Below are 60,948 nucleotides of genomic sequence, written 5' to 3' on the forward strand. Positions count from 1 at the left end.
CATAATGGGCCATTGCCAGGATTAGTCCATTCCCCCACCCCTAAGTTACCACTATAGGGCTACCAACTTGAAAGAAATGTAACTGGTCTGCACTTATAAGTCATCTGAATCAGATACAGTTAAGTAATTTCCTGGATAATGTTTAGATGCCCCTATTGATTCTTATGGTTAGAAGCAATGGTTTTCTTTTGATACTTTTGATTCCTCACAGGATCTTTGCTGAAAGGGGGTAGAAACAAAAATCTTTCTCACAGGTTTGAAACTGGAGACTTTCCAGACTGAAGGCCTGCTCTGAAGTGTTTTATGTAGCATAGTGCTTAGAAATTAATCAAGAGGCAAGGGAGATTGAGAGAGGCCTTCCTTTTGTTAGCTACATTCCATGGAAATAAAAGAGATTTCCTCAGTGACCATTGGCTTGCCAGGGTCCCAGCACCACTCTCAGACGATCTGAGCACCATTTGCACATCTTTATTTTCAGGACAAGCAAGCAGAGAGGCTATACTAGAAAGTTGAAAAGGGTAGCTAGATGAGCTGGCAGACAACACACACCCAAAGTATGACATGGGGTTGAATGTTTAGCAGTGTCAACCCAAGCAGAATTATTTCTTTGTGCATTGAAATCCATAGGCTTAGAAGGGTGTAACTTGCTTAGATCTACAGTGTAGCTGGCTTCCATCGTATAGTGTGTTTCAGGTGATGTTCTTAATGAGTGAGTACTTGTTTCACTCATATAAGCCATCATAAACAAGTATATGTGAAGTCACCCTTTCTGGGCAGGTGTTGAGAGAGTTGTGTGCCCTCTAGCATTTGACAGAAAAATTCTTCTATGCATTTATATTAAGCACATGTCCCTACAGCCGCTGCAATAATACAGGTTACAGCCACACTAAAAAAATATGGATGGCAACTCTGGATAAAGATTTAATTGTTAATATAGGGGGGCACCCATCTACTACCCACACGTAAAATATATTATCCAGACTGCAGATTCTGCACAGGTTCTGATATTTTCTGTATTACCAATGTGAACAAATAGGAGACCTGTGGCCAGGATGAAGCCCCTTGGCCAAGTGGGACATCACAACAGAATTCATTGCCTTGGCACAACTGATTCCCAAAATACACTTGTGATCGTATGCCTCAAGTAAGCAAAGAGAATAGTGCCATTTTTTTAATACTAATATTCCCCCACCCCAGCTTTCAAAGGAATGAACATTCTTCCCTTTTGCAGGATTTGATGTGAAATCTAAGAAATTCCAAAGGGTTATTGCTGCCTAGAAGTCAGAGAAGTCTGGCTGTTGAAGCTAGGGTTACCAGCCTTTAGGTGGGGCCTGGAGTTCTTCTGGAATTACAATTGTTCTCCAGTCTAGAACAATTATTTCCACTGGAGGATATGGCAGATTCAGTGGGAATACTGTGATTTACCATAGAAGGCAAAAAAAACCAAACAAACAGAAGTGCTAGACCATTTATGCACTGGGAACTTCACTGCCCCAGCTCCCGTGCAGGAACACAAATCAGGGGCGGATGAGGTGCACCGGGCCAAATGCTCCCCCGTGTGGGTGCAGGAAGAGGTGGGGCAACCTGCCATAACTAAAACTCCAGCCTGCAGCCCGGCATGAAACCTCCAGTGCGTAAATGGTTCTAGAGTGATATCACCTCACCACTGAGCTCCTCTCCCCCCCCCCCCAATTTCACCTATCCCAGGCACAACCCCCAGGTCTCCAGGAAATTCCCAAGCTGGAGTTAGCAAGCCAGTGTTCACTGGAGTTGGAGAGGGGCTGTGGTGACTACTAAGCAATCAGAGAAAGACACACCATATGTGCTAAGTGGCATATTTGTTACTACTTCTTGAATTCTAGACTGTTTTCAGCACTTCTCTTTCTGCCTTTCAATCACAATTCGTCTTCCCAGTTTGTTTCTCTGCATCCACATTTTCCCTCTGCCTCCTTATGCTTTTGCCCTGTCCTGATGCACAAATATAAATCTAAGGGATGGGGGGATTTCCAGCACCACATCAATTTCTTTTGTGTAGCTGGTAAGAGTTCATCCAAGAGCATGTGATTAATCCAACTTTGTTTATTTGTCACATGCAATTACAGTCCATGGTATTAAATGACAGTCGCCATTCCCCTCTGAAATGTGACTCTGACATTCCAAAACACCAGCAGGCTTATATGGTTCAGAGCATGTGCCAAGAGGTTGTGTTCCCCGCCACTCACACATGCTATTGTTATTATTTTCTGCTACCAAAAACAAGTGAAATTTTCAGTCCCCGGCCTTTTCAGTTAAGTACAAGCCAGCAGTGCTTTTTTCCCTTGTCCATTTTGGATCTTCTGCAGATCATCTGGTACAATCTTCTGAGCTCGGTGTCTGCATACCAATCTGAGTGCAGGGCATTAAAAGAACCTCCTATGAAGCTAGAGGAAGTTGGCCCTTATCTTACTACAACGGATGTAAGCTGCATGTAAAACCCACAAGGGCTTTAAAAGGGCTCTCTCCTGCTTTCTGACCTAGATTCACACTTGCACACAAAAGGCAGAGGGAGGTTCAAAGGTATTTTTAGTGCCATGTGAGGGTGGGGGAGTCTTTAGTTTTTTGTTTATATTAATGGGAGAGTACTCCCACAGGAAACCTTTTACTCCCAGCCCAAATTGAAGCAACCCAAGATACATTTTTCCAATCAAATCTGTTATATGTATATGCTGGATTTCAGTAAGCAGTTTCTACTGTTTGAAAAACAGTGTTACAGTTGTTTTTAAATGTATGTTAGGGGGAGTTAACAGTTCCCTGTAAGGGTATGTAGATTTATTTAAACTGTCCCAAGAAAACAAACGAGATGAGACCGCAAGATGTATTCAGGAAATCTCAAACTGTATTCCTGAAATCTCAAATAACTTCAACCAGTATTTTTTTTTAATCCAACACAATGAAAGCTTTTGTTTCAATTGGTTCAATCTGGAAACATTTGCATTTCTAAGCTTGTAATACTTTATTTTAAACACCGTATTCTGTTGCTCAAAAAATGTTGTTCAAAAAGCATTTTTCAGAAGGTTAAAATTCAGCAAAAGTATTATATAAATGTCATTTTGCAGAAATTAAAAATAAAATAAATGTGGTGTTTTACAGACAGGTTTGTTCGTTTTTACAAAAAAAATCACTAGGTTATAAGAGATGTTATGTGAGAGTGGGTAGCTATCGGCTTGCCAACTCCAGCTCAGGAAATTCCAGGATATTTAGAGGCAGTGGTTGGCGAGGACAGAGTTTGGGGAGGGGAGGAGCTGTAGGGACATGGGGCTATTGAGTCTGCCCTCTTAAAACTGCCATTTCCTTCAAGTGAACAGTCCTGTGCAGTCTAGAGATCAGTTGTAATTCTGGGAGAACTTCAGGCCCCTCCTGGAGGCTGGTTACCCAAAAATCAAAAAAATGTTGTCCATTTTTGTGCCATGACCCCTGTTTAATCAACTCGTATAATACATGTTTCAGAAATCTATACCTAAAAACCTTCTAGGAGATTCCATATGGTACTGAAGAGATGGGACGGAGCTCACAGCTAATCTGCTTCTTCAGACCAAAGACAATTGTGGTCCCTTCTCTCTCAAAGAAGAGTCCTTATTGCCCATGCAAATACCTCTTCTAATATTAATTGCATAAAGGAGGAGTTATATGCATTTTCTCACATTCCAGGAGAAACCAGCTCCCAGTGGTTTATGGAAGAATTAAAGACAAACAAACAGAAGACATTGCTGCTTAAACACCCATATGGAAAAGGGATCTCCTAACACCTCAAGACCATCCATGTAGCAGGAAACAAGTAGGAAAAGGCTGGAGGGAGAAGGAATAGGGAGAAAGGACTTTTAAAAATTTGGTCATATATCAGTTCCAGCATATCTTATCAAGGCTGTCTCTCCACAGGAAGAATGAAACTCATAGCGGGCCATGTCCATGGTGCTAGTCCTAGTGTTGGATCTTCAAAGCACCCACTTCTGGAGCTGTGATCACTTCATCCCATCTGAGGAACAGGGCAATTGTGAGTTGCAGAGTGCTAACCTCTCCAGATGTCTGTTGACAAAACAAAACAAAAAAAGAAGTAGGTATATGGGTTTATGAGGCAGGCATTCTAAGCACCAACCAGTTACAGAGAATCATTCAGAAAGTTAATCAGATTCATAAGTGTTTTGGGTGAATACTAAGGAACAGATGATAATGTGAGAAAACCAATCCTGGAGTTTAAATGCCTTGCCAAAGGCCACAATCTCAGCTCTGGTGATTTGCAAGTTAATTCCCACTACAGTCAGTGGGATGTGTTGTGTGATCTCACCTACGTTTCTTGGGATGTCATTCCTACTGATTGCATGAAGCATTGGTGCCTAAAGCTACCATTTTACTGCTTTCAGTAAACTTCCCAAATTGAACTTAAATTATCTTTAAGACTTCCTGAAGTTCAGACAAGCAAACTATTTGATATTAAAATGCAGACACTTAAAAATTTCCCAAGATCCCCGGTGTAAGAGGAAGGCCACACTGAACAGCAGTACAACAGAGTCAAAGCTCTCATTGTCAAACTCTTAAAATTCATACCCTGAAAATCCTTTTGGTCTCTAAAGTGCAACTGGACGTAACATAGCTGACCACATTTCCTAGTCACTTCTCCCACACATGATCACATGCTACTACAATCAAAAGGCATAAATAGGCTCATGATATCTGTAAGAAGCACTGTTATCCAACTATACAGATGGGCAACAGAAGCACAAGGAGACTAACTTCACATGCTCTTTCACAAACACCTGCTTGATCTTCTTTGCAGTACTGCAGGGGTGATGGGAAATGCCACCAAGCAGCAACAGACTTAACAGCAACTCTGCAGGGTTTTCAAAGCAAGAGACATTCGGGGGGGGGGGGGTTGCCATTGGCTGCACTCTGTATAGCAACCCTAACATTCCTTGGGGGTTTCCCATCCAAGAATTATCCAGGACTGAACCTGCTTATCTTCTGAGGTCTGATGAGATCAGTTTTACTTAGGCTATCCAGGTTGGGGCTGCCACACTAGCCAGCACAATAGTTGGATTTGTAAGTCCCCCAACAGAAGAAGAAGAAGAGCTGGTTCTTATATGCTGCTTTTCTCTACCCGAAGGAGTCTCAGAGCGGCTTACAGTCGCCTTCCCTTTCCCCTCCCCACAACAGACACCCTGTAAGTTAGGTGAGACTGAGAGAGCCCTGATATCACTGCTCAGTCAGTGCTGTGGGAAGCCCAAGGCTACCCAGCTGGCTGCCTGTGGGGGAGCGCAGAATCGAACCGGCTCGCCAGATTAGAAGTCCACACTCCTAACAACTACACCAATCTGGCTCTAATTGTTCCTAGGGAGTTTACTTGAGCCCAGCACAACAGAAGGGTCCTTAATAACAAAGGTCTAGTGACAACAACCTAGTGAGAGGAGGGAGAATGTGGGCCTCCATGTCTTGTGTTTCTAATCTCCCAGTGGAGCCTGGAGTTTTCCTGGAATTATAACTGATCTCCAGGTTACAAAGGGCAGTTGCCCTGGAGAAAGTGGCTGCCTTGGAGGGTGGACTCTACGGCATTATATTCCCCACACCTTGCCCTCTTCAGGTTGCATCATCTTCAAATCTCCAGTAATTTTCCAGTCTTGAGTTGGCAAGTTTACTCTATTCTCCTTGCTTCAGCTTCTCCCTTATCCATCACTCCCCTTTTTTTTTTTTTTTGTTCTGCTTGGGCATCCAGAGCCTCAGAATTGGTTTGCAGAACCTGGTTCTTCCTCCGCTCCACTAGACCTCTCTTGAGCTGCCTGGAGTGAGAAGCCAACCATCTCTTCCCTGGTCTGCTTCTAAGCCCTTTATGAAGCTGGGGCAGCAGGCTGCACTTGCTCAGTCAATTCCCCTGAAGTCTGCTGGCAATCTCATGAGACCTCAGGGGAATCTGGGGCCACTCTGCAGTCTCTTTCCCCCTCCCTTTGACCTGTCTAAACTGCCAGCAGCTGAAGCGAGGCCTTTCCATACTGGGTGGCTGCTCCTAAAGCAATTCTCCTTATTGCCATTCTCCTTTTGCTTGCACTGCAAGTTCTCAAGTGTGCATCCTGTGACTCCTTGTATGCTCAAGGCAGCCCTCAGGTGAGCCTACTCCCACACAGAATGAAATGAGAGAAAGGACAACAAGATTGTGACAGAAATCATTAGAAAGACTGGCTAATAAAATAACATAGAAAGAAATGCATGGAAGAGTTCGGTGACATACAAAAGTTTACTTTACCTGAAGTCCTTCATGATTGGATGGTGGTGTCTTCCTTTACCCTCGGAGCAGAGTCTCTTGGCTGTCGGGGCTCTGTTTCTCCCTTTGTGGCTCCTCAACTTTTCCTGGATGGTTCTGGCTATGGCCAGAGGAATAGCTGGCTGACTTGTCCCCAGCAGCACTGACAAAATGCCCTGAGGAGCTACAGAGGACGGTAGCACAGGCATGGCGGAAGCGGGGATCAAAGAAGGCATAAAGGAAAGGGTTGAGGCAGCTGTTAACATAGGCCAAGCCGGTACAATAAGGGTGAAGATTGCTAAGGAAGTCATGGACCCCACAGGACAAGGGTATCACTTCCCAATCCATCAGATCCATCAGCATATAGATGGTTTTCACCAGATGATAAGGTAGCCAACATATAGCAAAAGTGGCCACCAAGACAATGATAATTGTCAGCAAACGCTTCCTCTTCCTCAGTCCTTCACTGCGCTCCTTTCGGAAGTGGCTGGCAATGGTCTGGGCAATAAAGAAGTAACAGGTCAGCATAATGGCAAAGGGCACCACAAAGCCCATTAAGGTGGAGGATAAGCCTAGCACTGCCTCCCAGGCTGCCTCTGTTTCATTAGATGCTACACCTGAGTAATCCATGTAGCATGTCACTTTGTTCTCCCCGTTGAGTGCTCCTGCACTACGGAATATCATGGCTGGCAAGGCCAGAAGAGCTGCCATAGCCCAGAGAGTAATGGTCACTAAAAGCCCACTTGCTTTTGACCTGAGTTTGGCATTGGCAATGGGTCGCACGATGGCCAAATAGCGGTCAAAGCTGAGTCCCGTGAGGCAGAAGACACTGGCATACATGTTGACAAAAACCAGGTAGCTGCTGAGTTTACAGGCAAAAGACCCAAAGGCCCAGTGGTAGTCCAAGATGACATAGGTAGCCCAGAGTGGCAAGGTGACCACAAAGGTCAAATCAGCCACTGCCAGGTTGGCAATGAATGCATCTGCTGATCGCCGTTTCTCCTGGCCTCCCCAGAATATGGTCCATAGCACCAGACCATTGCCAGCTGTGCCTAGTATGAAAACCAGCACATAAATGCTAGGAATGAGGATCCTTGAGGAACTCCATTCAACGTAGTCACAGTAGAAGGATGAATTGTTGTCACTAGCATTGCTGGGCTCCATGCCTGCTCTGGCAGAAGGAGAATGTGCTAAGAGATTCCTCTCTGATCCTGAGCAGTCCTTCAGTGAGCTGGATCCACGTTATCAAAGTGTCTTCTTCCTCCAGAGGGGAGCCTCTGCCTCGGTGTCTCAGCTCATTTGTGACCCTCTTTCTCCTCCTTTTCCTCCACAAAGCTTTAGGCACATCTGGCCAATGCCCAGCGCAGTCTGTATATTGTCTCTTGCTCACACTTCCAGAGATAGCAGTTCCTTCCTTTTGAGCTGTCTTATATCTGTATGCTCTGGTCCCCTTTCTCGCCCCTCCCCTTGCCTTTCACTCAACATCCTGATGTGAATTGGATGAACTGCCCCCTGTGGTGCTGAGCAACTCCATTTGTCACTTGGATCCATGCACTTAAAGCCAAATACCAGCACGCACACACACACACACACACGCACGCACACACACACACAGAGTTCACCCTCCACTACAAGAAAAGGGATGTGATTTTAAGCCAACCAGAGACATCTATGGAAGGATGTATTCTATATGCTTCCTAAGGCAGGTCACCCTCATCTGGTTTTGTCTAACAATTTCATTCATGAGCCTCTTCCAGTGGCAGAACGGCTCTCTGAGCAAAAACATTAAAGCATCACGCCAAGCCAATTCAGCAGAGACAAATTATCACATGTAACACTCCAGGAATGGATTCATTTTGAGCAATGTTTGCCCATGCAAATGGACCATGGTGGTGAAGGGGAATAATATCATAAAGACCAGATGCAGTTGTCTTTCCCAATGAATTTTTTATATGTGGTTTATCCTTAATGCTAGATTTTCAGGAACTGCCCAATTTACCATCAATACTTTTAGACCAGCTGTGCATTGAAACAAAGTTGTGTGGCACGTCACAGTAAAGTCTGGGGTAAATCTTGGTTTGGTGCACAGAGTGGATTGAATGGTGAATTTCCAAGTTTCAGTTAGACAAAAGGCTTGCCAGGGACCCCAGAGCCTTGAAAGGAGGTCATGGAAATGGCAAATTTAGGAAATGACTTTAGATTCATTTCCCTATTCTGTACCTCTGAGAGCAATAATGGCATGGCTTTCACATACAAAATCAGATCTTGCAAAGACTTCCTGTAATCAAGGGCATTCATATTTTTTTTAACAAATGATTTAAAACTGAAATCTAAATGTCTCCAGTATCAACTTACACCTGATCCCCTTGGGCAGGTATCTTGTCCATTTACTCTGGAAATGTGATAATTCATTCACTAATTTTAGCAGAATTTAAATAACATCAAAATTGGTACACAGCAGGCTAGGATTTTTTAAAGGTTGCTTCTACTTAGCAATGATTCAGTGTAGCTCTGCTTACTGCTGTGAATGCAGAGGCAAAAGAATGAACTTAGCAGTTCTCCACACACACACACACACACACACTTTCTACCATCCCCCCTCCCAATGGAGGACTTAAAAAAAATCAGCAATTGCTATAGCATTATAACATTATCATTTTATATTGGTATAATCAACTAGCTCCTCTGAATTCCCAGCTTTAATTTTTAAAAGAATATGTCTTTAGTCCTTTCATTGCAGAGATGTACTTTCCCTCTGATGGTGTACTTTCCCCCTGATATTTCCCTAACAAAGGGCTGGTCTTGTTCTTTTTTAAAATGAAAGCTGGGGATTCAGAGGAACTAGTACGGTGTGTCAATAGATAGCTGTAATATATTAGTGCTATAGCTATCTAGCCATTGTCAGTTTCTTTTAAGCCCAGAAAAGCTCTTGGCAGAAGCAAGAAAACTGTGCCTATGTGGGTGGACCCTTTAAAAAAATCACTTCTTCCTGTCCATATGGTGAGCAAAGGAGCTGTGATTGTACTCTGTCCAAAAAGATCATATCAAATTAGGTTTGTGAAAGATACATCAAAGTCAGGAAAAATCCAGAAAGATGACAATTAGAGGGCAACATTATGCTGATACCCCCCACCCCAAAAACACTCCAATTTGAATGGCAAACCACATGGAAGCAATCCTCGCTCCCTTTCTCTTTTTTCATACCTACTTTGTGGCAACATTTGGCCTTAAAAGAGATTGCAGTAACAGCTTGGAGAGCCAGCATTGTGTAGTAGTTAACAGTGGTGAACTCTAATCTGGAGAACCAGGTTTGATTCCTCACTCCTCCACATGCAGCCAGCTAGGAGACTGGGCTAGTCACAGTTCTCTTAGAGCTGTTCTTGCAGAGCAGTTATTTCAGGGCTCTCTCAGCCCCACCTATCTCACAGAGTATCTGTTGTTGGGAAAGGAAGGGAAAGGTGTTTGGGGTTGCTTTAGGTAGTGAAAAGTGAGTTATAATAAAACAGTTCCTATTTTCTGTCCATGTGTGAATGAGCTAGAGCATTTTTAATGCTGTTGGCCCAAGGGTGCTTGGACTTCTGACTGACACCACATTTCCTGGTTATTTCCTGGTTATGCAGATATTTTAAAAATATCCTCAACAGCAAATGGGAAACAAAGCCAGGAAATGCTTAATTAAAGTTCAGTTTAGTAGTGGGAAGAAGGGGAGAAAACAGGCACTTTTTTGTCTGTTTCACTTGCATGCGTAGATTATAGAAGAAGAAGAAGAAGAAGAAGAAGAAGAAGAAGAAGAAGAAGAAGAAGAAGAAGAAGAAGAAGAAGAAGAGTTGGTTCTTACATGCTGCTTTTCTCTATCCGAAGGAGGCTCAAAGCAGCTTACAGTTGCCTTCCTTTTCCTCTCCCCACAACAGACACTCTGTGAGGTAGGTGAGGCTGAGAGAGCCCTGATATCACTGCTCGGTCAGAACAGCTTTATCAGTGCTGTAAAAAGGCCAAGGTCACCCAGCTGGTTGCATGTGAAGGAGAAGCGGAGAATCAGACCCTGTTCGCCATATTAGAAGTCTGCACTCCTAACCACTACACCAAGGGACAGGTAAAAGCCAGGCCCATTCCGCACCAGGATCAATGTTGCAAATTGGTTTCGGAACGAAAAAAACACCATTTTAAATAGTGGAATTCGTCTTTATGCATACCTGCCTTAGTAGTGGAATCCAGTTGCGTTTCTATCATTTCCCACAGGTTTCCGGTCTCGGCAAAAAGCGCTATTTAGGAAGCGATATTTGCCGAGCTTTGTCCCACCCCTGGCCGTCAATAAAACGAGCAGCCAATGGGTGGCTGTTAGCATGCTCCCGAAAAGCCCCTTTCCCTTTAAGGCAGGTTAAAAAAAACACACACATCTGCGTTGATTCGTTGCAATGGAGAGACCCATCTAGCTAGCAGGTGGCGTGTGAGCTGCTGTTTCCTCATTGCCACGCTCCCCCAAGTGAAGAAAAAATCCTCCCCCCCCCCCCCCCCCGTGCACGGGCGCGATTTTCGGCCGAAAATAAAGGGAAAAATAAAGGGAAAATAAACCAGCAAACGGGGCTGTGTGGTGCTTGGTGACTTAAAACAGAGGGACTGCAGCCGGGGAAGCCTCACTGGGTGAATGAAGGCTCACCAGTTCGTTGCTCTCCGCTCGCTCGGAGAAAAAAAAAATGGCGATCGCTTCGCCGGAAGATCAGAGGAGAGAGCCAGGGGGAGGGACTTTGCTGAAACCGCAACAATGGTAATGCACAGAACTTTTCTGCTAGTGTTGCAGATTGGTTGCAAGAGTGTAGCACTTTCCAGAGGGTGAATCCACTTTTGGGGATTTCCCTGGAAGCGCTACAACAAAGTGCTTTTTGCGGATCGGTTTCAGGAGTGTGGCAGATTGTCTATGACGTTGTGCGTAACTGCATTTTAGTGGCGAATACAATTTGCCACACTCCTGCTATAAAGAATCTGTGCGGAATGGCCCCCAGAATGGCCCAGAATGGGCATTAAACAAACAAGAGTACCACAAAAAACAGTGGGATGAATAACAACTTAAGAAGAATATTTTAGAAATGAAAAGGTGGAAATCCCACACCTTTATTAACCCTTGCCAAGCCAAAAAGCCTCTGGAACACACAGAACAGGTCAAACAAACAAGACTACCACAAAAAGTGTGATGAATTACAGACACTTGAGAACAATATTTTAGAAATGAAAAAGTGGAATTCTCACCCCTTTATTAACCCATTCTGGGTCAAGATGCTACTGGAACACACCGGAATGGGCATTAAACAAACAAGAGTGCAGCTTAGTCTTAACATGGAATGGTCCCTCTATCCCCAGCATATCTGATGTCTTCTCTATCAGAACTGCTGATTACTTCCTCAGCCCAGCCAGTTCCCCAAGGAAGAAGAGTTTGTGATGAGGTCCAGTAGGGTACTTGCCTACCTTCAATGACCATATTTTGTCTTTGTGAAGCATTTGAACACTGGAAATGCACGTGGAGTGCCCGTGTACTTGAAGGGTGAATGCGCATAAACCCATGTTTTTATAGGCACAGCTCTAACTACTGAGGGAGCATAGCATGTGACATTCTGCTTTTCTCCCCCATGTCTCTTGTCCTGGCACAATTTGTAGGCAATATGGGAATGGTTTAGATATTGGAAATTTACTCCAGTATTGAACTATTCTAATGACAGGATCTGCAAATGAATAGTACCAGCAGTAAGGCTCTTGGCAGTAAGGTTCTTGCCTGGATGAAGTAGTCCAATTGTTAAGGGGGAGGTGACTGAAGTTGAATCTATCCAAGACATAGGACAGACTGTGGCTGGGAAAGACTGAGATACTAGCTCCCAAGACTGAGACAGTCACTCCCAAGCCTCAGTGTTGTCCAGCTGACAGCTGTAGACTCTGTAAAGAGCCTCAGGGCATTTTGTACTATCTTTGGACAAACAAGTGTCCATGGTAGCACGGTCCATATTTTTTTTCAACTACACCAGACTCGCCAACTGGCTCCCTATTTGTCTAGGTCAGACCTTGCCATGTTGATCCATACAAAGGTCATTTCCAGATTGGGCTATTGCCATTGCTCTACATAGGATCATCCTTGAGAATGCTTCAGAAACTGCAGGTGGTCCAGAATGCAGCTGACAAGAACACTACAGACAGCTCATTATTAATCCAACTACAGGGAAAGCCCATTGCAACCAGGAATACAATTGTGCTAGAACACGCACCTGCACTATGTCCTTCCTGGGAGCTGATCCCCCTCCCCCTGCTCCCAACTGGAACTTAAGATCAAGCTCAGTGGTAAACAGTAGCAGGCTCTATTCTCAAGGGCCAGGTCTGATCCCTCCAGTCCTCCTCCATATGCAAGCAGCTGGGTTGCCAGCCTCCAGGGAGGAGCCTGGAGATCTTCAAGAATAACAACTGATCTCCAGTCATCAGTTCCCCTGGAGAAAACAGGTGGAAGGAAGAAAGGAAGGAAGGCTCTCCCTCATCCCCCAACTGAAAAGTTGCAAGGAGAAGTGCTGAAAGGTCTCGTTGGCCCATATGGGGCTAGTGAGCAGCCTTTCCTGCATCTCTTGCCCTCCAACTTGGGAGAGTGCAAGGGCCGTGCTTGGTCCCATGGGGCTTCTAGGAGGGCCGGACTCCTTCCCCCACCCCCCCTCCCTCAGGATCTCAGGCAGGCCTGCAGGCGGACTGCAGGACGAGCCTTTCCTCCCTCCCAGCCACCCCACTCTCTGGCTCAGCTTATGTTTGGGAAATGAGCCAGCAAAGGGGGTTGGCTCTTGTACCAGCAGGAAGGGGGAGGAGGTGGAGGCCAGAGGCAGGTCAGATCCACCATTAGCCCTCCATGAGAGAGTAGGCACTCCTGAGTAGGCTGCTCCTTGGCCGACTCATCACTGCCATTGCCAGGCATTGTTAGCACAGCCTCTGCACTCTGCTGCCTTGGCTCAGTTCTGCTCTTGCTGTCAGAGGGGACCCAAGTTTGCACAAGCAACTTTCTCCCCTTAAAAGAAATAGCCTCCCTCAAGCAAAGCAAAACGCTTGGGTTTCATGCACACCCTCCCTCCCTCCCTCCCTCCCTTAATATAATTGGCCATGTAATTAATCGTTTCCAGACGATGGTTCCTCATGGGGAAAGGCCCTGTGTAGGAATGTAGCATTACCAGCTTAATTAGCATAAAGCTCTAGATTATTCAGTGTAATGTGGGACCACACACTGTAATTCCCCCTCTTGGCACATTGCAGAACATCATCCAGATTTTACTTGAAGAAAGGAAATTGTAACGGAGGATGTTGCCAAATGGCTACAATGATGTTCAGAGTCAGCATAAGTGGATCCCATTTGGACATGCCAGTCACTGTCTTAATCGCGTGGGAGGGGGGGCATTTGAGGCAGAATTGATGTTCCAACAGCCAAGAGTTGCTGTCAAGCCCCCTCTCCTTTACAGAGTGGACCGAGTATCACCCAAATTTGGCAAACATGGTTATCTAAAACTTCATTTCTTGTTTTAATTTGATAGTTGCTGTATCTCTGATTCTGCAAATCTCTCTATGCGGCCTCATAGCCCTCTACTGCTGTTGTCATACCTTTTGATGCCTTGTGTGTAAATTCCAAATGAATTAATATTTGCAGGATCATGTATTGACTGAAGGACTGGGTCTGGGGCTGCCTCAGTGAGCTACTCTCCTGCATGAGCCTGCAGCTCAAGGATAAAATTGAGTTGCAGTCCTCTTAAAATGTCAGTGGCCTTGTACCTGTGGCAAAAGTCAAAACTGATGCCCGTAACCATGTATTAGTTTTGTCCCTGATTTATCTGACAACTCAAGAAATAAGACACAAAAGGTCTGGGAAAGTTACATAAAATCCAGAAGTCTAATAATATAAACATAAGCACCTATGAAAAGTCCTGCTGGATCAGAAAAATGGTCCATCTAGTCCAGCATCCGGTCTCATACAGAGGCTAACCAGTTCTTTAGGATGGTCAACAGCAAGGCATAAAGGCCAAGGGATTCCCCTGATGTTGCCTCTTGGCTCTGGAATTCAGACCATATGACTACATTTCCCAATGTCATGGGTCCCAATGTGCATCATGACCACTGACTCCTCCCCAGCACTATCTATCAACCTTTCTACATAGCATGTGATGTTTGCAACCTTCACACCAGGCAAGCAGGTCACCATGTGCTCAAAATAATTGTTACAGACCTTACTCTCTATATTCAAATCACCCACCTCTCCCCCCTCCCAAGCTCCCCATTGCTATCCTCAATATGAGAGGATATTGGCCTGTCACCCAAAGAAGAGGTCCCTTCTAAGAGATCACATCCTTCCTCCACTGCCTGGCGCAGTCTGACTTTAAGACTCTCCCTATCCACAGCAGCAGAAGAGTCACCAACACAGGAGTTAGACTGGTCTGGTAAGTCCCTGGGGTCTCTTCCCCAAATCTCTCTTTTTGCCTCAGCTTGCCAGCAACCATAGCTTTTAGAGCAGTGATCCCCAACCCCCGGTCCGGGGATCGGTGCCAGTCCGTGGATCAGTTGGTACCAGGCCGCGGCTCCCGGCTGCTGCCTCGGGGGCTGCCCTGCCGCAGGCTCACCTTTGGTGCTCTCCAGTGGCCACCTTGGCTGGGGCTCCCCCTCGGCATGGCACTGCTCAGCTGCTGCTGCCAGCGCCCCCCAGTGGGCGGCAGGAAGTCAGGGGCACAGGGGTAAAGCAAGTGGAGCATGGGCTCAGGCAGCAGCGGCAACATCCCTCGGCAAAAGACTACCCCCAGCCCCGGGCCTCAGTAAAATTGGCAAGCGTTGACCGGTCCCCGGTGATAAAAAGGTTGGGGAACACTGTTTTAGAGAATGAACCTTCTCCCTGAAAGCCACAAATTCTGCACAGCGACCACGCAGCCACAGCTTCCACCCAATGGGTAGATAATCATGCACATGACACACTCTCTGCTAATCACTGGATAGCCCCTTCTTCCCTGCTAGATTTCTGCATACACAACGGATTAGTGGTCTAAAGCAGCAGTCTCCAACCCCCGGTCCGGGGACCGGTACCGGTCCGTGGATCAGTCGGTACCAGGCTGCAGCTCCTCTTCGTCCTCCTCCCTGGCTGCTGCCTCAGGGGCTGCCCTGCCACTCTGCTGCCAGCTCACCTTTGGTGCTCTCTGGCAGCCGCCATAGCTGGGGCTCCTCCTCAACGTGGCACTACGCAGCTGCTGCTGGCAGCACCCCCCAGCGGGTGGCAGGAATTCAGGGGCATCGGCGGGAAAGTGTTACCCAAATTGCTGGACACGTGTCCTAAAACACGTATCTTTGAGCTTGTGGGGAATATTAGCTCAAATGCTGCGAGAGGGGGGTAACTTAGCGTTATCGGATCGTTACCTTTGTATACGAGGGTTATTCCACCTGTAGGAACTCAAGGCAAACACAGATTTAAATGGTAAAATGTTAATATAAGCTTTTATTGAAAGGAAAATAACAAAAAAAAAACACACTAATAGCTAACACACATACAAGCAGTCATATAGAGAAGGGGGAGGAAGAGTGGAAGGCTTGATAGTTACCTGTCCGAGGAGTGGTGGGTCAGAGGAAGGAGCACGAACCAGCGTGGGAGGTCCCGGGTTGGAAGACACTCAGAGTGGCTGTGTGAAGCCACAGTTTTTATAGGATTTTGGGAAGGGGCTATGTGACAAGGCTCAGGTAAGCATGTGCTGGAAGTTTCCAGGGTCCCCAGAGATTAGGACAATACCTGGCCAAGTGGGGGGGATGGCCGTAAATGGATTTGGATAAAGGTATTAATGGCTCTGAGGAAGAGAGCCATCAGGTCTCGCTGGCAGGATGTGGGGGAAATATCCCCTGGCAGAGGGGCCAAGTGTGAAAAATGTTGCAAGACAAAGGATTTTCCTAGGAGCCCTTAGGCAAACAGGAGGAAGCCAGTCCACTCACTTAGAAATACAATGGGGGGGGGGGGGTCGAGAGTAGGGCATGGAGGCACCTGGATTTCCAAACCAGTAGCTGAGAACAAGCCTGGGCTTGTCCTGTTTCCTAAGATGGAGTCTGCTCTGACATTGCCCTGCCAGACTTGGTCTGTCCTGTGTCTAGCTTGCTCCCAAGTCTAGACTGTCGCGCTGCGCTATTGGTTAAGGAGTACAGTGTGCCAAGGCATAAGGCAGGGATCCTGCCATGCGTAACAAAAGCAAGTGGAGCAGGGGCTCAGGCGGTGGCGACATCCCTCAGCAAAAGACTACCCCCCCCAGGCCTCAGTAAAATGGTCAAGCATTGACCGGTCCCCGGTGATAAAAAGGTTGGGGACCACTGGTCTAAAGTTATTTGGAGTTATTCAGGATCCCCAGGCTAAGAGCCAACGGCCAAAAGGCCTTTGACTCTCATGCCTCTGCCTAGGAGGAGCCTTACAGTTCAGAGGCCCACAGCCTCTGCCTCCCAGCAACAACAGCAAAAGGTGGGGCCTGCAATCAGCCCCAAGCAAACAGGCCTTGCTCAATGATCAACAGACCAGACAAAGACCCAAACAAAACACCACTCTCCAGAAGGCTACAAACACCCAATCACACTCAAATTCTGTCCTCTCACAAAGTAACCTCAGTTAATACTTCCCAGTAATTTAACAGTTCAGGAAAGGCAGAAAAACATTCATCTTCCCAGAGGCTCTCTCCTGGATTCTGTTTCCCAGGTCAGAGGGCTCAGTTCTGATTATCTGAATTGCCAAAAGATCACATAGGAAATCTATGCCAAGACTGCAAAAGATCTTCCTATCTGCTGGACAGAACCAGACCTTCTTTGCTATCAGCCACTAGCAGATGCCTGCCAAAACAATCAGTTCTATTTAATGTCTTCAGAGGCACTTCTGGCTCCCTAGCTGACCCTCTGATGGAGTTTGATCTGCTTTTTTCAAGAGCATCGAAACTGCCTTCTGGGTGGATCATAATAGCAATCCTGCTGCCATGTATGGCCTCAGTGTTTGATCTGATTCTGTTCAGTAATCTCCTCTTTGAATTTTGCAGCACTGGCTGATAAATATTAATGTCTGTTCTAGTTAACCACCCCCTGCCTAGATTATAACATAGTCTTGTGTAATGCTGATCCTATCAGTAATAACAAAAAAGTCACTAAACCAAAATATTTTCTTTTCTCCACTGATTACCACAGTCGCAACGTTGTTGCTGACCCAGATGTTACCCCTGTCATGTTATTTGCTTTTGTCATGGATTGAGGGGCATTGATACTGCTCTGCTTAAAACAGGGAGGTGGACAAGTAACTTGCTCACATTATACCAGACAACCATGACAACATGGCCAATCAAAATCAGGTCTGTGGTATATCAAGCTAGCCCTTAACACTATTACAGATACCAAACATCATTCTTTTTCTGCCATGAAAGATTGCTGGGCGACCTTGGGCAAGTCTCATATTCTCAGCATAAGCTACTTTGCATTGCTGTTAGCATAAGATAGAGAAGAGAAGAATAAGCCTTTTTTTGTCTCCCATGTAGGGAGAAAGATGGGGGGTATACATAAAGTAAACAAACCTTGAAAAAAGTAAATAGATCATAACTGGGTGGCCTGCCTTTTGCTAAAGGCTGCTCAGCATCACCTTCCAAGTGCAATTCAAGATGCTGGTGTTGATCCAAGAAGCAATAAATGATGAGGAAATGTTATACTTTAGAAAATCCCATCTCTGATATATTCTGCTGTGGTCCTGAGGGCCAATTGGGATCTTTTATGTTCTGAAATCACTTAATAAATTCAGTAATTTCCCACAGGCCTGTAGGCTTCACCCTCTGAATTCCACACGCAGAGATATGTCTGGGCATGTTTTAGGAATAAAAGACTGAAGGAAGAGCTAGGCAGGTGCTAACAATCCCATCCTGTCCTTAAAGTGTTTTAAAATGTGTCATAATTGTGTCTGACACCTGAGGTATTCAAAGAGATAGAGAGGGATGGAAACTGATTTCCATTCCTGCATTAGCAACAAGATAATTTTAATCAGGTATCTAGAAAAAGAGCGTCTTTCACCTCTAATATGTCCATTCTAGTGAACAAATCACACAACAATCTAGAAGGCTAACTAGATGCACTGGTGTTAAAATTATAGAATTCTTATGAGGCATTAACATTTTACACTCCATGTATGTTCTGTCAGAATTTCTTTTGGTTTCTGTGCTTTATCTTCATGATTACTGCAAGTCACTGAAGCCACAGTTTTATTACAAACACAATGAGAGAGCAGAAAATAAATAACAGACTTAGCATTTATAGAGGTATTTTTACTGTTCTAGGTATTTCACATACTTTACCTCAACAATCATGATATCAGTCCTGAGTACAACTTTCCAAAGGACTGAGCTCAATGGACAAACTGAGTGTTCATGAATATGAAGGATTGTCTCACATTAGGCCAAAGAATCAATATAAGGAGAGGAGACTATCTGGAGTGGAATTTTTCCGAATGTCTCTACTTAGTTATGGTGTAACGAGACTATGATGAAGAGGAACATAATTGACTAAGCCCAAGAGAAGATACCACCAGAACACCTGCATCACACTGAAGGGAGATGCTTTTCTGGGGAAGTATGACAAGAGGAAAGGAGCCAAAACGCAGGTAGTTCAAGGAAACAGGAAATTGCTGTATGATAGGCATGTTCTCATTCAGGTGTGTTAGGGTCCTTTGGATAGAGTTGTGCAGAAAAACTGTCAGGATCTCATAGAATCATAGAGTTGGAAGGGGCCATACAGGCCATCTACTCCAACCCCCTGCTCAACCCAGGATCAGCCCAAAGCATCCTAAAGCATCCAAGAAAAGTGTGTATCCAACCTTTACTTGAAGACTGCCAGTGAGGGGGAGCTCACCACCTCCTTAGGCAGCCTATTCCAGAGTAAATATCTGGTTATGAATCAATTCTCTGTTTCTGTCACTTTTTATTGAGTGTGGCAAGTGTGTCTAATGTAGGGAAAGATGCATGAAAGAGATTGTCCAAGGGAAGGAAATTGAGTGGAGACAGGAAAGAAAGGCAGGAAAGGATGGAATTAGTGCTGGGCCCAGCTTACAGTAAGCAAAATATTTATAGCTTGTCTCACTGTAACAATGAAGGGATGTAAGCATCAGAGAGGCGCTGGTTGGATGGGAAGCTATTCAAGAAGGAAGTTAGGAAGATATACACATTATACTATCTTCTTCTACGCAGAGCTGAGTGATGGCACAAAAAAGCATTTCAGTGCAAGCAAAATGTGCCACAAAACACAATGTCGTGTAGGATTCTCTACAGGAGACACATTGGGTGGGAAAGAGAATTGCAGATTTGTGTTCAAAGTATTAGTAGAGGAACAGGGAGGTCGGAACACACATACTCCAAGGCCCTTCTTGCTATACTTATGGCTTCATTGGGCCTTTTTTGGAAGCAGAGTGAATGATTTTAATAATGTTCTTGCTGCATTTCAGTTCACTCCCATGGTATTTTCAGGGATACAGAAATGCTTCAACAGCCTCCTTGTTAGCACCTACAATTGGCCTTTTAGGAGTACCAAATCTGGGTAATTGTTGGCAGATTGGGGATGGAACCTGAGGAGGGTAGGGGAGAGGAGGGACATCAATAGGGTTTAATGCCATGGAGTCAATGTTCCACGATGACAATTTTCTCCTGAGGTTGCCAGGCAGCCTCTGACAACTAGACACCATAATGCCAAAATCCAAGGGTGGAGAAAGAAGGCAGGCTGGTTCCACAAACTAGCAAGGATGAGCAAAGTATCAAATGTGGTGGTGTGAACAATAAAGTAAATGTATTTGCTATGGTCTAATGTCTTCTCTATATTATTTTCATCAGTTGGGTGAAGCCCAAATGGATTCCACATATTCTAAAACCAGCTTTCAAAACTAAACCTTTCATCAGTAGCTAAATCCCATACATATAACATAAGTAAAAGTTAACATAAATATATACATTGGTGGCTTCCTTTCAAAAAATTTAATTTAAAGTGTACAGTTTAGATTCCCACCTCTTAATGTCCAGATAAATCTCAATCAGCATTCTGTGTAGAATTAACATTGATCTGTCTAAGAATCCAGTCAGCAGTGGAAATGAATTCATACAATAAAGTTATTAATCATTTCTACTATCAAAGATTATACATTTGATACAAACCATAAACCAAAGCTACTTTCTAATATAAATTTTCTGTTGGCCCCAAAGGTACGTAGAGGGTCCCATAGACACCACAGCTCGGGCCCCCAAAGTTCAATATCTGAATCAGAATTTTTAAGTCTCACCGTTAAACAACAGGTACATCTCACACAGCTGCTTAATGGGTCACTTCATAAGAAACACAAAAGGCCCTAGGATATATTGAGAAATCCTAATGTTTCCAACACAAAAAATAGCCACTTTTTCAATGAAGCAAGAGTTTATTTCTATTCAAACGTTGTTGAGGATGGGCATGAAGCCGCAGCTTCAGTGGGGGGGGGGAGGGGGCTAGGGAGGGCTTCCCCGAGCCCACAGAGCACGCTTGCTGTCTCCCTGGGGCACTGGGTGTGCTTGTCAGGCAGCCTCTGACAACTAGACAGGTGGAGGGGTAAGCTTTGAAACCTAGGCAGAGTCTGCACTTACTTTTTTATTCCATTGTCAATCCTGTTGAATTGAGATCGATTTGAACTCGAGTCTTCCTCTCCCCCCCCATTGAAACAAGAAAGTCTTCTGCACATGGTTAGGGAGGCTCAGAAGGGGGGGGGAGGCAAATGGAGACTTTCTTTGTTTTCTTGAAGGGGGGAAAGAATCAAAGAAAGATGAGAAAGGAAAAAATCCTTTCATTTCTTGAAGGGGGGGGAGATCGAAGAAGGCAGAAAAAAAATCCAAGACCAACAGAAGTTGAGAGAAATTAGGGGCTTCTCCTTTAAGGCAGGCTTGTCACATGACCACCTGTGGCCAATCATGGGTTCCCTACCATAGAGGAGAGCCCAGATTCAAAACATTGTAATTTTAAAATATATTGAGCATTAAAAGCACTTCAGGATATCGCACAATAAAGGTAGGGTCACTCCGGATCAATCCTTCTTGCTGCAGAAGGAAAAGTTAAATCGCCCCAAATCAAAACGGAAATCGCATTCTGTGTAGAGGGTAGGGACTGAATTGACCTGGGGTTGGAATAAAAGCTCCATGCAATTTACACCCTAGTATACAATAAATATTTTGCTTGTATTTCTGATGTCCAAAATTTAACAAAGGGATCACAATTGGAAAGAGGATTAAAAACACTATTACTGATAAATTAGTATAATATGACATAATCTTACAAAACAAGGCTTTGTTCTAGATTGCTTTTTGTTTTTGTTTTGTTTTGTATCATCTATGTACATCCTTAAGTAGAACTGTTGAAAATCTAATTTTGAGTTAAGGTCACTTGAGAGGATCTCCTCCTCAATTAACTTTTGTTTTAAAGAAAAAACATGGATTTTCAAGCAGCCCAATGTATCATTTTCTTCTATGATCCTACAGAGCCTAAAGAACAGTCCCATCAAAATTAGCACTTTAATATTCCTAACCAGTTGACACTAAATAGTACAGGATATCTGTGGCTTTCACCATAAAGATTAATCAGGAGACAGGGCAAAGTGAAGCCATTCTGTATTCAGGGATGATCATCTGCCAGTGTACAGAATCTGCACAAAGAGAAGAAATCAAAATTGTTTGCCATCGGCTTTTACCAAGTACTACAGTGTCCTCTGGTGGCTACAAGGCATTCCTTAAGGCACATCCTGACATAGAATGGCATGTTTAAATAGCCAATGAAATAGGGCAACAGAGCTCTTGAAAAACGGGCTCCCTGGGGGCATTTGAGGCTGCTACACAGTTAAACTGATAACCTACAACTGCAAGGACCCTAGTTCATTGTTTGATTTCAGCTCATGCCATTTGTCTGAATGATTTTGAGTCAGGCCAGACCCCAGTGCCACTGGCAATCTTACAAGGGAGCTACAGCCCCCCTGCTTCCAAGCCACAGCCAATCTGTGTCGACCCCAAAGAGTTTAGTGTCATGGGGAAACATGGGGGGGGGAATCATAACAGTGAACTGTCTGAAACATGAGAGATCCTTGGTATAGAAGCGGCTAAGGTTGAAGATAAACAAGGATCCCCAGTTACAAGGAACCCCACTTTATTCAACATCTTTATGCGCTCCCTGGCCCAGCTGGTCCAGAGCTTTGGACTGGGATGTCATCAATACACTGATCACCCAGCTCTATCTCCTGATGGATGGCTGACCTGGCTTTTCGCCAGGTACATTTGCCAGATGTTTGGAAGCCATGATGGTCTGGCTCAAGAAAAGCTGGATGAAACTCAACCCCTCCAGGATGGAGGTCCTGTGGTTTGGTAGGAACAGGGTAGATCAGGAAGTGCCTTTACCCTCCCTGGATGGTGTATAATTGGAGATCTCATATACTGCCAAGGGGGTGATCTTGGATGTCCCCCTATCTATGGAGGTCCAGGTCACTAGAGTAGTCCAGCTGGCATTTTTCCATCTTCTCTATGCAAGGCTACTCACGCCCTGTCTGTCTCAGGAGCACCTAGCCATAGTGATCCATGCAACGGTCACCTCAAGGCTGCATTTCTATAACTCGCTCTAAGCAGGCCTGCCCTTGTCCCTGACCCAGAAATTATAGCTGGTGCAAAATGCAGCTGCTAGGGTCCTCACTAAAAAACCTTGGAGGAACCATATCCGGCCTGCCCTGAAGCAGCTGCATTGGGTACCAGTTGAATACTAGATCAGGTTCAAGGTTCTGGTTTTGACCCTTAAGGCCATCCATGGTCTGGGCCCTGTGTATTTAATGGACCACCTAACTCCCCATGCCCCATGCAGAGCCTTGCACTCTGTGAATGCTAATGGGCCAGAAGGCCCTGGGCCGCAAGATGTTAATCGTGGGCTCGATCAGGTCAGGGCCTTTTAGGCCCTAGCCCCCACCTGGTGGAATGAGCTCCTGGGAGAGCTGGGGGCCCTGCTGGAGCTGTCAAAGTTCTGCAGGGCCAATATGTCAGGATTAGGCCTAATCCTGCCATTAGTTAGGTTCCCTTTCCCTGGGGTTGTGTGTGGGCCTTGGGTTGGGGCCTGCCTGTGATGGGCCTTGGTATACTTTGGTTGAAGCCTTGTCCATTCTCCCAGAAAGAGTTGCCTGCTTGGGAACATCATCCTGCAATTGTGCCTTTTCCCAAGGGGGGAAGCAGGTGGCCTAGATGCTCCAATTGTCTCAGCCTCCGGGTTTTGAAGTATCTGTGCTCTCAAAGCTGGGAGGTATGTGGGAACAAGGAAGGTTCCAATTTTCAGTGTTCATTGTTCTTCATTTTTAATGCTTTGTGTAATTCATTTTATTCCTCATATGATTACATAGGTTAGGTCATATAACTCTTTGCAGTTCTTTAAGGTCAATAATATTTAGCATTTTGCATTTAGCTATTTGCGCTTTGATTTACTTACATTAGGTAATGGTTATTTCCTTATGCAAACCTTAGTTCACATAGCAAAGGTTAAGTTTTACTTATGAGCCTCTTGTGGCACAGTGGTAAGGTAGCAAACATGCAGTCTGAAGCTCTGCCCATGAGACTGGGATTTCAATCCCAGCAGCCGGCTCAAGGTTGACTCAGCCTTCCATCCTTCCGAGGTCGGTAAAATGAGTACCCAGCTTGCTGGGGGCTAAACGGCAATGACTGGGGAAGGCACTGGCAAACTACCCCGTACTGAGTCTGCCATGAAAACATTGGAGGGCATCACCCCAAGGGTCAGACATGACCTGGTGCTTGCACAGGGGATACCTTTACCTTAAGTTTTACTTATCAGTCAACTATATATCTTCATAGTCGTATTTCTTTATATATTCATAGCTATGCATTTAACCATGTATGCAATTATTTTAGTTATAAGGTAGAAGATGCTGCATTTTATCAGATGGTTGCCATGAGGATGGCAAGGCCTGCTCTCTTGTCAAGGCTTGTGTTTGGGTTAAGCAGGTTGGGAACCTGATAAGGCCTAGGCTTCAGCCTGGGAATAAGGGGGTGGTCTCCACCATGGAAAATCCCCATGAAGCCCACCAATGTACCACCTAGTTTGTGATGTGTCACTGGCATTTACAGTCTGTCATATGATGTCACCAATGAGTTGGACCAGAAAAGCTATTTAATATAATACGTGGTTTTGAAAACTTATCAATTTGTGTGCTTTTTCAAGCCAAGCATCACTACTTTAACCATGCTCCTGATTCCTAATTAAACCTGTTTATGAAGTTTGAAATGGCCAAGTCATCATTCCTGACATGGTAAAACACAGCTCTTCTGCCAGGCATTTGGTTGAGGCCAGGCAGACCAGATCTTGCTCCTCCCCCAGATGCCCGCTGGGATGACCACCTGGAGATGGCAACCAGGGGGAGAAAGGATTGGTGAGGGTTGGTATGGGGGTGTTAGGGCTTATATTTATTGTACTTTATCTTTTATTGCTTTAGCCACTGCTGTAAGCGGTTGTGAATCGGCAGGTCCAGCAGCAGCTGGAAGAAAGGGAGAAGAGAGAGAGAACAAGAATGAAAGAAAAAGCTCCTTGCTGCTTGGTTTTAAAGGCCCAGTCATTTAAACCCTGCTTTTCGGGACCTGTGCTTTTCAGAAAGCAGGGTTTAAAGTCTAAATGGTTCATAAATGGATACAAACAGGACCATTTCTGGGTTTGGGCTCAAATTTCCATTTGTATAGGATCTTTCTCATCCATTTTCCCATTGAAATTCACTTTTTGGGCGCAAACCCTCACTTGCCCTGTAGAAATTAGTTTTTCACATTTTGAAGTGGGGGTTAACGGGGTCTAAACAGGGGCTAGTCAGTGCAGGAACATAAACATTGAGGCTTTTCCACTGTGCCCAACATTGTTATCCACCCCCATCCCCATACCATGACTTCTATTGTCAACTCCCCCCCCCCTTTTCTGATGGCTGGCTGCATTACAATGCAATCCCAATCTCTTTGCTCGGTGGGTGTGTCAGGAATCGAGCTTAGCCCAGCTAATAGAGTCCGGGATAAAGACACATCCTAGATCCAGTGGGTAGTTGCAAATCCAAGGAAGAACTTTATTGAACAGAGTCTACATAACAGCTAAAGCAAGCCAAGATCTCCTAAACAAAGATCTTGTCAGTAACAAGGAACAATAGGCTCTTCAGGACAGAGATAGGGTCCTCTCAACCTAGGTTCACAAGCTGCCAGATGGCCAGAGTTTAATCTCTACGGCTATATTTCTGTTGAGTCTATGCTGTCTATGCAAGGTTGCAGGAAGAAAGTGATAAAGCGAAAGGAAGAAGACATCCCGCTGAGAAAGTAAGGGAGTCTTGGAGCCTGAGGACAGATTTACCATTTTAAAACGCGTGGCCTTGCCAGGCTTCAGGAAACTAAACTAAACAGGCATGAATCAGGGTTCATGACAGTATGAATCTACTGGTTGTCCCAGTCCCTCAGGATGTTCACCTGGTCCTGGGCCCAAGCTGGTAGAATGTACTCCCGGAAGAGCTGAGGGCCCTGCCAGAATGGTCAGCTTTCTGCAGGGCCTGCAAGACAGAGCTCTTCCACCAAGCATATAGTTGAGGCCAGGGCAGAACCCCGGATTCCAACTAAGGACCACTTCCCAAGGTCTATTAGCCCTGCATCCACTCACTCCTAGTGGAAGAGATCTCGCCCTCTGGCTGAACATGGTGGAATGTGGTCAGTTATTCAGAAGCATATTCAGAACATTTTATTCTGTGAACTGCTGCGGGTTCTTAGGGAAAGCAGCAGTATATAAATAAAATAAATACGAAAATCGTTTCCCACAGCCACGTGCAGTCGCATTTGATCAGCACCTTCCCTCTCATTTCCTTAAATTTGAAGTTTAGCCTTGGTATTAGTGACTACTTTTGTTGATACTAGGAATAGTGAATGCAGTGGAGACCGCTGCTACTGGGGGCAATGACAGTGTGTTCCCCAAAAGTCAAACCTCTCCAGCTGGCCACCAAGGTCTGCCTGTGCAATGCACCTCCTTTATTACTATGCTTTTGTATTATAACATGATTGGGGTGATTTTTTTTTTTTAAGAATGATTCCAGACTTGGAAGTGGGAGCATTCAAATGCAACAAAATGGTCCTGGCAAATAATTGGGTGATCTCGTCACATGACAAACTAGGAAGTTTGCAAGTCCTTTCCCTCAGCTTCAGTGTGGAAACAAATAGGGGGTCACGTCAGGGGCAAAAAAAGGGAAAAGAGGGGCAAAGGTTCCCAATGGGGAACTCAGAAACAGTCAGGAATCGTTGTGAAACTAGTAGAAAAGCCCATTTATAAAAATGGGCTTTTCCAGGGGACAGGCGGAGTGGGCCCCTGCAGTCAGGGGCAGCGGCGCCTCGAGAAGGGAGCAGCCGCCTCTGGGAGCAAAGGCCGACGCTCCCACGGGCAAGGTTGGCCCATTGGCGGCGGGGAAAGAGCAGGGCTGCTGCGTGGGCGCGGCGGCCCTGCTTGTGTAGGCAGATCCCCGTCCCCGAGCAAGGCCTGTTGTTCGGCGGTGGAGAAAAGGGCCCAGCTGTGGCTGGCACCGCAGCCAAGGTGGCCACAGCAGCGTCAGCGGAAGAGCAGGGCTGCCGCATGGACGCAGCGGTCTTGCTCGCAGGCAGGCAGGCCCCTCCCTGGGCAAGGCGGCTTCCTAGGTGGAGGCAAAAGAGCCGCGCCTTCTTTCCCGGGGCGCGGCCCTGTGCCGCCACCCCCCTCCCTGGGCAGCACTCCTGTCCTGGCCAAGGTCCCTAAGGTGGCCAGCGGGAAAGGAGTAAGGCCGCTGCGTCTTTGATGCGGCGGCCCTGCTCTTTTCCCGCCGGCGAGGACTGACCTTAGGGGGAGCGCAGAGCCAACCTCGCTGGATGTCTGACTCGCCAGAGCGCTCAGCCGAGGACGGGCCAAGTAGCCAATCGGGAGCCGCACAATTGGCCACTTGGCCCTCAAGTGCCACTCGGAGGGGCCAATGAGGAGCCGCTTTTTATCATGGACTCGGCCCGCCCCTTCTCTTCCCCTTTACTCCTTAGCCTTTTATTAATACTACTCCGCAGGAGCGGTTACAGATGATGGCTGGCTGAGTTCTCGGTGTAGAAACAGTCCAAGTTTGATTCATTTATGGGACTATTGGTTTGTGGTTCAGTCACAAACTGAATTGAAACAATGCAGTTTGTGCCCAACCCTATGTATTTCTCAAACTCTTTATCTTTATAAATTATGAATATGTTTTTCAGTTTAATATGCTATCATGATTTCTACTTTATCATGCCTTTTTAAACAATATGAAACAGCAAATCTGATGCAGGGGTTACCATGACATAGGAACTCCAGACTGAAATCTCCACTCAGCCATGAAGCAATACTGGATTACCTTGTACCAATCATTCACACACTTCTAATTCACACTCTCTCCTTCCTCATCCACCCTCCCTCACCAGAATAATTGTGATCATAAAATGAGGATATACATGCCCACTCAGCTCCAAGGAAGAAAAGGAAAAAAAAAAATCATAAATAGGGAAGGCATATATGAACACATAAACAACCCAGAAATTGCAACAGCTTTATTTATTTAATAGCTTCAAATCCCATTCCTAAGAACAGGCCTTGAAAGGGCCCCCTCCCCTGGCCCCTGGCCAGGCAGCTTAAGGTGGCTTTGGGCCACAGCTTGCAGCCGGAGCAAATGGGGTGGGTGAGGGCTGGCCAGCTTGTTAGCAGGCCCAGGACAGAGCTCCTTAGCAGGCAGTCAGAAGGCTGGGAGAAGCCCTCGTTAACAGGCCCAGTTTAGCAGGTCGGGAGACCCTCATTAGCAGGCCCTCCACCATGACCCTTTGCCCAGGGCCCTCTCCCTTTACCTACTGCTGGCTCCAGGCACGTCTGAGAGCAAAGAGGTTAGAGTCCAGGGATGGAGGGCGGGAGCTGCCTGATTGGCCCTATTCCAACTCGGACAGCCGGACATGTTCCACCCCCCAGGCTGTTTCACAAATTTGCCTCTTACACAATGAACCTAGAGCCAGTGTGGTATAGTGGTTAAGAGTGGTGGTTTCTAATCTAGAGAGCCATGTTTGATTCTGCACTCCTCCACATGCAGCCAGCTGAGTGACCTTGGACTTGTCACAGTCCTGATAGTGCTGTTCTGACTGAGTAGTCCTGTCAGGGCTCTTTCACCCTCACCTACCTCACAGGGTGTCTGCTATGGAGAGAGGAAACTGAGAGAATTCTTCAGGCACTGAAAAGTGGCAACCTGCCAGCAAGCGTCAACTGCCAACTTAAGCACTGCTCTCCCCCCAACACATCCCCCAATATCAGCCTGCAAGAATACGGTGACAGAGCACAGAGCAACAATGCCTCTTTTTATAGATGTTCGTATCAATAGAAAACCTACCATAAAATACAATGAGGTCTCTCCCCCTAAAATTATCCCCCATTGAAAGGAAGATAAATCCAACCAAGTAAGTCTGAGTGTCCTAAGATCTATTTTCATTCATAAATTCCAAGAGCTTTGCTTCAGGCAAGTAGAGAAAAACGGAAGAAAATTTAAGAAATTGCCCATGAAAAAAGCAATACCAAACTGCATTTCATTATAACCTATCTTTGAAATCTTTTGCCAAGTAACAAGGCATACAACTCTAGATTTAGGTCAGAGGACCTCTCTCTCTCTTTCACACACACACACAAAACCACAGTGCCTCTGTTGCCATAAAACCTTTATTTATTTCAAGTGGCCAAAGACAAAAACAATCCATTTCTCTTTGTCTGAAATGCATTATATGGCAGCAGAGAGAACAGAAGCCTCACCGCATTGTCTTCCCTCCCCACCGTGGGGTGAAAGGACAGGGGCCAGCACCAAAGCTCCTTGACCAATTACAAAAAATAGACTTTATAAAATGGTATGCAGTACAAGAAGGGGGGGAAGGAGGAAACAGACAAGACTGTGACGGAGAAAATCTGGCCCCATATGCATGAGTGAGAGTGAATGTGATACAAAGTGCATAAATGTGCCTCATTTTCCCTCTTTCCCTCCCCCATCCCTCCCTCCCCCAATCCCTCAAAGATGTTAGATGGTAAACAAGACTCCCATCCATGACAATCTCACTGGAACATCTGCTGTCAAGGCTCCAGCACCTGGAGAGCAGCATCTAGAACAAATAGAACAGGACATGAATTACAAAAGTTGTTGGGGCTGTAGGCTGCCCTGCAGGGAAATCCACCTGCAAAACTGAGCATCACTGCCTGCCTGCATAAAGGACTTGAAGGTTAAGTCTAGCCTGCCCCTCCTTGGAGCAGTACATTTGAATTTAGATGAAAATCCATAATTATGCTTCAGGCTATTTCACTTTGAAGTCTGATGCCCAGGCAAGTAACTCTTTTCCTTTCCTCACCCATGTCATCAAACTAGACAGACTGTAAGGATTGCATGAAATCCTGGTTCTGGAAGAAGCCAAGCACATTCCACCCCTAATCCTGCAATTCTCTCAAACAAATGGCATGTCATACACAGCCACAGCCCCTAGGTGGCAACATTTTTCAAATTATTACAACAATCATTGCAACCTAACTGGGAACATTTCTCACCATGTTTTTCCAGTGTTATCACAACTCTCCACTGCAGGTCCTGTGCACACTAGTGTCCTTGTTGGAAATGGCTCTCTGCCAGGCACCTGCGGGCAGCCTGGCTCCTTGTTGTTAAGACAAATACTATACACATAGGAAAGGCTCCATAACAGTATGTGGTGACCTAAGGCCCACAGAAAAATAACTAGCCTTCTTCACTGTGCTTTCTAGTCAGTGTAGCTGCCTGTAGCAATTCAGTCCACCAAGAAAGACCATGGCCACTCTGAATTTGAAGAATACTCCACACCTGTCGGTCGCCAGCATGCCAACTCACAATTAGTTTTGCAGCACAGAAACAGACCTTAGATCTGGAGTACAAAAGCAGAAGGAAGCCTCCTCCTGTACTTCTAACTATAACTTTTATCCAGAGCAACAAAATCAATCCGTTCCTCAGCTAGAGGGGCCTTACTCGGCAGCAGAACCAAGAACAAACATCAATACTGGCCCAACAGGAGAGCAAGACTACTCTAATGGCTGGAATTCTCTGTCCAGGAGGAGGGTTCCTGCCTTTGGATCAGCTCACTGCAGAACTGACACACTGGGCATTTACTACACAGGAAATATTTCAATGGAGGGCACAAGGCCTCCCCAGTCTAAGGAACCTATAGCAATTGAGCAAAACAAATGTGGACTAGAGAGCATCTAAACTGTGCAAGTGTTATTTCGGCACAAATACAGGCAGCTCTGAAATTCCTGAGAAAAAACTGTCCTGGGACGCATGGCAGAGAGGATTTGAGATTGAAGGATCACTGGAGGGAGGTGAGCAGTGGGGCACCACAGGGTTCAGTAATGGGTCTGGTACTTTTCAATATTTTTGCCCTGGATGAGGGAGTGTAGGGACTGCTCATTAAATTTGCAGATGACACCAAATTAGGAGGAATAGCGGACACCCCAGAAGACAGTCCAACGAGATCTGAACATGCTGGAAAAGGGGCAAATGAGAACAAGATGCAATTCAATAAGGAGAAGTACAGAGTTCCATATCAGGTTCACAAAATTCAGAAGCATGCATACTGGATGGGAGATACACATCTGGGTACCAGTGTTGTGACGATCTTGGGGTACTTGTGGACTGTAAGCCAAATATGAGCAGACAATGTGATGCAGTGGTAAAAAGCACAAATGCTGTCCTGGGTTGTATTAGAGGCATCAGATCAAAATCACAAAATGTTATAGTCCTGCAGTCTGCATTGGTCAGACAGTACCTGGAGTACTGTGTGCAGTTCTGGAGGCCTCACTTCAAAAAGCATGTGGACAACATTGAGAGGGTGCACAGGAGAGTGATGAGGATGATCCAGGAACTGGGAACCCCTATGAGGAAAGGCTGAGGGACTTGGGAATGTTCAGGAAGTTGAGAGGGAACATTACTGCTGTCTTTAAGTATCTGGAAAGTTGTCACTTGGAAGAGGGCAAGGAGCTGTTCCTGTTGGCAGCAGATAGGACTCACTAGATATCAGGAAAATTAATTTCAGCAGTAGAATCGGCAGCCTAAGGAGGTGGCGAGTTCCCTCACACTGGATCTTTAAGCAACAGCTGGACAGATACTTATCATGAATACTTTAGGCTGATCCTGCATGAGCAGGGGGTTGGACTAGATGGCCCCTTCCAACTCTATGATTATATGCTGGCAATGAAGAGACATAACAGCTGCTCTTATATCTCCTTCCAGCCCCAGGCAGCTATTAAGAACCAGGATTTTCAAGTACATGGATCCTCCAGTCTTTAATAACAGTTTGGGAGCATTCTTGCTCTACAGCCCAAGCACTTTTCAGTGAGAATATTGGACTAACTGCCAAAATCTATACATTCATCTTGCAGCTGCAGACTCCAAAGACCACATGTACTTCAAGTAACATACTACAATGATCCAACATGCAGAAGGAACGGGAATGGAAGAGAGCCACACTCGAGCCCTCTGAGGAGAAACTTGCCTCAATATTTCCATTTCAAGATTTCTTCTTCTTCAGTTTCAGAACTTGCAGCCAATTGGGTGATGACACTTCTGACCTAGGGAGGGTGAGGAATCAGTTAAAGCAATACGATGACATCATTGCATGAAGAAGTGACAGAACAGTGTACGTGAGGCCCAGATCCAAATCCCCAGCCAGCAATGAAAGCTTGTTGGGTGAACTTGGGCCAGTCACTCTCTTTGCTGTAGCTGTTGTGAGGATAAAATGGAGAGGAGAAAGACAGCATGGGCCATGGGGGTCTCTGTTATGGAGACAAGAGGATGCTTAAGCAAGCATAAAAGCAAACATGTTTTCATCTGGCATTCTTTGTTCCAAACCTTTACATGCCACATGCACACACACAAAATGCTTCCAAATTGTTTTAGAAAACAATATTAGCCCAGGAAGCCCAAAAGAAAAGACAACAGGAAGCTAATGTGGACACAGCCAGTATGCCAACCACAGTGACTTATTGCCACATGCCATACATCATTTCCTCCCACCTTCAAACACCTACCCTGAGGTTTTCTCCGGCTTGGGTGGCAACACCAAAGGCTTTCCACTGGCAATCTTGCATGATTTAGAGCGCTGTATATGGGCCTCCTTAGCAGGACTCTGCTTGGCCTCATTCTGTGAATCCCCTTCCTCAGCAGAACGGTTTCGGCCTCGTAGCTTGGCCTGGCAACAGGATTAATAGAATTAAAAGCAGGCCTTAACATTTACCTACAGCTGGCCTTGTGCCTCCACCTTCTGAAGCTTACCACCAGCCTTCTGCCCCCTGCAATTCCTTTATTATTATTTTTTTTAATTTCTATACCACCCTCCCAATGAGCTGGCTTAGGGCGGGGCACAGCATTTAAACATGTAAAATAGAATGATTAAAACAATCAACAGTCAGTCAACATATAAGATTTTAAAACCAGTCAACATATACATAATTAATATCAGCAATCCCAGTGCTGAATCATCAGCTCACTCAGAGATAGTCTTCAGTCAAGGGGTGTTTTTTTTTTGGGGGGGGGGAGTGGATTTTATAAGTTCACTGACCCCAACCAAAAGCATGGCAGAAGACCTCCATCTTACAGACTCTGCAGAACTGTGGGAGTTCATTCCACCAGGTGGGGGTCAGGACATTTTCTGGTTGAGGCCAAATGCACTTCCTTGGGCCTAGTATTAGCAAAGAAAAGCACTTGGGGGGGGGTATAGACAAATAGGTGGTCTCTCAGATACACAGGTCTTGGACCATGAATGGCCTTATAGGTAAATAAGAGAACCTTAAACTTGATGTGGAATTCAACTGGGAGCAGTGGCACTAGTAGTTTGGTTTAGCAAAGATGAAAGAATGCTAGCTATGCTACTTTTATGATCTGTGCCTCCACTGATAGGGAGGCATCGAAGATCACGTCCAGATTTCTGACTGAGCATGCAACTAACAGCTGCAACCCACCCAGACAGGGCAAGAGCACTTCCTTGCTAGGTCCCTTCTTACCCAGCTACAGAACCTCTATATTTGAAGGGTTGAATTTCAGGCGACCCTGCTTGAGCCACTCCATCACTGCTTCCAAACAACTGGCAAAGTTGTCTGGGGGGTGAGTCTGGGCAGCCATCCATCAAAAGGTAGAGCTAGGTATCATTTGCATATTGATGGCACCCAAGCCCAAACAAGTTTGGCCATAAAGATTTTAAACAATGTTGGGTAGAGAATTGTCTCTTGTGACACCCCACAAGGGAAGTGGCATTGGCAAGACTGCATCTCCTTGACAGCTACCTTCTGTTCACAGCCCTGAAAGAAGGAGATCAGCCATTGAAGGGCTGTCTCACAAATCCTGCAGTGGGCAAGAGTGAGCTTAAAACTCATCATCAACTATACTGAACATTGCCATGAGACTGACTAACACAAGCAGTGCCACCCCGCCCTGATGCAGCTGTCTCCAGAGGTTTCAGTCAGGGCAGCCAATGCCAGGTCAGAAGCCAGAATGGAATGGATCCACGACCAAAGCTGATATCCAACTGATTATTATTTTAGTGCCCTTCCTCAAGGGCAGTAAGAGATGAGCTACCCTAAATATCTGTGCTGGGTGTGAGCTTGAAAACACAATGGAAGATGCATAAAACTCACATTTTACTGTATTCACCACCATCTCATAGGGTCTCATAAGTATCCTATAAGATGATCTCGATGCTTCATCGGAGGTTTTCCTCCAAACTCATTCTAATCAGTTCTTGTTTTCTCTCATGTAGCTCCTTTGTATACCAGGGAGGCCATTAGAGGTGAGGACAGTGAGGGCATTGGGGAGTAATCTGATCAATGGTGACCAACATTCAGCTATGCCAATCATTAACAAACTCCTCCAACAAGCCACTAGGGAGCACTGGATCCAGCAGAGTATTCAGGAATCCTTCTGGATCCATACGTCTCGGTGGGTGGGCTAAAATACTTCCCCTGCTCAACCAGGGTGGAAGGGACATGTAATCAGACATTAACTCCCCACTACCACCAGTGGTGAACATTAGGATTTCCAACCAGCATGCATGCAACCTGCCCCAACACACTAGTTTTTATTGTGTCATTCCTTATCCTACTTCCTATCTGCTCCATCAGGTACTACCTTCAATGCTGAAGGGTTGAGGCCTGGGAAAAGTGGCACCTTCACCCCCTTGGACAATGGAGAATTTCGGGGCCGTCTGCTTCTTGGTTCCTCAGAAGAGTCTTCATCAGAATGAGCAGGAGCTACTTGAGGCTCTAAAAGGAGAGCAAAGAGACATTATCATAAGACAGAAGAACCTATGCTAATGCTGTGCAATACATCACAATTCATGCTAACTCCGCAACACAGGGGAATTAAAGGAATAGCCTAAAGCACAGTACCTAGAACACACTGGCAAAAGGCCACTTGGGCAAATCCTGCCAAAACCCTTAGTCACAACCAACCATGAGCAATGCCCCGGGGAGCTTCTTGTGATAAAAAGGAGGGCATAAACAAATCTGCCTCAAATGCATATGTAAGTGACACAGACCAAGTAATATACCAGAGGATGTCACATGCAAACCACATGCCAGGTCCAGTTTGCCACGTTTCATCCCACCTGTGGAATCTTTGAACATCCAGCTGTCCCTATCGCGCTCCGAAAGGGCGCCTCCAGATCGAGTGACTGGTGCCCGATGACCTCGCTTCCGGCCCAAGTTAGCCCGGTCACGATACGCGGTGCTGTCAAGGACCTCTGTATCCTGAAGGAATCAAGGAAAGAAGGGTTCAGAGCAAAAAGCTTCCCACAAATACACAGGAATACTACCACACAGACACACAGATCCTCCTTAGTTTCTGTTTCATCAGGAACAGAATTGAAGAATATTTTCCACTGACACTACAAAGCAATTCAGCCTGCAGACCCATCACCCATGAACACCAACACCAAGGAATCCCATGACTTGAACCTACCCAGCTGAAATTGACAAATGATGCCCCAAGATATGGTTTGTACTTGTCACAGAATCACAGAATCATAGAGTTGGAAGGGGCCATACAGGCCATCTAGTCCAACCCCCTGCTCAACGCAGGATCAGCCCAAAGCATCCTAAAGCATCCAAGAAAAGTGTGTGTCAATTTCTTACGATTGTTTCTGCCCATCCCTAAATGTTTTTTTCAGCATTATTTAAAACTGAGAAACCTACCCACAAATAATATACATGAACCATGCAATAAAGAAATGCATACCCAACCACCAAAAGTTTAATGAGAAGAACTTTGAGGGCTGCAAGACTACAGGAAAGCATTTTGGAACCTTTCAATCAAACTGCTCCTTGCAAGGTTGCCTGCATTGCTCTATGGTGTCACGCAACCCTGAAGTGTGGCAGGGGCTTCATACACTTTGGACACACTTGTCCCATTTGCACATCGACACAACCAACGTCTGTGTCTGGGCCTTTGGGCAGACAACTCTGACCCTTTATTGTAACTATAGTTAGAGACCAAAATATGAAGCTGAGGAGTGAAGGCAGGAATGGAAGAGCCATGGAAATTATTAAAGACACTTTATTGGCTGAATGGAAATATTAGAAAGATTAATATTTCTTTCCTCAAACGACCCCTCTGTTACTCAAAAACTTGGAACCACTTGAATATCATCACAAACTCAATGGGGGGAGGTGGAGGGGTGGGTTCTGTGAGCAAAGGTACAAAGCCTTTGATAACCTCTGTAGATAAGAGTTGGAAAACTCCTGGAGATTTGAGGGCAGAAGACAGGAAGGGTTCCCTCCAAAGCAACCATTTCTTCTGTCAACTGGAGATCACTTGTAATTCCAGAACTCCAGGCCCTACCTGGCAACCCAATCTAAAGACAATGGCCAAAGTTCAGCAGTGATGTAGGAAGGATGTGGTAAAGTGTTTTGTTAAGAGCTCTAGTTCAGAAAGGGGCAGCATTAGGAAGAGAATGATATATCTCAAATACAAAGCAAAAGTCCTTCGAGCCTCAAGCCCTCATACTAGTATATATACAGGGAGAATGTGTCTCAAAGCTTCTCAGAATGTCCTAGTAAAGTGCCTACCATTAAGAAGATGAAACTTTCCCCTGATGATACTCCAACCCCATCTGTAGTGTGGCCTTCTTGGGATACAGGTCGTGCTGCTTGGCTTCCATTTTGCTCTGGATGACTCAATCGCCTTGCGTCCGGAGGTGGTTGACTATAGTTTCTACTGTCCAGCTGGCTGATACCACCATCCCCATTGGACCTAACCTCTTCATCCTCCATCACTTCCACTGAGACAGGAGAGGCCCTAATCTTTTCAGCTGCAGTCATGTGGTCTTCAGTCAAGGTGCTGAGCATTTTCTCTTCTCCTGAATGGCAGCTACTGAAGGAAGTAGGTCTCTTCTGTTGAGCCACCTCATTGACAGCAGTGTTGGCAACCACCTCTTCCAGCAAGTGGCCAGGACTGGATAATTTTTCACTCTGGGATTCTCTGCTTTGGTGTGAGAGAAAGAAAAGCAATGTAAGATTCTTCTCATTACCCTCTTCTGCAAGGTCTCACCATCCTGCCACTATTCTTTCCTCCCCAGTGAATCCCCAAATTGATTAATCTTCCTACAAAAATATTTTGCTCTAAGACTAATAAAGGGGTATGAAGTAGACAAGTCAGTAAAGAAATGAAGGAACATCTCCCACATGCAACTCAGCGTTACAGAGACAAAAGAGTAGACCATGCCATGCAGAGGTATTCAATCAGACTATCCAACAGAGCCCAACAAGAGTTAACATGAACCTCCAAGAAAAATCCTCTCTGTACCCCTTCACGTCACCATGACATAACCCAAAGATCATATGTAAACAAATTAAACCAACTATTAGTCATCAGGCTAAGCCCCAGCTTCAGCAAGTGATGGAATTTATTTATTTATTTATCATTGCATTTATATACTGCCCTTCCAAGAAGCTCTGGGCAGTTTACATCATGTCATCTCTGCCATGCAGGAAGCATTTAAAGCAAACACAGGCCAAGGAGGACCCAACAACCCATTCCTTCTTGGATACACAAAAATACCAAGAATGAGGAGAAGGATAGAGGGAAGGAGTTTACCAGCAAAGAACTTCAGTATTTACAGCTGCATGCCAGTATTCCCTAGCCTGCCTTTCCAGCTCACTCCGCCCTTGGCCCCAAAGCATGTACCTCTCGCCTCCATTGGCTTTGACTATCAATGAGAAACCAGTGCAAATGCCCCCAGTACAAGGCATGCTAGAACTATATAGCACAGACTAAAGACCTGATTGACACATTCAGAACAATCACACTATACAACTTTCCTAACCTGCACCCATTTTGGGATGCTGGTGGGAGCCAACATGATCTTAAAGTGGCAGCAGGCCACTTAAGATGGAATTGAAGGGAAATGAAGGATGTGCAATGTCCCTAACATGAAGACCAATTAAATTTCCACATTGTGGCAGGCTAGAACACAATGATGTGCATGTAGCTCTAGCTACAACATGAGGCCAAGGCTACATCTATAACAGGGCTGCACATATTATGACCTACAAAGTTCGCCGACTCTTTACTGTGTCATGCAGCCAGCATAAACAGAAGAACAGTGAGCTGCCTGCAGCTGACTGGGTTTCAAGATGTAGAATCACAGAATTGGAAGGGATCTCCAGGATCATCTAGTCCAACCCCGCAGGACCGCACAACTACCTGCCTACCCACAGAGATCCCAATTTACACAGTTACTCTAGATCTATGGTCAGGAACTCAAGAATGCTGCCCTAAAATAAAATCCAGAATCACAGGAAATGTGTTTGTTGTTGTTGCCATCATCATCACAGCTGACATATGGTGATCCCATAGAGTAGCGGTCCCCAACCTTCTTGTAGTTGGGGACCGCCTCCGAGGGTGGGAGAGAGCCAGCGGCCCGGCCGCCGCAGCTGCACGTAAACGCGCAGGCGCAGTTGCTGCGCCTGCGTGTGTTCTCGCCCCTAGGTGGCGCTAACACGCATGCGCAGACCTGCCGCACGTGCGCGTTTTCGTCAGGAGGGGGCGCAAACACGCATGTGCGGCAGCTCCACGCATGCGCGTTTGCGTTGCTGGCATGCCAGCGGCCGCGCCTGCCTCTTTTTCCCCTCTCACTGCGGTGGGGGGAGGCAGGTGCGGCCGCTGGCGGCCCGGTACTATGGCCTTCATGGCCCGGTACCAGGTCGCAGACCGGGGGTTGAGGACCCCTGCCATAGAGTTCTAAGGCAGAGGTAGTTTTTCATTGCCTGCCTCCATGCCATGACCCTGTTATTCCTAGCTATTCCCTCATCCAAATACCAGCCAGGGATGATCTGGCTTAACTTCTGAAATCTGACAAGACTGGGCTAGTCTAGGCTCTCCAGGTCAGTGCACAGATTTCAGTAACAAAAAAACGTGATCATAAAAGCACTGGAAACAGGTACATGAAGGGGAGAAAGACAGAAATCATGAAAAGGTCCCTTGTTGAGAGAGGCACCACTTCTTGAGCACAGCAAGATCCCACCAACCTTCTGAACATTCAAAGGAGTTGCTCATATGATTTACTTCCACAGGACCAAATACACAAACTCACACACACTCAGAAGAGCAATGACATGATACTCTGCATTAATGGGATGCCGTACACGTACAAACTAGAAATATCCATTCTGAAAGAACTCCTTCCAGACAGTGGCAGAGAAGGAAGAGGGCTGTATCTTTTAGATCGCGTTTCCTGACAACAACTTAAAATTCAGACAGTCATTGACGGAAACAGTCCTCCTGGTCCAGTCAATCAAGATTCTTACTCTCTTAATACGCAACCAGCCTCAGAGGAGAAAGAGATGTAGCTCAGAAGAAAACAGTCTGGCTTGGGCAGAGTTTCCTCATCCAGAATGCTATCCCATAATCACATGACTTCTATACAGAGTGTACACTGGCATGGGTCATCTTTCTCCAACCATATTTGAGATTCCCACATATAGAAGCATGGTTCATAAGCCTCAGAGGAGCCAAGTGATGTCTGCTGCCAGACTGGAAGGGGTACCCAGAAGGAGACATACTGTGTTCATTCTTCCCAGCCATATCTTCACTCATAAAATTGGCTTGGTTCTTTCTTCAACTACAGATTTCGAGTGTCTAGGACAAAAAATGTTCTCACCATCAAGAATTTCATTCCTGTACTGTCTGTCTTTTTTTTTTTAATGGGCAGGTAGCTACCCTATAAAAGGACCATCAAACCCTGCAAGTGACATCAGGTGATCCCCAGAAAGATGGGAGGAAAGCAAAAGAGTGAAGTGGAAGTTCGTCCAAATTCAAAAGTCAGTGATCCTCTTTTGACTTAAGTTCATGGAGAAATAAACAATTCAAATAAGACATCAGCAACTCAAATAATCCTGAATCTAAGGGCTGTCTGGGCTGATTCAGTGTTCAGCCTTAATTTATCTGACAAGGGATTTACACAACCAGACACTCATTTAAGCAAAGCATTAAAAGAAAAGGTCAGCAAATAAGTCAGCCTAATTAAAAGAGCTGCTCATGACATAACTGACTCAAGACAGCCACAGTGCCTCTCCAGAGGGAATTTTGGAAGTTAGCAGGGAGATGTCGGAGTTCACTATGGATTGCACACCTGCATGATACCAGGTCTCCTTGGGTGGAACTTGTATCTTTATATGGACTGTGTGTGGCCCTGGTTAAGACATATTCAGGTCTTTCCTGTTGACCTCTCCTGAGATACCAGCCATGACTCAGGCTGCCAGATCTGTGTAAGCATTCATTTGCATTAGGAAACAAAAGACTACAGGATGACAATATAAATTAGGAAAATGACCCTTGGTGAGATTTACTCCAGCTATAAAAAGAAAAAAAATATTTGCTTTGTAGACCACATGACTCCTTCATGTCAAAAAAGATAAGCAGGGACACTCTCACGCAGTTACCCTCTCAGTCTGGATTTTCAAAAGACAATGCATGTCAAAATGGAAAAGACACCACCCTTGAAGCCTACAGTCCCAGAAAGGACAGCTCTTATCATTAGGGGTAGTCTTATTTTTAAAAGTCTGATTAACACTTGTCTTGCATCCCTTATGAAGAAGTCCTGCCCCAGAGCCAGAATTCTAACTGCCCTTCAGCAAGTTTCCATATCCCTTCTACTCCTGGATTTGCAAGCGCTCTAAAATAGAAAGCTCTAAGAATCAGAGAGAATTATACCAAGAAGCAACAGGAAGCATTTCTCATTCTAATGGGATAACGGTGCTAGTCTGCTGCTGAAAAGAGAAGTTTTGTGGGTCCTTGAAGAATAACTGAGTCACTGAAACACAAATTTCTATGGACTAGAGCTCACTTCATCAAAGGTATATTGCATATTTGAATGGAAGAGAAACAGGTTATATTGATTACAGGAAGCAACAGGGCTTACACTTTATATAAGAGAGTAGTGTTCAGTTTTGAAGGGAGAGAGAAGGGAACAGGTGTGTTTGTCACCTGCTTTTCTTATTTTATTGTATGCCTGAAGCAAGCTGCTCCCTGATTTTATTTCTTTAGAAGTACAGGTGTAGTTATCCAGTTTGAGGGCCGCTGGGCAAGATACTTCTCTTCCACTTGCTTTGGCAATAGACCAGTAACTACCCACCCTGTTAAGGGAATCTGTCTCTCCCTGTGTGAGTGTGTGCCACTTCGACATCAAGACAATCCTTAACTCACCCTACCTGCTCCTCTCTTCAAGTGTCTAGAGAGCAGCCAAGAGGTTGGATAACTATTGCCACAGGAGAACTATGAACAACATGCTTTCAAAGGTGGAGTCTACCACTCCAGGGGAATGCAAATTTGCATTCTTATAGAGGAATCTTTCTCAGGATGTCATGTCTATGCCAAGGGGATGCTTAAGCCATTCTCCCTGCTGCTCACTGACCAAAACTCAGGAGGGTCCACAGCAAAAGCAGTTATTGGCCTATATCATGTTGGGATTTGGTAAGATCCCTGGGCCCCAGCAAACATTCCACTTTGTACGGTTTTGGTGCCAGCACTGCACTTCAGAGCTTGATGTGGCTGAGCGAAACCTATATTTTGACTGATGCTCAGTGTGATAATGGAACAAGGAGATTTGCTTGCTTCTTTTCCCCCCCATCCTACGCAAGCCAGTGTGTTTGCAAAATGAAGCTGATAATCATCAAGAAAATCGAGTCAAGGTTACAAGAAAATCAAGGGGTAGAAATGCTCAAAAATCAAATGTATGGCAATCAAGTTTATCCTTTAATAAGGAATCTTCCAATTTGCAGCTTAGTTGAATGCTGAAGGACCAGTGAAACTGAAAGTGATATTACAGACTTCATCAATTAGAATAGATTAATATTCCCCCAAAAATTCATATCAAAATAATACAAATTATATTAATTGATCACATGAAAATCATTTCCAGATTGTGTATGTCCACCTACGATTATTATAGGTATATGCTCTCTTTAGAACCAATTTAGCCTGGCTAAAGGGAAAACATGGCTGCAAGGGAAAACAGTGACATTCTATGAGTAACAAAAGTATTAGTATCTGATAACAAAGATTAATTTTTCTTGAACGGATTGACCATTTGGACCAATCAGTAAATTAGCAAGAGATTTGGCTCTCAGTTTTGTATACAACGGGCAAGTTAAAATGTAGTGTGGGAGATCCTCCACAGCAGAGGCTCCACAGACACAGAAATGTTGATCTTCAAGGAACACAATACAGTCAGCTGTGGAAGACACAGGAACAAGTAGGAGGCACAACACTAGCATCACAGGCTGTAGATAGTTCTTTACTTCCTACAGAGGCGGATGCTGAATCTCAAAAGCAAGTGACATCACTACAAAGCATTACTAGTCATCAATGGGAAGGCTTAGGTGAGAAGACATATTTTCCATTTTAGATCTGAAGAATATGCTACAGGGAAAGAGAACTTGAGCAAATAGAATTTGTCCTGCACTCATCTCAAAGGGACAAAAGAGCATGACCCAAGGAAGCAACTTCAGAGCAGACTAAATGAGCATGCCGATGCTTTGAACAGGACACTGGGCCTGCTGGTACAGCATGTTGCTGAAGCAAGACAACTATAAAAGGATGCAATTCAAAAGAAAATCAGGCTCCTTGTTCTCCAGCTCACTGAATGTGGCAGGTAGCCAAACCGAAACACTGACATGGATGGGAAACTCACCATATTAGAAAAAAGAAAGAGCCAAAATGAAAGACTGCTTTGTCATTAGGCACTAGCCTGGTCACATTGTATGTTTATCCTTCACTTCCTTCAAGGTAGCATACACAAGCCTCCCATCCATCATCATTTCATACCCGTAACAACCCTCTGAGATTGGTTAGGCCAATAAAAAGAAAAAAGCTTCCAGGAACTAGAAGCAGTCCCATTGCTACTGCTGCTGCCGCCTACAAACTTGTTCTGCATCAGCCACTGTCCCACTGAGTATCTTCAGCCAGGACAAAACAACAGTGCATAACTGTGTCTGCATATTCTCTCTGAACCAGACTGGAGGGTAGCCATGGATTACTACTAGGTTTTTTTAATCAGGGAATACAACAGCTGAATATCAGATCTCAGTCCCTCCTAGCAGAAAGGAGGAGCATATATGAAAGCAGCCCCATTTACCCTGGCTACCTTCCTTTCCTCTGCTTTAGAGCGAAAGTTAGTGACAAAGCCAGAAGAGCTGCTGCCGTAGACCTGGGCTGTCTCCTCAGAACAGCACTGTGGCTGCTGCCTATCCTGAGCCCCTCCATGCTTTCGGACATTAAGGAGGAACTACAAGAGCTGCCTCATCAGCTGGGTACCACAGGCACACAGAAGGTGCAGTCAGGTGTCACAGCAAACAATTTAAATGGTGGCCTGTCAGCCTCTTGCACAAACACAACTTGTTTGCTCTGCTCACATGCTCCCCTTACTCTCCTCGTCTCCACTTGCACACAGAGCCTGACAAAACACTTCCTGGTTTACTTAAGCTCTGCTCTGGCATTTAAATGCTCGCAGTTCAGCAAATGGGATCTTGCTTCTCCACCCACAAGCCAGGAAACAAAAGTGGGATTTAATAAAGATTTAGAATTCCAACTTGTAAGGGGGGAAGCAAAGCCCTGTTTGCCAAGGTGCCTGTACGCAGAAGTCATAGCAAACAGAAGCTTGATTAAACTAGGGTGTGTTCGAACAAGCTCTACATGCAAGAGGAGGATGCATGCACAATGCCACCAAATTTCTATTTAATTAGAGCTTGTGGTGGCACCAGATTGCAGCAGAGCACCATTACATTAACTCCAGTACTAGCAACAGTTAACTTGCAGTTAACTGGGAGAGCTCAGGTGTGAGCAGACACACAATTACTATTTATTTACAAAGCTTGATTGACTACACAGGAAACACAACCAACATATACTTTGATTCCTTTGTCAGGTTACTGGGCCCTGCTCTGCTCCCTTTCTACCTTTATCAGAGGGCCCACTATAGCTCTTACCTCTCTCCAGGATCTTCACTTGTTCCGGGGTGCTGCCTCTCACCACTACCCAAGCAAGGAGCTCCGAAGCAAGAACTTTGGCCATGATGTTCTTTCTGGCTTTCACTGGTCCAGTCCATCTCTACTGGACCTGCTTCCTCAGCCCCGTCCAAACCTTTGGATCTTTTATCAGACACATCCTTGCTTTCAATGCCCAATCTGTAAGCAAAATCTGCTTGTCCCACACCAGGTTCTCTTGGCAACTCTGGATTCAGAAACTCTGCATCTGAGGGAGAAGACAACCTTGCCAAGCCCAGGGCAGAGGACCAATTAGGCTGCTTCTCAGTAGATTTTCTAGATTCATCCAGGCTGTCAGCCTTGGAGAGGCTAGAGAGGCTTATGCCTCGGAGGCTGAGATCTTGAGTCCAATCAGATTGCCCCTCTCCAACTCCTCTGGGCTCATCCATGGCCACAGTTCTTAAATCTTGAGTCTGGTCTATGGAGCTGTCAGATGACTCCACCAAATCTATTGTCATTCTTAGACGGGACATATCCAGTGGGTCCATGCTTCCTCCTTGGTTCTTCCTTGCAGCACTGCAACTTATTTCTTGTTCAGTTCCTGAAACATCAGCATCTTTGACCCAGTCTCTTGCACCAGCCGAGAAGTTACTACCTTGTGGATCAGTTCCACCAAGGACATAGGCATCAGTCCAGACTTTCTTCTGGGCTTGGAACTCTGCATCACCAGCCCCAAAACCCGGGGTGCTACCTCCACTTACAACACCCACTTGTCTTTCCCAGCCTGGTTGGCTGTCATTGTGTTCATCAATGCTATCTGGCTTTCCAACACTGAATTCACTGTCCTGGCCTCGGGCAACCCCCAAATCAAAGCTAGTGGGCCATTCAGACTGCTTGGCACTTAGTTCAGATTCTGGACAACTGGGATCACTAAAGCCGTATGCATCAGCCCGAGGATGCTGCTGGATATTAACCTGAGATGCAGAATGGCTGGCACTGCATTTACTGGGCTGCGCTAACTGCTGGTCACTGAGTCCAATTTGCTGTTCAGTGGCACTGGTGTCAGGAGCACTGGTTTCGTTAGGCCAGGCACTGAATGCAGCCTCTTGATAGGGCCCACGGTCATCATCAGACCCCATGGATTGCCTGAGACTGAGCTGTGCATCCTGGGGGTGGGCAGGAATGCATGTGTTAGACACATCTGACGACTTAGTGTTCATCTCTGAGGCCACACAGCTGGCATTTTCAGCACTGCTGGACCAGTCAGTCCTGTCAGTAGCAGCACTTGCAATATACTGGCTGCCCCAGTCTGTGTTGCCCACAGCAAACTCCCCGCTCTCCTGATCAGCATCAGTGCAGAGCCTTGGCCAGCCTGGCTTCCTTACATAAGGCTCTGTATTTTGACCTTTAGCAGAGTCAATGTCATACCTGCTGCTCCAATCAGACTTCCCAATCTGCTGGTCAGCACAGCTGCTGCCATAGGCAGTGAGCCAATCTTCTTGGCCTTGACTGGAATTACTCAGTAATGGAGTCCCCCTGGCCCAGGCTTGTGGGCTGGTAGCAAATTTCATATCCTGCCTGTCAGCTTCACCAACACTGTATGAGCTCAGCCAATCCCGTTTGCCAGTGCCAAATTCACGATCTTGTTCAGTTTCATCAGGCCATTCTGACTTGTTGCCGACAGCCTCTTCGGCCCACCCCATGCCAAAGGCCATGGATCGACCAGTCTCTCCAATGCCAAACTCACTGCAAAGGTCTTTCCGTGACCATCCAAGCAGATCCTATAAAAGGAAAACAAAGAGAATACCATATGGAGGGGGAAAGATTTGGTGGAGGTATGTGCAAACTTAATAAAGATGAGCTGTATGGGAGAGCAGTATAAAAATCAATCAATCAAATAAATAAATGCCTTCCTTCAACCCATTTATCGCAATATGGGTAAGATATTAAGCAGATAGAAATGGACAGTTGCAACTTAAGGTATCAGCAAGGTCTCGCCAATTCCCGCGTCTAAAGTTATACCTAAAAGAAAAATCTGAATACATTCCTCTTCTAAAAGCCACATTTTACTGAAAGCACATTGTAATGAAAAAAATCATCCAACCCATGTGCAGATCACGTGCAATTATCCAGCACAAATGTAATGAAACTGGAAAACATGTGTAGATGCAGAAAGTTATATGCCTTGTGGGACAGAGCCAATTCTCTACAAGCTTATGGCACTTACTTTTCAGTGTAATAATAAAACCACAGCATCAAAAGGAATCCTAAGCAATCAGGTGTGAGAAATAACCTTAAAATGTTGATAGGAACATGTTAGCAAAAAGATGAAAACCAAGTAAATAAAACATGGCTGTATAAAGGAGGAAAGTCAACGGATGGTTAGCGGAACACAGAACTTAAGTTCTACAAACCCTATTGGTTCCATCAGGTCTCTTAACCTTCAGTAACATGGCCATATAATAATTAATAAACTGATAGTGGTTGTTTCAATCAAGTTTCTCTTGATATGTACAAAAGTTACTGCAACATGTCCAGCAAACCAAAGATCCCACCATTCCTTTTTAGCAACATGGGCTGGAAATTAAGCTGCAACTTCTCACTTGTCAAGAGATCCAACAGAACAGGCAGAACAATCTTTGATGTAGACAAGAAGGTGAGATTTGAGGTGAGAAGCAGTTGACCTAGGAGGAGTAGGAGGGTTATTCCATATAGTAGCACCTTTTGGCTCAGGCTCGTCTCTTCCACGCTCCACAGCCATCCAACCTGTTTAACCACTTTGCGGCTCACTTAAAATTGAGACCTGCCCCTCACGAAGACAAGCCCAGTCTGTTACCCAACAAGCCAAGAATGCACCCTCACCTAGCCACCTTTGTATCCATTTAACCATTTCCATACCAGCTCTAAAAGTCACAGAATGAAAAGCCCAGTGACATCTTCTACCTGCATCTCATTTTGCTGGTCTCAGTCCATTTTCTATATCCTCAGTAAGCAGAGATCTTTTACCTCTGGTCCTGTGGGGTCATCCAACTTGGGTGTGCTTCTCCTCTTAGTGTCATCTGCGCTGGGCGGGGGTGATGCTAGCAGTTCATCCAGCCAGCATGACCTAGGATCCTGTTCAACCCCCCTCAGGGGGTCAGCATCACCAGTCTTGCTCTCCTGAACCAGATCCAGAGTATACTCATCCTCCCGGCTAGACAAAGCTGTCTGCATCTGGGCATCGTCTGAGAATGAGATGCAAGGCTGCACAGGGGCAGCAGACTGTTCTACACTTGGCAAGGGCTCCATTGCCTGCAGAGCCCCCTCCTCATGGGTTGGAACAAATGGCAGTAAGGCCTCATCCTCCTCTTGAAAACCACACTCTGTTGCCACCAAAGGACCCTTTAACTCATGGCAACTGGGCTCTCTCCCACCAGAGGGTCCTCCAGGTGCAGCCATCTGCAGAAGGACAGAAGAGGACTCTGGCTGTCCCACAGCCTGGCTCCAGGGATCCTTGCATCCAAGAGAGCTCCCATTAGCCTCAGCTTCAACCTCTCTCCCACTCAGTCCCTCTGAACTTCTTTCCTGATAAGACCTTTCAGGACTGGAGATTTCCCCACCAAACTCTGTCTCCAAAAGGCCTGTGTCTTCTGCCTCCGCAATGGGAGACCTGGGTGGAGACCCCAGTCGCCTCCCACCACAGTCAAGAGTTCGGTTAGGAAATGACCATTCAAAAGACTGTGACAAGCTCCAATTGGACTCTCCCACTGCTGTCTGCTCTAAGGGAGGACCTCCTCTTGGCAGGGTAGCCAAGGATCCCCCCAGCTCCTCCTTGCCTTTTTTGCCTCGGGGTTCCACTACTCCCTCTGAGGCACGCCGCAAGGGCAACTGGGAAAGGTGGGGGGTCTTGTCCTCAGCAGGGAATCCCCGTGTATGATTCTTGGGGAAATCTTGGTTCCTAGAGAGCAAAATGGACTCCTGTGCACGAGATGGGGAGCCAGGAGGCTGATCAGAACTAACACAGTAATCAGAAAGAGTGTTTGGGGAACCAGGAGACTCAGAGATGCCCGAGAGACAACTGGGAGTTTCTGGGCTGTGATCTACAGGTGGAGTAACAGCAACACTAAGAGATAGTCCAGGGAGAAGTAAGCCCTCAACGTCCTCTGCAGAAGGGCTGGGGGGACATGGAGACAGGGAAGTCTCAACAGAAACACTAGGGGATCCTGGGGGACAGGGGTCAGCAAGGGCCAGAGGGGAACCTGGAGCCTGGGTAAGACCACAGAACATCTCAGTGGGAGGTTTAAGGGGTTTAATAACATCTGGAGAGCCTGGAGGAAGCTCAGTTTGGGTGCTTTGAATATCTGCTGGAAGATATGGAGCACCTGGGGGCTGGGCTGGTTCAGCAGGGGCCTCAGGGGACCCAGGAGTGACTCCAGAAGAGAGCTTGGCATGGGGTTGATAGGCCTGTGGGACAGAGACCTGCAGAAACAAAGGAAGAAAAGGTTAAATGTTCTCTTTCTACCTGCAGCCTTCCCAAGGATTATAGCTAAATCTAGGAGGACAACCTCTCTGACCCCAAAGGATCCCCCCCCCCCAAATTAAAGATGTCTCCCTAATCCTATCCCTTTACTCCCAAAACTACTGTGGTGTATTTCCCACCCTTTTGGGACAGCTCTTTCGGTAGAATCTGCTCCTCTTAATAGACCACCTCTCACCAAACTGTAGATCCCCCACCCAAAAATCAAATATGCCAGAAGGAAATGAAATGCAAAGAGAGGAAAAGGAAGGGAAAATGAAAAGCTGAAGAAGTCAGTCCACATGCCGCAGTCACAGTGAGATATTGTGCCCCACCCCAGCCCTTGACTTTCTCCAGCTTGGAAATAAAGCCAAGATGGGCGGTTCACGCCTAGTGTGCCAGTGGCCCTGCTCACCCCCTCCTCCTCGGGGAGAGGCAAAGGGAGTTAATCATTACCACCCTCATCTCTGTGAAGGAAGAGAGTGCTGTGCCTTCGCTGGCAAGGGATTTGGCCAACAGCCCAGCACAATTAGGAACTGCCTCATGCATACCTGCCAGGTCACTGTGCTGTACCATATTGAGTCATGGCTGCTCCCTCCTCTCCAGCAAAAGGCCCAAGGCTCTGCCAAGCCTCATGTAAACTCCCAGTATCTTGTTTGCATGGGGCAGATTTGGGCATTGCACAGTTCTTTTCTAACTCCCAAAGGCAAGACAATACCAGGATCATCATATCAGGTATGCCAAGCACATAAGCATAGTATCAATGGTGCATTGCAATGCCCTTGCACTGTAAAGTTTGCAGTATACACCAATAACCATGTCTCGCACAGTCCACTATAACAGGTCAACTTTTCATTATAATTCCTTGTTGCAACATAGGCCCTACTAAGTACACAGAGATTGATAGATTTCCCATATCAAACAGGAAACCAAAGGTTATGTGCTACTCTAGCATTTCTCTTGATGTATGCTTGTTTTCACACACTGCAGCCAAACCCCATCCTGTACTTCAAAGCTGTCTCTCATTGGTGGTAACCAAGTCACCAGGCTTGGACACCACCTCTCCCTAAGTAAATAAACTTCCCAATATTTTTGAGCCACAATGAAGAAAAATGCTTCTGGTTCACCAATCATGTAAGCAAACACTCAATATCCATGGCCAACTAGCAAGCAGTAAATCTTTTTTTTTTAATGTATCATGTAGAAATGGAAAAATGTTAACTCCCTAAGAGCCACCATCTAAATTCAGAGGCTTCCACACAGGCCTAAATATTTCTAACTCCCAAGGACCAGCATCCAGGCACCTACGTAAGCCAGCACCTATCCTTTTTACAATAACTTGTGCCAGAAAAAAGGCAACAAACTTGACCTGAGATACCCAAGTATTGTGCACAATAGTTCATTAATTGTTTTGATTACCACCTCTTGAGGAGAAGCATTAGCTGGGAAAGAAAAAGAGACACGCACCCTACAGAAAGGGAGCCCGGAAGGAGAGAGGTGGCAGCTACCCCTGAGACAGAGGAAAGCCAGGAAGGAGAGAGCCCAGCGGAGGAATTGCCGTGCTGCAGATAACTCACGCCAGGAGGAGATGGTGGACTGCGAAGTCCAGGCTGGCCTCCATCACAGCTCATACTAGGTGGGCTGGAGCTGCTGAGAGAAAGGAAGAGGCACCACTATCAAGAGACAGAATTGGCAACTACAGAACCAAAAGGAATGTCATGGAGGTTTCATTTTAATGCTGTCCAGAAGGCTCCAGACATCACTGCAATCCCATCTAAGGTAATTTCCCTTGCCAAGATTCATAGAATCATAGAGTTGGAAGGGATCTCCAGGCTCATCTAGTCCAACCCCCTGCAGTATGCAGGAGATTCACAACTACCTGACCACCCATAGTTACCTCAATTCCATGTCCAGATGATGCCCACCTCCCAAAAAAAACCCAGAATTCCTGGTTAGTCTGGTCTGGAGGAAATTCGCCTTCTTCGCCCTGCTGATTAGCATTTCCCTGGGCATGCAAGAAAGGGCCACAAGAGCCAAGTTCAGACACAATCCCTTCTGCCCACCCATTCACAATCCGCCTAAGTTCACAGAATCAGCATTTCTGTCAGGTGGCTAAGCAAACCACTTTCTTGCAGTGAAGAATTGAGGATGGCTAGAACTCATGATATTCTAGAATTTAAGACTACTGGAGTTTCTGCATTCTTACAATTGCCAGATCAAACCTCAGCATGTTTAAGTAAAAAGCAAGTCCCACTAAGCAGAATGGAACTTATTTCTCAGAAGCTATAGGCTTGTAGACTTAACCTGTTGTGGCTATCATCCTGTCTTAACCACAGAGGTAATTTTAGCTCCAAAAGCGCTGAATGAATAAAAAGAACCAAGAAAGACTTGCTGGCAGGCCACCCTAAAGAAATATTAAATTAATTGCCTTTATTTCCCATGGTAAAAGGTAAAGGTAAAGGTGTCCGCTGTGCAAGCACCAAGTCATGTCTGACCCTTGGGGTGACGCTCTCTAGCATTTTCATGGCAGACTCAATACGGGGTGGTTTGCCAGTGCCTTCCCCAGTCATTACCGTTTACCCCCCAGCAAGCTGGGTACTCATTTTACCGACCTCAGAAGGATGGAAGGCTGAGTCAACCTTGAGCCGGCTGCTGGGATTGAACTCCCAGCCTCATGGGCAAAGCTTTCAGATGGCTGCCTTACCACTCTGCGCCACAAGAGGCTCGTATCATTTTCCATGGTAGTCAAGGGCTAAAAGATTTGTTGTTTTGCATCTCATTTCAGTAACTGACATTAGAATGACTTTACAATGTATCAGTCAATGCAATCTTCCACAATTATTTAGAATGTCCTACTGTGAAAATCTCAGTCTTACCTGTCTCTAGATTGGAAACATAAATCTGTCTCTGTTGCTTGCTGCTCAGATTCAGCCGCATGCTGACCATTTGAACTTGTGGGATCCTCCTTGTTCCTTGACAATCTGATCTCTTCATGAGAAGCCCTGTACACAGGACCCTTGAATTCCATTTCTTTCCCTTCCCCTCCACTAGAACATCTCCGAAAGGCAGCATAACCCTTGGGCCCCAAGTGAACAGCTGTGCCACCCTCCTGGCTGAAGAAGGAGCGTACCAGCCGAGGCTTGTCAGGGCTCTCCAGCCCTTCCTTGCTGGGCTTCTCAATCTTGGCCAAGATCTCCTCCACTGTGGTCCCAGGAAAACGTTCTGGCTTGGCTGCTACTGGTACTGGCTTCACTTTGAACGGAACAGCACACTTGCGGATGCTGGACAATTCCCCATACTCATCCACAGAAGCCCCTTCTGCAATATTAGGTTGCTTCGCAGACCCAGGTTCTTCTCCATCTGCAGATGGTTTGGTTGCAGAAGAGAATGGAGGTGAAACCTCTTTCCCATTTGTAGCTTCCTTTGGAGGACCCTTGAAGCTAAAAGACAGACGCTTAACAGAATTACCAGCCCCACTGCTATATGGCTTGGGTCCAGCCAGCAAATTTATCTTTTCTGCAGATGGCACTTCAGAAAGGTGTTGACGCAGAACAGGGGTGGGTTTTGCTAGAAGGGCTGGCTTTGGCAGCACACATGGCTTGGGTTTCACTGGGGGTTTTGGACGGGCATCCCCTGAGGAAAAGAGATAATAGTAGTAGTAGTAGTAGTAGTAGTAGTAGTAGTAGTAGTAGTAGTAGTAGTAGTAGTAGTAGTAGTAGTAGTAGCAGTTGTAGTAGTAGTAGTAGAAGAAGAAGAAGATCCAAAATGATAATCCACTATGTATTCACTATACACTTTGTTACAGACATACCCCATGCTCTCCACCCCCCAAAACCTCTTTTGCCGGAATAGATGGTAATTGATGTCTTACACAGAGTTACCTCTCTAATGTCTTACAAACATACTTTCCCTGGAGTCTACCTCTCTGTCTATCTGTTGTATTTTGATCTCACCCTTCCTCTACAAAGTGTAGGGGAGCATAATAGTTCTTACCTATTTTGCCCTCACATCAACTATGTGAGGTAGGATAGACTAAGAATATGTGCCTGATTCAACATCATTCAGTAAAGTTCATGGCTGACTAATTATTTGAACTAGATTCATTAGAATCCTACTCTAACCATTAAATCGTATTGATTTTGGTTGTAGAAAGCCAATTTCCCCTGCCTCATGTGATTTTGTTAAACAAAGTTTGACTTTTGTTCTCTAGTGCGGTGTTCCCCAACCACCGGGCCACAGCCCAGTACCAAGCCATGGAGGCCTTGATACTGGGCCGCGGCGGAGGGGAGGGAGGCACCGGAGAGCCAGCAGGCGCACCACCCTCCCCCACTGCGGGGGGAGGGGAGGCACAGGCACTGGTGGGCATTTGTGGGCGCTGGCGCAAACACACAGGCATGGACCTGACGCATCTGCGCCCCCCAGCACCCGCGCCCCCGGCACCTGCACCTCCCCCTCCTCGCAGTGTGGTACTCACTGCACCAGGAGGCGGCCGATCACTCCCAGCACAGCGAGTGCTGAGCTGCGGGGGGAGGCGCACCTGCTGGTTTGCGGGTGCCTGCGCCCCCCTCTCCCCCCCCCCCAGTCTCCAGCCCAAAAAAGGTTGGAGAACACTGCTCTAATGGACAATACCTCTTAGCATTGGCAGAAAGATGAGGACCTCTAGAAACTTGGCATATCACGGCAATCTATACATCACTTTGCAGCTCTTAGCTTCATGCCAGTTAAAAGCAGACATCTGAAGTTGTACCTGTCTCAGGGCTGCTTGATAGTTGTTTGGGCCCCCTACGACCATTAGCCGCTGTACAAGGGAATGGGGAGCACAGCGACTGGGGCTTGGAGTCCATCACATCACCAGGCTGGGACTCTGAATGCAGTGTATACATCGATCCCTAGGACATTGGGAAGAAGGGAGAATTTAGACAGTTTGCAGATAGCAATGAAAAAATATCAAACGATCACCCTGCTCACCTCACAGAACACAATTTTCCTCCATTATCTTATCTTGCTTTCCACAGCTGAATCCTTACCAGGAAACAGCCTGAAGTCAGAAAGCCATCTCTCTCTCTCACACACACACACAAAGTTTCATGTTAAGCCACTCCCAAGGCAGGCTGGGACAAGAATGAAGGGAGCGGGTCTCACATGAGCATCCAGGCCATGACTCACACTGCAGGATCAGAACAAACCTATAAAACTTGGAATTTTTTAGACTATGCTGCTGTCCTATGCCGCACCATGCTGACTCTGGTTCCACCTCTCTCCAAAAATACCGTCCTTCCCTGTCAATATGCTGTCCTTTCTTCTCATAACAGATCTGCCTCTTATGCTGCCTTATTTCTTTTGTCAGCTTCTGTCACTTTGCCACAACACTCCCATTTTGCCTTTTTCAGGCAGAATCTCTCCTTCCTTCCCAAGTTCCTCCCTCTCTTCTTCCCCACCCGCTGCAGCGCAAGAAGAGTTTCTGCTCTGCCCAGTCCCAGCTGTGTAGCTTCCCACTGAGAAATACTGGGAGTAAACATCTGGACTAACTCCCCCCCCCCCATTTCTCAATCGCTTGGCACAGCCGCTGGAATTCAATGAGGTAAAGCTGGGGCCTGCTCTCGTCACTACGGCAACGGCCTCCCACTAGATTTCAAGAGAGGGCCAAACCCTGGCTAAAAAGAGAAACAGCCGGGAGCTTGGTTACAAAGAGTGCATGTCCCAGAGATTGTTCCAACTGGCTGCTAGCATTCAGGAACAGAAAAGAACCCTAAGACGAGATCGGAGAGCTCAGCAACAATCCTCTCTCTCTCTAGGACACAAGGCACTGACACAAACAAAGGGCTTAGATTAAGGTTATAAACAGACCCAATTTTTATTGTCCCTTAAACAGTCAGCTGAACTTACAATCCTCTCCCTCCAGACCCCGGCTGATTCAAATTCAGGCAAACAGTCTCTGAGGTCAAACAGGCCCTCTGATTCTGTAAGTTAGGCCCCTCAAATATATTAGCTTTATTTCTATAAGTCACATAGGTCCGTCCCCAACTTCTAGTTCACTAATGCCAAGCCCAGCTTCTGCTGCTTGTACAGTACTTCAGACCTGATTTGGGCCTTACCTACATGCTCAGCCTAGGAAGAATTCCACAGGCATATACCCAGTGATTCAACACTTTTTGTACCATACATTCCCTACCCAAAATCTCGTGAGAGAACTGGTGATGAAAAGTACCATCCAGTCACAGCTGACTTATGCTGACCCTGACCCTGTAGGGCAGGGGTAGTCAAACTACATCCCTCCAGATGTCCATGGACTACAATTACCATGATTCCTGCCAGCGAATGCAGTTTGACTACCCCTGGTCTAACATGATGCTTTCAGGTGTCCAATAATTTTGGCTTATTCAGCTCTCCTTTTCCTTTCATCAAGAAATTTGTGGTGTGTTTCTCTGAATTCTAGAGCAGTAGTTCTGACCTGGAGAGCTCAGGCTAGTCCAGTTTCCTCAGATTTTGGAAGCTAAGCAGGGTTGGTCTAGCTAGTATTTGGAAGGGAGATCTCCAGCGTATATCAAGGTCATGATGTAGAGGTAGGCAATAGCAAACTACTTCTGAACATCTTGTCTTGAAAACCCTACAGCAGGGGTAGTTCAACTGTATCCCTCCAGAGGTCCATGGACTACAATTCCCATGGACATCTATAGGGCCGCAGTTTGACTACCCTTGTGTTAGACCACTGGAACCCAACTGAAATCTATATCAGAAGCCAAATACACAATACCAAAGAATAACCTCTCCAAAGTGAGAATCACTGACAACAGATTAGTGATGCAACCTGTAGGACAGAACTGATCCTTTCAACTCAAGAGTCTCAATACCAGCACACAAAGCATATTTCAGTCAGAAGCACCCAAAGATCTTTCATACTTATCCTTTATATATATCACTTCCAAATGAGAAAGCATGTACATATACCATGCTCCATGAAATGCATACCTGTTGGTTTAACTGTGCACACACATAGTGAAAGAGACAAATATAATGAATACCTTACCTGCACTGAAGTGGTATCAGTACAACGAAATGGTTATGACAAAAAAAATGTAGCTTGAAATGCATTGAATTTTTGCATACTCATTGCAATAGAATTTTATTTTGGGAAAACCATACTTAGTTTTGTGAGAGGCCCCTAAGGGGGACATTCTTTACATACAATCAAAACTTTAGTTTGCAAAACCCATAAAGTATCAAGTTTACATTCTCTTAATGATCTGAACTCTCTCAGATACAAACTCTAGTTGATTCACTGTTACAAAGTTCATTTCCCCCCCTAAATCCTATTGCTCCTAACAGAAAGGTGGGACCTGATGTTTAGTAATGATACCCCTTACATATGGTGAGGAGCGGGCAGAATTAGAAATTGTTAGGCAAAAATAAGCACTTTTAAAAAATGACCCTCAGGCTACAATGATGAAACAGAGATATGCCAAAAAGGAGTTCTAAAAGATGATGAGGCAACAGAAGAAGGCAGACAGGTTCAGAGAGTAAAGAACAAACAAATATGTAAAGTAGAGAAGAAGTTATCATTTGTCATTTCTATAGCAATGGCCATATTTCAACTTCCAGCTTGTGAGGTAAAAGCAACACAGTATTATTTCCATAATACAGATCGGGAACTGAGGCTGAGCACTAATGACCACCAAGACTACCTATAGAGTTCATAACTGAGCCAATATTTGAAATGACCCTGTAAAACCCTCTTCTGCCAGGTATTAGGTGGAGGCTGGGCTGATTAAGATCTATGGCCCCTCCTTGCCTAAGCAGAGACATCATGTTGATCTCCATATATATGTCCTTCCCCTGAGGCACAGAATGGATAGAAGGGGTGCTTGAGCAATGAGAAGCAAGTAGGGGTGGGCTTGGATTGAATGCCACTGGGATTTTAAAGAGATTTTGTATGGATTTTATTGTGGGGGAGGGGTTAATATTGTAACCTGCCATGAGCCAGTGTGTAACTGGGAGTGGTAGGTAATAAATTAAAAAATAAATAAATAAAATTCAGTAGAGCTAAATCCACCACTTTCCCCAGTGACACTCATAGAAGAAGCTGTGCAGAAAGGACTTTTTGATACATGAGAAAAGATACATTTTAACGTCTGACATTACTGAGATCTGGAGAGTTATCTGTTGGTAAACCTCAGGAAAGAAACCGCTAAAAGAAACTATAATAGGGATCTGCTGAGGAAAGATCAAGGGATGAGCAGATGGAAAGAAAAGAAGTGGGAGGAAGAAACTTCAGACTCAAAGATGCCAGAAGGTGCATGTAGAAAGGCTGCATAGGTAAAGGCTGAGCCAAGAAACCTGTGAGATGACAGAATGCCCAAAGGGGCATACCTAGATAATTTGCAGGGACTCCTCTTGCAAAGTAGCTGTATCTTCTCCCAGACATTCAGTAATGCTTCTTGTGCAACTGGAGAAGAAACAGCTATACATATCATTCAGACCTTGCTGATACCATTGTTAAACGTAAGCTATCAGCTTCTCAACATGTAGTACACACAATGTGCTGTCTACAAATACACAAGTGAGGTAGGTATTAACTGCATTTGATTCTTCTAGGAAGTAAAATATGCCCACAAATAACACACTAGTATTTTCACTTGTATCACTCACATTTATTCCTGAGATTGCAAACCTCATTTTTCCCAAACCAAAACATTCTTATTTATTTATTTTATTTCTATACCGCTGCCCTCAGTTGACCAGCAGCGTTTTACAATAAAATGATAAACACAGTTAAACCTATAGAAGCACCCCTTTTAATACAATTAACAATTAACAAGATGCAGTCAATAGGAATTCCCAAAATCTCCCTCCCTCCCCCCCCCGCCCCCGCCCCCGCCCCCGGTTCAGCACATGACCTGACACACATTGTTACCAGGTATTGTGTCATTTGTTTTTTTTACCATGCCAGTTTGTAACCATTTTCAGATTTTCTATAAAAACTGTAAAACAATTCCTCCAGGTATAAATGGACACAGACTATTGCCGCATCTGGATGGAATATCTACATCTCATCATTACCTGGCTATCCTGCCATGATACCCATTCTAAAACGCCATTTCTCTGTTATAATTCCTGGAGTAGAAACTACTGCCAGTATATGGCAGAAATAAGCAACAACAAAAAAGGAGGGGGGAGGTGACTATATTGTCATTTTCAATTCATATTTGCCTTGAAATTGTAGGGAACCGCAAAGGTAACTTATTTCTATTTTACCTTTGGGTAAAGGGGAAAAAATATCCCAAAAGAATTCATATCCTCCCAGTACTACAAACGCCTTGCAATAAAAACCAATAAATTAATGAGTTTTTAGTGTTTTCATCCCTGCAGCCCGTCTTCCCATATAAAAGCAAAAAATTAGAATATTTAATTTCTATACTGCCCCTCCCCATATGGGCTCAGGGTGGTTTACACAATAAAACACATTTAGTAAAAACAGCTACAATAATAAAATTGCAATAAAATACAATTTGAAAACTCCATCCCCCTTAAGAGCTACCCCAAACGAGATGACACCAATAGGGAGCCAAGGAGGAAGAGATGGAGGGAGGCCCATGGAACATCAGATGGCCCTGGTCTCAACCACAGGCCTGGTGGAAGAGTACCATTTTGCAGGCCCTGCAGAAATCTGACAGCTGTCAGGACTGAAAAGGCCCTGATTCTGGTTGAAACCAGGTGTATGTGCTTGGGACTAGGGATCACCTGCAGATTGGTGTTTGCAGAGCGTACAGCCGTCCAGGGGACACACTGGGAGGTGGTCCTTCAGATGGCAATTTCCCCTCAGTATTTGCTTTTAAAGTGGAGTGAGGGCCCATGCAGCAGTAAAGGGAGGAAAGCCTTGTCTACTGCATCTCAATTGTGCCTTCTCCCTTAAGAAAACATTAGCAAGGATGACCACATTGGGGATCTTATGTGGAAAAGGTTGGGCACATGAAATTCCCTCAGCAGTAGCTGAGGGATAACAGGGAAGTGGTGTCATTCTTTCGGAAGAAGTTGATTCATTGTATGAGGATGTGCTGCACAATTAGCACTGAATCAGTACTCATATAGTTAAAAACTTTTTTTAATGTTATAAATTATTCCTGTCCCTGATATTTGTCTCACCGCTAAAGGGACATATCAACAAGGCCATAGAGGAGTGGAGGGAGAACTGGGATTCAACTGAGTATGAGGGCAAAACTAAAGAATCTGAGAGGGAGGGGTCAGTGGAAGAACTTCTGCTTGGCATTCAGAAGGTCCCAGGTCCAATCTCTGGCATCTCCAGTTAAAGCCTGAAACCCTTGAGGGCCACTGCCAGTCTGGGTAGACAATACTGACTTTGATGGACCAAGGATCTGATTTAATATAAGGCACTTTGATGTGCTCATGTCAGATGGTAGCAGACATATAACCTAGAGCAGATAAGGTATCACCAGCTGTGATACTGAGTGACTACCCACATGCAAGCAGTCCTTTACATACTAAAGCCTTTTCCTTGTAAGTTATTCTCCTGTACATGCATACTAAAGGAATCTTTATTTCAACTTGCCTACAGTGCACATGTAAATGTTATAACAAAAAGAAGGAAACAAATCAAGAAACCTCCCCCAATTATTTGAAATTAGGGGCTTCCTTAAAAAAAATGCTGAGAGAAAAGAGTTACCTAAGGACTGCTGGGCTTAAATAAGCACACAAGAACACCACATCTCCCGTGAAAGGACAATGGCTTGTTACAAACCAAGAAGAACAGATTTATCAATTCTTGATCCTTCTTTCAATTATCCAAGCAGAAAGGCTACACAGGATCAAATATCATGCACACACAACTGAGGAGAAACAGGAAAGAGTATTTTATGGATAAGTCAGAGGTAGATTAATTGTAGTAAAAATGTAATTCTTCTGTTTAGTGATGAATGATGTAGGAATATTACGAACAGAGTTGGGAAAGTGTGTGGGAAAATGTTGGCATATGACTAAAGAACATAATGAGTACTGTATTCTTCCTATCAAAAAAAGGAACTACATTGTATGGAAGGAATATCCACAATCCACCAGTCCTTCATCAAAGGAAGAAGCACTGTAGAATGAAGCCATGTACAGAATTTTTGACACAGACTATAGTCTCCAGAAGCAAGAAAGAAAGATTTTAAAGGAAAAGGGGGGAAAATATGTTTTATGTTGGAAGAGAAGCGTACTTACAAGGGTAGGTCAGGGACAGAATTTCAGGGTCACAGCCTATTTAGCAAGATAAAGGGAGATAAGTATTTCCAGGTTGGGTGTAGATGGAATCCCAGCCAAGAAAGAAAGGGAGTGGTAGGAGGCAGTAATGCAGGGGGAACTCCAGCCAGAAAGGGGTGGGGATCAGATCCATAAGTGCTAGCTTACAATGAAGGGGCCAAGGCTGCTAGTCGATAGAAACAAGGCAGGACGAGCAGGGCCAGAATTCCAGCAAACTATCAGACCAAGTGACAGCACCACAAAACATGGCCACTCACTCTCTATTTCTATTGATTTACGCGTGTCCCATATGCTTGCTACTGACCTTCCACTGGGGCCTCCCCCACCCCTACCCTCCAGAGACGAATCCCTAGGCTAGGGGAATTCTGGAGCCATTTCAGGTTACAAAACCACAAAGCCCCACGCACCCACCAACCCCCATTCCGTTCTGTGTAAATGCCTCTCCTCATATTGCCCGATCTTTCCAAAACTCCACAGTCTAATTATTGGGTGGGGGAGGGTACTCAGACTCGCTCACACGCCGAGCTCCTTTCCCAGGGCACCTAAAATGCCCCCTCGGTCCCCTCGTAGTCCCTCCCCCTTGAGCAGCCACTTCCCAGCACCGCACAACTCCCCCTCCCCTAAAGCCCCACAAAATCCCGCGGGCAGCGCCAGGATTTCCAGCTGCGATCTAAGCCCCGTTTCTTTCGGGCAAAGGGGGGTGAGCGACGGTGCACGACTACCCAGGGTCTCCGGCCCACCACGAAGGCGCCTTACCCGATTTAGCGATCCGCGGCCCGATCGAGGCGCGGCCGAGCCTCACTCTGTGCATATTCAAATCGAGGTCCAGCTGGCCCCGCCCATCTCAATGCATATTCATTAACCATGCAAATATGAAGCCGCCCAACCCCACGTGTCACATTCACGAGGGCCGCCGCTGCTATCGAAGAGGCGTCGAATGGTGCTCCTCCTACAAGCTGAACTTGTAGGGGGAAAGCCCGCCTTCCCCCAAGTACGGGGGAGGGGGGGTCCGCCTTGTTTGTTCTGCCACCTTAAAATAGCAAGTGGCTTGAAAGGATGTGTGTTTTTTTTAAAAAAGGAGACGCAATGCTTTGTTATCGTCGCTGTTAGTTCCGACTGCTAAGGAGGAGTTCGAAGCGGTCAGAAAGCCGCACGCGTCCACCAGCAGCGTTGCAAATTGGTAGTAGTTAATTCCAGCGTGATTCCTCCATTCGCTCTTTGGAGGCAAAACGAGTTGAAGGCCACGTCCTCTGACCTGGAAGTCCTCCTCTGAAACAAGAGATCAAGGGCGGGACCTCTGCAAAGTACTTGTTTTTATTAGGATTTGTTAGTTATAAGGACAGTACAACGGCCGGGC

At 45.7% G+C, this 60,948-nt stretch overlaps 2 protein-coding genes across 4 annotated transcripts in view; both read right to left on the reverse strand.

The window, feature by feature from the left end:
- Window positions 1-7,697, reverse strand: part of APLNR (apelin receptor) — a 9,184-nt gene extending 1,487 nt beyond the window's left edge. The window contains exons 1-2 of the mRNA XM_077320946.1: window positions 6,269-7,697; window positions 1-4,062 (exon numbers count right to left, since the gene is read on the reverse strand). The exon at window positions 1-4,062 is cut by the window's left edge and continues 1,487 nt beyond it. Coding sequence (XP_077177061.1) covers window positions 6,305-7,429 — 1,125 coding nt within the window. The 5' untranslated portion in view covers window positions 7,430-7,697 and the 3' untranslated portion in view covers window positions 1-4,062; window positions 6,269-6,304. The remainder of the gene's footprint in view (window positions 4,063-6,268) is intronic.
- Window positions 7,698-29,013: 21,316 nt separating this feature from the next.
- Window positions 29,014-60,501, reverse strand: TNKS1BP1 (tankyrase 1 binding protein 1). Of its 3 annotated transcripts, none has more exons than XM_077320948.1 (12): window positions 60,348-60,501; window positions 53,086-53,227; window positions 51,215-51,971; window positions 49,916-49,985; window positions 46,850-48,301; window positions 43,847-45,624; window positions 36,431-36,845; window positions 34,972-35,113; window positions 34,494-34,627; window positions 32,402-32,562; window positions 31,867-31,942; window positions 29,014-29,460 (listed from the first exon to the last, which is right to left on the reverse strand). In XM_077320948.1, the coding sequence occupies exons 2-11, from the start codon at window positions 53,219-53,221 to the stop codon at window positions 31,882-31,884; spliced, it is 5,106 nt and encodes a 1,701-aa protein (XP_077177063.1). In that variant the 5' UTR covers window positions 53,222-53,227; window positions 60,348-60,501; the 3' UTR covers window positions 29,014-29,460; window positions 31,867-31,881. The 3 variants fall into 3 exon arrangements, with proteins under 3 accessions (XP_077177063.1, XP_077177064.1, XP_077177062.1); XM_077320949.1 differs by having other exon boundaries at window positions 36,431-36,842; window positions 49,916-49,988; XM_077320947.1 differs by having other exon boundaries at window positions 49,916-49,988.
- Between the last annotated feature and the right edge of the window lie 447 nt (window positions 60,502-60,948).

The sequence above is a fragment of the Paroedura picta genome, chromosome 2, assembly GCF_049243985.1.
Source record: "Paroedura picta isolate Pp20150507F chromosome 2, Ppicta_v3.0, whole genome shotgun sequence".
Lineage (NCBI taxonomy): Eukaryota > Metazoa > Chordata > Lepidosauria > Squamata > Gekkonidae > Paroedura > Paroedura picta.

Bases quoted from the DNA above. Each gene is read 5' to 3' on its own strand.
- TNKS1BP1 (XM_077320947.1), bottom strand. From the start codon at position 53,221: ATGTATACACTGCATTCAGAGTCCCAGCCTGGTGATGTGATGGACTCC. The intron at 48,302-49,915 runs GTGAGTTATCTG...TTGTTTCTGCAG, and splicing joins GTCCACCATCTCCTCCTGGC to GTCTCTGTCCCACAGGCCTA. The intron at 32,563-34,493 runs GTAGTACCTGAT...TCCTGTTGCCAG, and splicing joins TCAACCCTTCAGCATTGAAG to GCCAAGCTACGAGGCCGAAA.